Here is a 72,089-nt window from a genome sequence, read left to right as displayed (position 1 = left end):
GAGTAGTTTGATCCCTTTATTTAAGGAAAGATACTTATTTATTGGGGACGGTTCAGAGCAGGTTCACTAGAATAGGTCCTCGATACAGAGGCATTGTCTTATGAGCAAAGATTGAACAGGTTGGGACTCTACTCATTGGGTGGCACGGTGGCATGATAGTTACCACTGCTGTCTCACAGCGCCAGGGACCTGGGTTCAATTCCAGCCCTTGGATGACAGTTTGTGTGGAGTTTGCATGTTCTCCCCATGTCTGCATGGTTACCTCCGGATGCTCCTGTTTCCTCCCACAGTCCAAAGATGTGCGGGTTAGGTTGGATGACCATACTACATTGCCCCTTAGTGACAGGGGGATTAACAGGGTAAATACAAGGGGTTACAGTTATAGGGCCTGGGTGGGATTGTTGTTAGTGCAGATTTGATGGGCTGAATGGCCTCTTTCTGCACTGTAGGTATTCTATGAATGTAGAAAAATGAGAGGTGATCGCATTGAAGCACATAAGATTCTTAAGGGGCTTAACCGGATAAACGCTGAGAGGATATTTCCCCTCATGGGAGAGCCTAGGACCAGAGGGCCTTGTCTCATAATAAAGGGGTGCCAAGTTAAGACTGAGATGAGGAGGAATTTCTTCTCTAAAATGGTCTTTGGAGCTCCTTGCCACAAAGAGCTGTGGGGGCAGAGTCCTTGTGTATATTTAAGGCTGATATTGATAGATTTTTGATCAGTAAGAGAAAGGGCAGAAAAGTGGACGTGAGGAATGTCGGATCAGCCATGTTCCTATTGAATGGTGGAGCAGATTCGAGTCTATTCCCGTTCCTCTTTCTTATGGTCTTAAAGTCTTAAATCCTCACATTCCCATGTTTGGCTCCAAATTCATTCTCACTGGGTTACCAGCCCAGACCTCAGGATTATTAGTCATTGTACATGATCAGTACACTGTCACACACAAAATTTGAACCTCCAGAAATGAGTAGGAGGTTAGAGTCTTAAAATCTGAATCCTAACCCACCTGCCTCCAATCCTTTAACAGAGACAGGAGTGGGCGATTAACCAGCTTCTAGGAGAAGGACTGGAAATTTACATATTATAGTGAGACTACATGCCTGGATTTTTATCCACAATTTCAAATTGAACTCCAGCCAACTGGATTTTTCCGGGTCTTGACTACAGAAAGACAAGGACTGCTGGATTCAGAATAAATACATTTTATAAATTTATAAATTTTATAAATAAATAGATTTTCACTCATTTAGTGGATTCAGCTTACCTGTCTCTTCAACATTCCATGATCAGACGCCATCCCAGACACTTCCATTCCCCTGAACTCCACCTGAGGCCTACAACCTTAGTCCCCACATGAGGCCTCTGACTTCCACTGGAGGTTTTCCCATGCAAAGAACAAAGAGTAGTCCAGCACAGGAACAGGCCCTTTGGCCCACCAAGTCGGCGCCGACACATGATGCCTTTCTAAACTAAAGACCTTTTGCCTCTACATGGATCATATCCCTCTATTCTCTGCCTATTCATGCATCTGTCAAGATGCCTCTTAAACGTTGCTATTCTATCTGCTTCTACCACCTCCTCTGACAGTGCATTCCAGGCACTTACCACCCTCTGTGTAAAAACACTTGCCTCTCACATCGCCTTTAAACTTTTCCCATTTTACTTAAACCAATGTCCCCTTGTAATTGACATTTCTACCCATCCAATGCCTTGACTTTATCCATGGGCCAGAGGGTGCCCAAAAAGAGGGACTCACCCCTTCCAGAGCCTGCTAGGAGTCTGCCAGGGTTTACCTAGCGGCCTGCCTTTGCAGTAGAGGACTTCCCCATCGCTGGTTAAATGCCAGTGGAGGTGAGAGGAGGCTCTTAATTGGCCACATATATCAATCAGACTCTGTGCGGGAGGACCATCTGCCACATTTCCTACCTCTGGCAAAGCGGCACGTACTGTAGAACGGATTACTGCAAAGAAGTGTACCGACAACTGAAATGATGAAGGAGCTTGAGACTCTGAAAGCTAATGCTGCCAAATAAACCTGTTGGACTTTAACCTGGTGTTGTGTCTTAACCCAGTCCAATGCCGGCATCTCCACATCAAAGCGGCACGTAGCAGGAAGGCGATGGATATGCTACCTGCCACCTTCCTGTGCATTCTTACCTGTTAGTCGATGCTCAAATGGCTCATAAAATCCAGACCAAAGTTTGCATATATTAAATGACGCAGAGCTGAGTGAGTCAGGGGTCTTAATACAATCTCCTGGTTGGAGAGAGCTGCATTTAAACTTTGGTTTTGCATTTCAAGATGTCATCTGAAGCACTCACTTGTGTTTCATTCTGCCATCCCTTCACACCTCTTTGTTATTTTACACATATTGAATGTAGAAATGACATCTATTTTGCACAGATTTTGGGCAAGATCCTATATGCTTCTTCAGCCAAAGTAAGCTAATGGCTTAAACATCATTTTTGTGATTACTTAAAAAATATATGCTGACATTTCCCAAGGAACAAAGTGTAGTCATTATGGTGAAATCCACAAAATGTTCTCATTGAGAATATGAGGAGAACTAGAGACATATCTCTGCTCCCATGTGGAAGGACTTTGTCAGATCTTGTGCTTAGTTACACAGCTCAAAGGTTTTTTGGATCCTATTAATATCCCTATGGTTTTGTACTGTTAGGTAATTACCTTGAAGCTGTTGTGCGGTATACAGGTTTCTTATTGTACAATGGCAACAAGTCTCGCATTATGTGATTGAACCTTCAATAAAAGAAGGTAATCAGAAAACTATAATAGCAACTTTGCGAGAAGGCTGAAGTGAGATGTTTTGCACTCTTCATTTGGACTAATAAAAGGGATGCTGTTTCGTTTAAAGAATATAGTAATCTAGCTTCTAAGCACCTTCTTCTGAAATGTAGTCGCCACAGGCTTTGTTCATGATGAATTTGTCATTAAACCTCTCACACCTGCTTAGCAACACAACTCTGTGGCACTGAAGTTTTCCTCTTGGTGCCTGTCTCGTTTACTTGCTCCCCAGCAGGGTCCGGCAATGCTAATGGACTCACAGCAGTGCGGCATCGTGCAGTTATTACAGGTCTAATTCAGTCATTAACATTTCATTAATGGAATGGCCTCCTGGCTGTCTGCATGATTGCCTGGGATATTGATGAACGCTCCAATACAGCCAACTGCCACTTAATGGAAGGCTTCCACGAGACAAAAACTGCAGAATACAGCAAGAAGGAAGAGCGTGTGTGTGTGTGTGTGTGTGTGGGGTGGGGGGTGGGGGGAAATCCCTTGGCGGAATGGCCTACCAAAAGGCTCATCTAAACACATTTATCCTGGCTCTTCTGGCTGTCATGGTAAATAAAATGGAAAGACAACAAGACAATCCGTTGAAATGTCATGTAGTGTTTCATCGCGGAGAGACAACTCAAGCTCACTGTACGGGCACATCCTTCATTCTTTCATGCAGTTTCCTCATCCGTAAGAAGATTTGCTCTCTCTCTCTCTCGATTAAACTGAGGTGTTACGGTCACATGCAAACAAAAGCAAAACATGCTTCTAATTTGTTCTCATTTTCCTTTAACCTTTCAAACATGTAATGTGTGGAATGATAAACAGATCGTAAATACACAACATGTGCGGTCCGTGAACCCTGGAGATATTTTTCTATCGTTACATTTTTTCTATCTTTCTATCTGCGATGTCTTAAAAATATAGATTTACATCAGAACAGTTTTTTAAACAGCTAGTTCAAAGTGAATATGTCACGGGCAAAGCGGAAATATGATAGTGTGTCCATTCGCAAGGGTAACTTTAAACCGGTCGCCTCCTCGTTGTCCGTGAGTTATCTTGTCAGCCTTGCTTGTGGAGATATTTATCAAATCTTCCTACTAGCTGAGACATGACCTTTCTCTATCCTTATTTATTTTTCTAGTTCCACATAAATATCAAAAAATAATTAACTCCTATAGCTTTATTATGATGAAAACGTACATCGGAAACTGCAACAAAGTGATGATGGAAGTGAGAAAGGAGAGAATGGACAGGACTTGCTGTCAAAATAATGCTGAGGTGAATGGGGCTCACTGTTACTTAAGGTTAAATAGTACATCAACTTCAGGCAAGGAGCACATGCGCAGTTGAACTCGAATATGCAAAAGTTGTGCCACTCCACTGCTAGCTTTGTGAAAACAACTCCTTGCCTTTAGCCTTTTATTTTCTTTCGACGTTTGCTGTGTTAATTGCCCACTTAATGCGGCACAAAACAAAGTTTTCTTCCTGCAAGCATAAATACCATTTTAATCAAAAGCCCAGCCCTGACGAAGGGACATCCAGACTCGAAACGTTGGCTCTATTCTTTCTGTAAGAAATCTCACAACACCAGGTTAAAATCCAACAGGTTTAGTTGGCAGCACAAGCTTTCGGAGTCTCGCTCCTTTATCCTTTATTATTCACCTGATGAAGGTATGAGACTCCGAAAGCTTGTGCTGCCAAATAAACCTGTTGGACTTTAACCTGGTGTTGTGAGACTTCTTACTGTGCTTACCCCAGTCCAACGCCGGCATCTCCACTTCTATTCTCTCTCCACAGATGCTGTCAGGCCTGCTGAGATTTTCTAGCATTTTCTGTTTTTGTTTCAGATTCCAGCGTCCGCAGTATTTTGCCAATATTTTTTTAATGATGTGAGATGCATTAATGACTGCCAATCAACCTCTTTGACACCAAAGATAAATAATTGGAAGTACTCAGCTTTTGAATTTTTTGATGAGATTTAAGAAAGGTCAAATTTAATTTTCATTGTGTTTTCTTACATTGCTTCCCGTTTTTTTTTGTTCAATGTTTCTCTCTCTTTATTTCTCTTCCTGTACTTGATTTGACACTGCATTCACCCACCTTTAATTCACTTTCCTTCCCAGTCCTTCTGCAATTTATCAAACCATAAATCTCATCAGTTAAGGGAATACCCTATTGTTTGCCCTGTTCACTCGTGTCCCAGGCACCTTGTTCCTCACTGTGACACTATCAGCTCGCAGTATCAGCAACTCTGTGGGCAAACATTGGTTGAGATAAAAGTGAAGGGGGAAGTCTTATTAACCCGGGTCCCTGGAGCGGGCGGCACAGTGGTTAGCACTGCTACCTCACAGCGCCAGGGACCTGGGTACAATTCCCAGCTTGGGTCACTGTCTATGTGGAGTTTGCACATTTTCCTTGTGTCTGCGTGGGTTTCCTCCAGGTGCTCCGGTTTCCTCCCACAGTCCATAGATGTGCGGGTCAGGTTGATTGGCCAAGCTAAATTGCCTCTTAGTGTCAGGAGATTAGCAGGGTAAATACGTGGGGTCAAGGGAATAGTGCCTGGGTGGGATTGCGGTCAGTGCAGACTCGATGGGCCGAATGGCCTTCTTCTGCAATGTATGCATTCTTCTCTTCTAATGAGAAACGACTAAATGCTGTAATGCAACAAAACCTGGCTGAGTAAGCAATAAATGCAGCATCAGTTCATTTGATTGAACAAAGCCCAATGGATGAATCAATAAAGGCAGGAAATGCTGAAAATTCATAGCAGATCAGTCAGCAGAGAAAATCTTGATATAAATATTCTGGGTGTGCAACTCTTCAGCAGATATTGATGGGCCCAGGTATTTCCACCATTTTCTTCTGTGCTTCAACCAATAATTCTATTCTACTCTATTCCCACATTTTCTGGTTTTCTTACTTTTTATTTGAATGGACAAATTTTTTGTTAATACCAAAGATAGTGGCGGGATTCTCCACCGCGCTCGCCTCAAAACCGGAGAATCCTGCCCGAGGTCAATGGGCCTTTGCATGGTGCGTCCCACACCCCACTATAATTCCTGTGGTGGGTGGGGTGGGAGAATTCCGGCCATGATATCTATTATGGAACAAAACCATGTCGGGTCATAATCATTTGAAATGTTGGCACAAGTGAACTACAAATTCAGTGGACCCTCCTTTATTCAATAAAGCTGAGCCAGCTCAGCGGCACAGTGGCACAATGGTTAGCACCACTGCCTCACAGCTCCAGGGATCCGGGTTCAATTCCGGCATTGGGTGACTGTGTGGAGTTTGCACATTCTCCCCGTGTCTGTGAGGGTTTCCTCTGGGTGCTCTGGTTTCCTCCCACAGTCCAAAAATGTGCAGGTTAGGTGGATTGGCCATGTTAAATTGCCCCTTAGTGTCCCAGAATGCGTAGGTTAGATGGATTAGCCATGGGAAATGTTATAGGAATCAGGCGGGGGAGTGGGCCTGGGTAAGATGCTCTGTCAGAGAGTTGGTGCAGACTCGATGAGCTGAATGGCCTCTTCTGCACTGTAGGGATTCTATTCTATTCTATTTTATAAACGGCAGTGCGTGTTTGACCACAGATTTTGTCTGAAAGTCAACAAAATTGTTTGTGGACAAAGTAGTTTTTGTCACCATACATCTGGACGGCCGTGAGAGCTGGATTGTGCATCAGTGGCAGTGCTCGAGAAAATCCATTAGCATTACCTCCGCTGCATCCTCCGGATTAAATGGGAGGCCCATCAAACAAATGCTGGAATCACTCTTGAAGTCAGCCCCATCAACATTCAGGCGAAAGTCCAATATCAACTTCAATGGACTAGGCATTTTGTCTGGATGGCTGGAATGCATCCCTCCCGCCAGGTCTCTGTGTTTTCTCCACTCCTGCATTCCAGCGGAGGTCAATGAAAGTGCTTCAAAGACACTCTGAAGTTCTCCTTGAAGTATGGCAGCATTGGCATTAATGACTCAGAGGAGTTCTTTTTATTTATTCATTCGTGGGACACGGGCATCGCTGGCTGGCCAGCATTTATTACCCGTCCTTAGTTGCCCTTGAGAAGATGGGGGTGAGCTAACTACTTGAAATGCTGCAGCCCACATCGCTGCAGTCCAATTCACTACCAATTGTTCAAAATGGTGACAATTTGTCTCACCACCTGCATCATGCTATGAGTCCAAAAACTTTAATGACAGGGCACAGCATTGGACGAGAAGAAAAGGAAAAAAATCCTGCACTCTGAATTCCTCTACCTTGAAGGATATCCTGCGCTTGAAGGTCACAAATTGGCCTGTTCAGTCACATGGAGACCTCATGGCAGAAACCCGTGATGCCCTGAGTAGACGCCATCCTCGAATGCGGAACAGCCGCCACTGGTGACCCAACCAGATAGAGGGACCTTCTATCAAATAACAGAAATTGGTGGATAATTGGCAATTTTATGGTAGAACTATACCATGAACGAGGGAATGAAGACAAGCAAATATGCAGCATTGTGCTTTTGTATTAATTGGGAAAAGAAGAGAAACTAAGCAGTAGTAGGCAGCACAATGAGGTCACATTTTTTCACAAAACGTTTTTGTCGACAATTTAGACAATTGGAAGTAAGAGTGCAAATAATCAAGCCCCAGAGATGCTATTTCAAAGGTCTCTATTAAATGCTTCATTTGCACCATAACTGCCCGATGTTAATTAAGTTGACTTTTTAGCTTTGTGCTTCTCTTATTTCAAACACTGAAGACAGCTCAGCTACTTTCCAATTTCACAAGAAAGCTGCTTTGATATCAGAAGAGTCAGCATTCTCCCCATTATATTTCACTGCATAGATATCCTCACTCACTCACAATGCAGTGCCATTTATTCAGATGTTCATTCATTCAGGACTCTTGCTCTAGGTTTTGAACCAGTGAATATTATCTGTCCGCTTGTGAGCTTTACAAATCCTGTTGAATCATGTTTGGCTCTGTCATTGCAGTAGAAAACAATGGCATTTTCACCTGTTTGAATGCACTTGCCACAGGCATGTGGCTGGTAATTCAATTTATTGAAATTGTACTGTGGAGTTCAGGATGGTTTAACAATTTAGCCTCTCAGGGAGATGGGTAAAGGTCCAGCAATTCTGTAAAAGCTCCTTAACATGGGGGATGGGAGCGGATTTATTGGCTTATCATGCGCTGAGAGGTAGTGGAGTTTAAACAAAGAACAAAGAACAAAGAAAATTACAGCACAGGAACAGGCCCTTCGGCCCTCCAAGCCTGCACCGACCATACTGCCCGACTGAAATAAAACCCTCTACTTTCCGGGGACCATATCCCTCTATTCCCATCCTATTCATGTATTTGTCAAGACGCCCCTTAAAAGTCACTATGGTATCTGCTTCCACTACTTCCCCCGGCAGCGAGTTCCAGGCACCCACCACCCTATGTGTAAAAAACTTGCCTTGAACATCTCCTTTAAAACTTGCATCTTAAATCTATGCCCCCTAGTAATTGACTCTTCCACCCTGGGAAAAAGCTTCTGACTATCCACTCTGTCCATGCCCCTCATAATTTTGTAGACTTCTATCAGGTCACCCCTCCACCTCCATCGTTCCAGTGAGAACAAACCAAGTTTCTCCAACCTCTCCTCATAGCTAATGCCCTCCATACCAGGCAGCATCCTGGTAAGTCTTTTCTGTATCCTCTCCAAAGCCTCCACATCTTTCTGGCGACCAGAATTGAACACTATATTCCAAATGCGGCCTAACTAAGGTGCAACATTACTTGCTGCAACATTACTAAAGCTGCAACATTACTTGCCAATTTTAAAACTCAATGCCCCGGCCAATGAAGGTAAGCATACTGTATGCCTTCTTGATTACCTTCTCCACCTGCGTTGCCCCTTTCAGTGGCCTGTGTACCTGCACACCCAGATCCCTCTGCCTATCAATACCCTTAATGGTTCTGCCATTTACTGTAAATTTCCTATCTGCATTAGACCTTCCAAAATGCATTACTTCACATTTGTCCAGATTAAACTCCATCTGCCATCTCTCCGCCCAAGTCTCCAACCGATATATATCCTGCTATATCCTCTGATGGTCCTCACTATCCGCAAATCCACCAACCTTTGTGTGTCTGCAAACTTACTAATCAAACCAGTTACATTTTCCTCCAAATCGTTTATATATATACACAAACAGCAAAGGTCCCAGCACAGATCCCTGAGGAATGCCACTTGTCACAGCCCTCCATTCAGAAATGCATCCTTCCACTGCTACCCTCTGTCTTCTATGACCAAGTTAGAAGTCTCACAACACCAGGTTAAAGTCCAACAGGTTTATTTGGTATCACAAGCCACAAGCTTTCAGAGCACTGCCCCTTCATCAGGTGAGTGGTAGTTGTGTTCACAAACAGGGCATATATAGATACAAACTTAATTTACAAGATAATGGTTGGAATGCTAATCTTTACAGGTAATCAAGTCTTAAAGGTACAGACAATGTGAGTGGAGAGAGGGTTAAGCACAGGTTAAAGAGATGTGTATTGTATCCAGTCAGGACAGTTAATGAGATTTTGCAAGCCCAGACAAGTCGTGGGGGTTACAGATAGTGTGACATGAACTCAAGATCCTGGTTGAGGGCGTCCTCATGTGTGCAGAACTTGGCTATCAGTTTCTGCTCAGCGATTCTGCATTGTCGTGTGTCGGGAAGGCTGCCTTGGAGAACGCTTACCCGAAGATCAGAGGCATTCAGCCCACTCCCTCCATGTCTTTTAAATAGCATGTGACCCTGACCTCTGCATGCCAGTCCTTAGCTGATGATTACAATATGACTGACACTTCCTGATGTCTGACCCATTGTATGTATGCCTCCATGTCACTGGGGAGTATGAACACAGCTGCATAGAAAATGATAAGGCCAAGCCAGTGTCTCCCTTGGAGAAGACCCCAGATAGAAGTCAACTCTCAAAAATGGTGCATGAGCAACAAAGACCTCAAGGAAGAAGCAATGCAAGACCCCAGAGGAGGAAATGAGGACATCAAGAAAGAGACAACAGAAGACATCAAAGAGGAGCCAATAGAAAGACCCAAAAGCAGAGCACTGAAAGACCTGAGGAGGGCAATGAAAGACCCCAGAAAGAGGTCAATAAAAGACACTAGATGACGAAATGAAGGGCAATGAGAGAATTGAAGAATAGAAACAAGTCAACAGTTTTGTCGGAGACAGACCTGACCAACAGTGAAGCCAAAAGGGGCTTAGCTGAAGTTAAGATAAGTAGAAATGAGGGTTCCATTTGTGAAACGTAAATGTCCAGTAAGTTGTGGACTCACTTTGGAAGAAACGCAGGAATTAAAAACTTTTTTAAAAAACAATGAAATATTGAACATAAAGAGGAATCAGCAAAAAGAATTAAAGCTTTAGAGAAGACAGTAAAACATCAAGATGACATGATTGACCACAAACTTGATAAAAAGTTGCAGAATAAATTTACAAAATGAAGTTAAGAAGGAGAATTTAAGAAGAGAATATAAAGGTAAAGTCACCATAGTCTCAGAGGACCATCATTTGCTCTCCCTTTTGAGGGGGAGAGCTGACTAATGGTGATTAACCTGAGGATTCTCACACCTTTCTCTTCAGCCTAGCTATGTCTGTAACACTACATTCTGCACTCTCGCATTTCCTTCTCTATGTATGGTATGTTTTGTCTGTATTGTGCACAAGAAACAGTACTTTTCACTGTATACTAATACATGTGACAATAATAAATCAAATCCTTAGGTGACAGACAAGGTTGAGAAGGTGGATCCTTCATGAATAACCTCAACCTGTATGGGAATTGAACGCATGCTGTTGGCATCACTCTGCATCACAAACCAGCCATCCAGCCAACTGAGCTAAACAGATTTCTACAATTGTCCAACTCATGTCCATAATGTTTAGTTAGAATTTGGGCTTGAGTAACTTAGTTGTTGAATATTGTATAAAGGGGTTAAAGTGGGAGGGATGTGGTGATTGTATTTTTAAGTGCAACACATCAGAAGTGGGTCACCAGGCTTGAGGGACCAATTGGGACTGAGAATGGGTAATCACCTCACGGCTTGGAGTCCTCTCTCAGGCAGAAGACATCTAGAAGGCATATGGAAGACTTGTAGGGATTGGGGCAGCCAGTGCCTCGTTGGAGGGTGAGTGGTGGGGTGTGGGGTGCTCTGCAGTTTTCCCTTGTTAATAAATACCTTTGGTCTTCTTAATGAAGTCTGTGATCATAGATACATCATTACAACGATGTATGCTATTTATTGCACATTTTTGTCTGGGTCATTGGTAGTCTGGGTTTTCCTTGTATGGCAGTAGTTCGCTTACCATGACATTTCCACAAGTGATGAAGCCAGTTCCTCCCCTTTTACCCCCTGCACCAACCTATAAAAAATAAAATGTATTTGATGATCAACTGATGCACACTGTGGTCCATGCACACAATTAGAACTAAAGTAAGAATGCATTTTGGACAGGTGATGCTTTTTATAGTTTTTGGTTAAAAATGTGCATCACTTATTTTCAATTTTTACCTATAAACACATCCTAGGTTTGCATTTTTACTGACTTTGAATTGAAAACAAGTCCTCACAGATGCCAACAATGGCTACTATTTACTGGCCTTACTTCCATTGTCACTGAAAGGTTCAATTTAGGGGAAATATTCCCTCGGAATCCAGCCAATATTGGATTCTCCTCCCCTTTCACTCCCAGTGAAATGCTGTGGAACATGTTGCAGAACATCAGATGTGCATTTTTTGAGTTGCCAAGTTGATTGCTGTAAATTGGAAAAAAGCTTCTTTAATATGGTTAATATTTGGTAACAAATATATATTTGTAGCAATGACAGAATGCAAAAGATTAAAAGTCAAGGAGAAATGTTAACTGCCGGTAGGTTTCTGGCAGGGAACTATTGGGTTCCATTAACATGCCATTGGCCATTTAGAGTGGGAGGCAAGTGGGTGAAAGTGGCTGCCGGTCTATGAAAGTTCATGCTGACTTTGTCTGCATGCTAGCATTCAGGTAAGCATGGGGACCAGGGTTCCAGGCAACACTTCTGATACAGGAGGTGAGGGAAACATAACTCCCTCATTATTGGGCTCAGAGAAATCACTTCTGGAGCCACGTAAGAAAGCCAAATATTATTTTGAATGGGGTTCACAGCTTCCAATTTTCTTCTTACTTACTTACAGTCTTGCCTAACTGAAAAGCCGTAAGTGAGAGCTCAGGGACCAATAATGTAATTGAAAGTTAATTTTCATAATGAAAGATGGATCTCACCTGCTTTATGCAGATATTTTTGTAAATTCAACAGGGAGGATCCATTTAGGTGGCACAGTGGTTAGCACTGCTGCCTCACAGCGTCAGGGACCCAAGTTCAATTCCGGGCTTGGGTCACTGTATGGAGTTTGTGCATTCTCCTCGTGTCTGCGTGGGTTTCCTCTAGGTGCTCGGGTTTCCTCCCACAGTCAAAAGATATGCAGGTCAGGTGGATTGGCCATGTTAAATTACCCTTAGTGTCCAAAGGTGTGGAGGTTAGATGGATTCGCCCCAGTAAATATGTGGGGTGATGGGGATAGGGTGGGAGAAAGGGCCTGGGTAAGATACTCTGTCAGAGAGAGTCGGTGCAGACTCATTGGGCTGAGAGGCCTCCTTCTGCACTGTAGGGATTCTATGATTTATGATTTGGACAGTGGCAGAAAATCACTCAGCCAATTTTAAGTGTTTACCTGCCTGGGTGGAAACTGGTGGCAGGTAGGTTAAAATTGGCCCTCGTGTTAGCCTTGCAACAAAATTGAATCAACAGTGACCTTTAGTGGTCAGATAATGTGGAAGTATTAACAGATAAAGCTTAAGTTTTTAAAAAGGCAGTAATGAATGGAAGTGAACATACTGAATTCAATGGCAATGCAAAATCTGACCCTATTAATAAAATGTGGCAACAGTACTTCTGAAAACATTATTTAGTATATGTGCACAAATCAAAGCTCACTCCAAGAAAGTAAATCAAACATGTAAAGTACCCTTGGAAATTCATTAAATTGTCTTCGGTATGTAAAATGACTGCTGAGAAATGTTGATTAATTTCCGCACAAATGCTAGAAAATGCGAAGTGGCAATGGGAAATGATTTCACTGCTGTTGTGTGCCTCTGGGTTCATGGTTAAACAGTGCATTCTCAGTTGTTTACTCTGGAGTCAGTCCAGCACTGTGGAAAAGCAGCACTTTGGCAGTGGAAGTGCAAGACTGGAGTCACACTGATGTGAATGAATCAAGAGCTACTCTCCGCAGAGAGACTCCTAGGGGGTTCTCCCATGGAAAAGTGACTTGTTTATTGCTGCACAGCAGTCTTGAGCTTTGAAGAAACAAAAGCAAATGTGCCACATGTGCACCACAGCTCAACAAACAATATAATCTGCAGGATTCTCCATTCAGGATCATTTGAAGAGAAATAAAAGGACACAATCATTATTATAATAAACTATACATATGTGATACTCCTGCGGAATGTCTGAAAAGTATAATTAAATAATACCGCAGCACCTGTCAATTGGTCATGATCATCCTTTGGATCAAGTACCACAATATGTAAATGTACCTTTTCACTGTTTCAAAGGCATTTCCCTATGAAAACTACAAATGAGCCATAGTTAGTCACGCGGGTCACATCGTGACGGTTTCTTACGAACACGACTAACCTTTTAATTGTATTGTGTAAACTAACAAATTTCAGCAGATGGGAACTTCGTGAGGCCACAGCTTAGCCTTGGGAATCTGCCGATCATTTTAAGCAATCTAAGTTTTGCTGCCGGATCACTTTGTGGTGTCCTTGGGGAAATGACTGCTTTGGATGTAGTCGCCGTGTATGGTGGCTTGGGCAATTAAGTGGCCACAGAGAGTTTTGCAGAACGATTGGGTGATTAGTATGGGGCGTCATGGTGGCACAGTGGTTAGCACTGCTGCCTCACAGCTCCAAGGACCTGGGTTTGATTCCCAGCTTGGGTCACTGTCTGTGTGGAGTTTGCATGTTCTCCTCGCGTCTGCGTGGGTTTCCACCGGGTGCTCCAGTTTCCTCCCATAGTCCAAAGATGTGCGGGTTAGGTGCATTGGCCATGTTAAATTGCCCCTTAGTGCCCCGGGATGCGTAGGTTAGAGGGATTAGCGGGGTAAGTATGTGGAGTTATGGCGATAAGGCCTAGGTGGGACTGTTGTTGGTGTGGACTCAATGGGCCGAATGGCCTCCTTCTGCACTGATGGGTTTCTATAATTTCTAATAACACCAATAATTTAAAAAAACAAATTTACCCTTAGTTTGAATTGTGACGATGGAAATGGACAATGAATGATTGAACTGTGTCGCTCCCTGTCAAAGTTAATGTCATCAAAGGAGATGTCCTTTGCATCTACCAAATCATCCCCTTCCTGCCTTTCTCTCTGTGGCCCTTAAAAAATGTTGTTAGCTCCCAAGTGTTCCACACCTATCAAGCTTAATCCCCCATCCCCATCCTTCCTAAAGCACCAAAATCATGAATCCCATACTTCCTGACTGTCGCTGTTTTATCCCTCAACCTTTCCAAAGTATTTAACAGTGGTTGAAGGTGTCGCTCTCGCCAACACCTCTCCAAAATTAACTCCTTCTGGAGTTTTTAATAATTAATTCTTCAAATGTGAGTGTTGCTGGCAAGGCTAACATTTATTACCCAACTTTTAATTGCTCTTGAACTGAATGGCTTGTTCAGCTATTTCGAAGGACAGTTAAGAATCAATCGCATTCCCTTCAGTCTGGAGTCACAAGCAGGCCGGACCAAATAGGTTTGGCAGATTGCCTGTACTTAAAATTTAGACCCTCTAGTCCTCATCCCTCACAACCAATTACCATGCTCCCAGTTTCCTCCCCACCCACTCTCCCCATCCACTCCTCATGCTATTTCCATGTCCCTGTGCTAATCCAATGTCAACTGAAGCCCTCCGCACCCAGCCACAACCACTTCCTACTCCTGGCTTCCCAAAACCCCACTTCAATTAATGCAGCTGGTGAATTAGATGTCTCATTGCTTGCTCAAAATGCACCTGTGTGAACACCAGCCCAAATCCAGGCCCGTCCCCATGTAGATGGGAACTGCTGGGTTTGGGGGTGGGAGTTCGAAACTTTGGCCATTTCCAGAATTTGTGCCTTGACAAAGAGCCTCTTCAACATTGTGAAAGTCCAAGCCATCGTCAGCCATTTTAGCCAGAGGCAGATTTACAATAAAACATACCGTACCTAAGCACAGGGCCCCGATATCAATGGGCGGGGCGGGGGGGGGCTGCGGGGGGGGGGTGGTTGGGTTGGTTGTGCTGGTCAGTGTACTGGGCATCCAATTACACCCTGATCATAGGCAACGCAGAGCGAAATCAGACACTGATTCATGTGTCTGGTCCAAACTGTTGAACATTTAACTTGAGGCACAACATTTAACTTGGCACAACAGCGAGGTGCCAAAAAGCACCACGATGTGAGATCAGCCACCGAGCAAGTGGAGTAGGTGAGGCAAGCAGGCAACTTGAGCCAGAGCAGGCCAACTACAAGCACAAGGCACTGAGAGCCTCCACAGGGTGGGGTCAGTGGCCAAGCAGAGCAGGCGAGGTGAACAGATATGTGACTCGACCCAGGGCAGGCCAGCAACAGCGAGATGCGACACCCCAAATCAAGGAGGTAATGAATGAGGCAGGAGGCTGCTTTGAAGACCCCAGGCGAGTGAGGTGAGTGAGATTGTGAGAATGGGTGAATATGAGGGGTCAGGGGAGACAGTGAGGTGATGGTGGATGAAAACATGTGAGGGGGTTAGCCAGGGTTACAGACTTGCAGGGACGGACAGCGTGTGAGGTTGTGAGGGGGGAATGGGCAGGAGAAGAGTAGAGTGAGTGTTTTTTGAGAACCAGAATCACAGCTTCATAGTTAAAAGATTAATTTAATTTTTGCAGAGCTTGAATTGAAGCTGATAAAAATGTAGGATTGACAGTGAAAATTGCTGCTCTTTTAGACACAATTAAAATTAAGATCAGTTTCTTTAGCAACATGAAGCGACACTATCAATCTGGCAGTCAAAAACGCAGAAAACTGAAGGTGAGACAAGAGGACATAAGAACATAAGAAATAGGAGCAGGAGTAGGCCATCTAGCCCCTTGAGCCTGCCCGCCATTAAATAAGATCATGGCTGATCTGAAGTGGATCAGTTCCACTTACCCGCCTGATCCCTATAACCCCTAATTCCCTTACTGATCAGGAATCCATCTATCCGTGATTTAAACATATTCAACGAGGTAGCCTCCACCACTTCAGTGGGTAGAGAATTCCAGAGATTCACCACCCTCTGAGAGAAGAAGTTCCTCCTCAACTCTGTCCTAAACTGACCCCCCTTTATTTTGAGGCTGTGCCCTCTAGTTCTAGTTTCCTTTCTAAGTGGAAAGAATCTCTCCATCTCTACCCTATCCAGCCCCTTCATTATCTTATAGGTCTCTATAAGATCCCCCCTCAGCCTTCTAAATTCCAACGAATACAAACCCAATCTGCTCAATCTCTCCTCACAATCAACACCCCTCATCTCTGGTATCAACCTGGTGAACCTTAGCTGCACTCCCTCCAAGGCCAATATATCCTTCCGCAAATAAGGGGACCAATACTGCACACAGTATTCCAGCTGCGGCCTCACCAATGCCCTGTACAGATGCAGCAAGACATCTCTGCTTTTATATTCTATCCCCCTTGCGATATAGGCCAACATCCCATTTGCCTTCTTGATCACCTGTTGCACCTGCAGACTGGGTTTTTGCGTCTCATGCACAAGGACCCCCAGGTCCCTCTGCACAGCAGCATGTTGTAATTTCTTTCCATTTAGATAATAATCCAATTTGCTATTATTTCTTCCAAAGTGAATAACCTCGCATTTGTTAATGTTATACTCCATCTGCCAGATCCTCGCCCATTCACTCAGCCTGTCCAAATCTCTCTGCAGACCTTCTACGCCCTCCACACGATTCACTTTTCCACTTATCTTTGTGTCGTCTGCAAACTTTGTTACCCTACACTCAGTCCCCTCCTCCAGATCGTCTATATAAATGGTAAATAGTTGAGGCCCCAGTACCGATCCCTGCGGCACGCCACTAGTTACCATCTGCCAACCAGAAAAGCACCCATTTATTCCTACTCTCTGCTTCCTGTCAGATAGCCAATCCCCAATCCACGCTAACACCCTACCCCCAACTCTGTGTGACCCAATCTCGTGTGACGAAGCTCGGTAAAAAAGACAGTTTGTCATTTTATTTTAAAATGTTTGAAGTATTGAACAGTGCCCATTCATCCACATTTTAGAGCGGCATGATGGCACAGTGGTTAGCACTGCTGCCTCACAGCACCAGGGACCCAGGTTTGATTCCTGGCTCGGGTCACTGTCTGTGTGGAGTTTGCACGTTCTCCCTGTGTCTGGTGGGTTTCTTCCGGGTGTTCCGGTTTCCTCCCACAGTCTGAAAGATATGCTGGTGAGGTGCGTTGGCCATGCTAAATTCTTCCTCAGCATATCCGAGTGTGGTGACAAGGGGATTTTCACAGTAACTTCATTGCGCCAGTTTGACCTCCTTCCAGAGTGATGGTAAGCCTACTTGTGACTAATAAATCAAAACACTTTATTTTGTGATTTCTGCCTTTGCGTTCTCTGGAGCGAGATTAGGTGGGGTGGGGTGTGAGGTTCCGAGGGGTGCCCCAGAACTGACGGTGAGCACGGGGCCCCACTAACTGTAAATCCGCCTCTGCTTTCGACAATTGCTTATCTTCCTTCCCTTGCACTTTCATTTCTGGAATTCCTCTCTCACTCCATCCATTGCCTCTGTGCTGTTCACTTACTGCCCTGCTCTAACATCTTGGATGAGTTCTAACTTCCTCCGGTTCAACATCAGGCAACCATTATCTTCAGTCCCTGCCACAAATTCTGATGCCAACCACTTACTCAACCACAGTTCCTGATTGAAACATATAATTCTCAACTTCAGCATTCTGCTCACTCCTGAACTGAGATTTGAACCCCACATCAAAGGGGATCAAAGGATATGGGGGAAGATGAGATCAGGCTATTGACTTGGATGACAGCCATGATCAAAATGAATGGCAGGGCAGGCTTGAAGGGCCGAGTGGCCTCCTCCTGCTTTCTATGTTTCTATGTCAGTATCCTATCAATTGCAAGACCACTTCCTTCTTCCTCCACAATTTGTATGGCTTCACTCTCCCTCATCTCTCTACCGATGAAAACACGTGTGCATTTATTATCTTCACACCTGATTATTCTAAGGATCTCATATCTCTCGGTGCCAATCCTGCACCCTCCATAATGCCAACATGTCCAAATCACCACCCACAGATTTCATATTCTGGATTAAATTCTATTGCCCGTTATTTCTATGTTCACTGATCTACATCGATTCCCATTCCTATTCGTTAATTACACCATAGTCCTGTTCACCCTGTGGGGGCAGTTCTCCGACCTCGCTGCACCTAAAGCAAGTCACGTTGATCCCAGAGAATAGCGTGCGACCCTAAACATCAGTTTCGCACCCAGCATCAAACAGTTTGCGATTCTCCTGGCCCCTTTCGAACGGCGTGAACAGGATCATGCTGATTTGCATGAGATTGACTGGATGTCAGTCACATTAGTGAGTTTGGTATGAAGTCCTTCCCGCTCACGGAATGTTCCCATCACTCTGGAAGGAGGTCAAACTGGCGCAAATCAGTAATGGTTTCACTCGCAGAGACCTGGCGCAATGATCATGCTGGGGGCTTGGGGGCCATTGAAGCCCCCCAGATGGTCAGGGGTGTGGCTGGGCAGATCCCACCTGGTAATGCCCACCTAACACACTGGTGGTGATCATCTGGCACACCGGTGGTGACCGGCAGTGGCCACCGGACAGCATGGGGGGGGTCTGAAGGGAGGGGGGACGGTCATGATGGGGGAGCATGTCGTGGGTCATGATAGGGGCATGTCGTAGGTCATGATAGGAGCATGTCGTGGGTCATGATAGGGGCATGTCGTGGGTCATGATTGGCGTCCCATTGGGAGGGCCCCAGTGCCGGCAAACCATGTTGGGATGCGGGTGGGGGGAGGGGGTCATGTCATCGGTGATGGTGGGGATCCCGATGTCCGTGAGGGGAGGAAAGTAGGGCGTCTCCCAATGCACTGTGAGATTGGGATACCCCTGCAAAACACTGCTCGAGCTCGCTGAAGCAGGTCTTATCAGTGTGTTTAGCCCCACCCCCGCAGTACCAGCGCGGATCTTCCAACTCCCCAAAAAAGTGACTGTGTGTGGGAGGATTGCAATGCGGAGCATGCCTGAGAGGCCAGCACAGATCGCTCTGTTATTCTTGCCGTTATGACACTTCGAAATTTTTTGGGAGAATTCCACCCAATGTCTATATTCTCGATCAGTTAAATCCTCTCCGAATCAATCTGTTCTTCCGGCTTTAGTTTTTTTTGCAGATCACACATCTTTCTTGTGCATTGATTTCAGAGCTTTCAAACTTCATAGAATCACAGAATTCCTGTAGTCCAGAAAGAGGCCATTTGACTCATCAAGCCTGCACCAACAACAATCCCACCCAGGCCCTATCCCTGTAATCCCACGTATTTACCCTGCTAATCGCCTTGACATTAACGGGCAATTTAGCATGGCCAATCAACCTAATCTGCACATCTTTTGAGGGTGGAAGGAAATTGGAGCACCCAAAGGAAACCCACGCAGACACGGGGAGAAGATCCAAACTCCACACAGAGAGTCTGGAATTGAACCCGGGTCCCTGGCGCTGTGATGCAGCAGTGCTAACCATTGTGCCAAGATGCCGCCTCACTTATTCTCTTAAAACCCTTTCACTAAACATCGCCTACTCTTCACTTCTCATTCTATCTTTAAAAATTTTCTCCAAACCCAACTCTCAAACCCAATTTTTCGTCACCTCTCCAAATCTTCCTTCTGTCACTGCAATTGTTTCCTAATGTTTGTCACAAAGATAAACTTTCCCTCCTTATCTTCCTTGATCCGTCTGCAGCCTTTGACAGAGTTTACCATGCCATCTGCTTCCAGTACTTCTCTCCCATCATCCAGCTAAGTGAGACTGCATTCTCCTGGTTTCTGTCCCATCCATCTATTCATGGGTAGAGAATCACTTGCAATGACACCATTACCTCTGGTTCCCACAAAGATCTATATTTGCCCTCTTCCTCATATTTACCTGCAAGCTCCAGTGGTGGGAGAGTCCAGAACTAGGTGGTCATAGTTTGAGGAAAAGGGGTAAACTTTTTAGAACTGAGGTGAGGAGAAATTTCTTCACCCAGAGGGTGGTGAAAGTGTGGAATTCACTACCACAGAATATAGTTGAGGCCAAAACGTCTGATTTCAAGAAGAAATTAAATACAGCTCTTGGGGCTAAAGGGATCAAGGGATATGAGGGGAAGGGGGGATCAGGATATTGAATTTGATGATCAGCCATGATCAAAATGAATGGCAGAGCAGGCTCAAAGGGCTGAATAGCCTACCCCTGCTTCTAGTTTCTACATTTCTATGTTAAGCTGTCCTTTGAAGGGAAGGTAGGGGTGGGGCTGGGGGGTGGGTAGAGGCCTGGTAATTACATTTAAACATTTAAATGTATTCTAAAGGAGATCCTGACATTGAACATCGGGATTCCCGTTACATCATTGATGGGGGTTCAGGACAATCGCTTTGGGAAATCCCTCCAGTGTTGATCACAATTTTGGACGCCTGTGGAATTTCCCACACCCACCACTGATCCCGCCCCCCGAAGCGGGAGCGGAAAATCCCCCCCACTCCCGCCATTGTCTTTGGTCCCTCCCGTAAGCACTGTTTCTAGTCTCTGACCCCATTCATTTCCCTGGAAAGCTCCAGACGTTTAGCAAGGTTGTATGCACGTTGGTGTCATTTTTGATGCAGCGATGAGCTTCCAATCACAGGATACATCTTTCTTCTTTAAGGCACTCCTTAAAACATGCCTCTTTGACCAACCTTCCCTAATGTCTCCTTGCCTGGTTCAGTGAAGCTCCTGTGAAACGCTTTGGGATGTTGGCATTATCAGTGCTATAGCAAAGCACATTGGTATTATTGTTGATTTTGCAGGGATCCACACATTGGAGGAAGTGTTTTTGGGCTGAAGGGGGTTTTTTTGGGCTGTAATATTACAAAGTATGGTGTAGGAGCAGAAAGAGATCACTGGGGAAGGCTCGAAGGTAGGAAACAACAAATCAACATTGTGTGGGGAAGAAAAGCTGGCAGCATGGGAGAGATGGAACAGAACCAGGGCTGAAGTTCTTTAGGTTGACTTTGGTTGAAGTGATTAGAAGAGAACTGAAGCACTCCAGAGTGAAGTGGGGCTTCCAGGCTGTACAGCAATTATGGGGTTAAAATAATTCTCAGATGCTACGTTTATGCGGATCTGTGAGTCACACTGTTTATTTCAGTAAACAATAACACAATCACTTCTCCTGAGGACATCTTGCTGGATGATTGGTGCTTAGCACCCACTTTGAGCCTGCATGTCTGTCCTGGACAGACATTAGTGTTGATTTCCACAACTGAAAACAATGGATCCTGAGCTGTCTCTGGCTCCAAAGTTGATCATTATGTAAAGATTTCTCTCCTTCCATGACAGGAGTGAATGGATGTTGTCTGAGGCCATTTAGTTGAGACAATGGCCTCCTCCATTCCTTAATCGGATTACATGGTGGTGGTTATCCTGTGGCATTATCCTACGTTCCAGTCCCTTTGATAGCGTCAGTTCTGTTGTAGGCGACGCTGTGATGGTAACACCACTAGAATATAACCTGATTTGAAACTCTGCACCATTGGAGAGGTCTCCTGGTTTACTCTTTCCTGGTTTGCTACTGGACATTGTCTCCCCACCAGTGCAAAAAATAAAGGCTGCCTGATGTTTGAATGAAAGACCCTGTGTGAGTGTTTAAAACACCCCACAACAACAGCATGGGATAGATAGAACATGCAACGAAGAAGATCAGAGCACAGTAACTGAGACACAAGGCATTAACAAAGCAAGCAATGTCAAACTATTGTCGGGACCAAATACAGTTTGCATTTTATTCCAAAAAATATGGTTGGTCTTACCGCAACATGATTATCATGTGTCAGTTTAGGAAAATGATAGTCTTTGGTCAATTCAAATGATGTGATTTCAATCAGCAAGAAATTCTGCTCACTATAATACTGATGTGGAGATGCTGGCATTGGACTGGGGTAAGCACAGTAAGAAGTCTCACAACACCAGGTTAAAGTCCAACAGGTTTATTTGGTAGCACAAGCCACAAGCTTTCGGAGTGCTGCCCCTTCATCAGGTGAGTGGGAGTTCTGTTCACAAACAGGGCATATAAAGACACAAACTCAACTAAAAACAAACACATCTCTTTAACCTGTGCTTAATCCTCTCTCCACTCACATTGTCTGTACCTTTAAGACTTGATTACCTGTAAAGACTCGCATGCCAACCATTCTTTTGTAAATTGAGTTTGTGTCTTTATATGCCCTGTTTGTGAACAGAACTCCCACTCACCTGATGAAGGGGCAGCGCTCTGAAAGCTAGTGGCTTGTGCTACCAAATAAATGTGTTGGACTTTAACCTGGTGTTGTGAGACTTCAAACTGCACTATAATACTGTCATACAATGCTATAGACACAAAGATAAAAAGCTTTAGATTCTGGCAACCTGAATCATTTACTTATAAAGAGGTTGAGACAGAAATGGAGTTTGTGTTACTCTACACATAAGGTTTTATTTTATTGTATTTATATGGGGGAGGCGATGGCATAGTGTTATTGTCGCCGCTGGACTAGTAATCCAGAAACCCAGGGTAATGCTCTGGGGACCCGGGTTCAAATCCCACCATGGGAAATGGTGAAATTTGAATTCAATAAATATCTGAATCACAGAATCCCTACAGTGCAGAAAGAGGCCATCATCAAGTTTGCACTGACTCTTTAATAGAGCATCTTAGCCAGGCCCTAAACCCCTCATCCCACTTATTTACCCCACTAATCCCCCCCTAACCTACACATCTTGGAAAATTAAGGGGCAATTTAGCATGGCCAATCCACCTAACCTGCACATCTTTGGGCTGTGGGAGGAAACTGAAGCACCTGCAGAAAACCCATACAGATACGGGGAGAATGTGCAAACCCCATACAAACAGTGAACCAAGGCCAGAATCGATCCTGGGTCCCTGGCACTGTGAGGCAGCAGTGTAGCACTGTGCCACCATGCTGCCCATATTAAGAATCTACTGATAATCATGAAACCACTGTCAATTGTCGTAAAAACCCATCTGGTTCGCTAATGTCATTTAGGGAAGGAAATCTGTCGTCCTTACCTGGTCTGGTCTACATGTCACTCCAGATGCACAGCAATGTGGTTGACTCTTCAAATGTCCTCAGGGATGGGCAATAAATGCTGGCCCAGGCAACGATGCCCACATCCCATGAATGAATAAATGAATTTAAAAAATGAGGCTTGGGACTCTCAAATTCAAAAGTTCCACAAGAAATAGATGCACTCATTTTTCATCTCTTCATTCCTGAGGTATAAAAAGTAAGAGGCAAAAACCTTTCACTGAAATATGATCTTGGCCTATACTTAGAAGATTGGGGCGAACAATGAACATTGGCGATACTGAGGAATAATCAGCTGTAGCGCATTACATTTTGATGCCAGAGCTACCTATTAAGGTTCATTTGAAAGGGAGCATAATAATTTCTTACATGCCAATTAAACTTAAGCACTATAATGTGATGTCATCAAGAAATGAGACCTTGATGACCCCATGATTTTCCATCGCATAATTTTTCTCTCCATGAATTGATGAAATAATAAGTAATAAGATGACTTTCATCAAAATGCCAGGGTCAGAATAAGATTGGATTTCATAAATATAAAACAATATAAATTCCCAATTATTTTCTGTGGAATTTTAAAATAATATTTCTATTAAAACGTGCTAGTGGCCCACATATTTTCCCTGTTTTTCTAAATACCTCATCGACATAGTGCCAACTCTTGAAAACGTATCTGGGTGGGAGTTAATTGGACCCTCACCTAATTATCAACTGTACAGCCAAAAGTAATTAAGTATCATTACAGGAGGTCATTATGGTCATCCTGAGGTTTTGCCTATTCAGTTGTTCTGCGTTCAGTGGTATCCCAGTGAAAATATAAATGTCTCCCCACCATTGAAACTGTTCCTGTAATGTGTGTAGGCAACTGCTGGAAGTGTGAGATTCTAACTAAACAGTGCGGAGATTCCTGTGATTTCCCAGAGGTGGTCGGGATTACAGAAAGAAAGCAAAAGATTGTTAACGCAGAAAGTTCTCATTTAGGATTGTATCTGACATATCCTCAGTCCCAATTGTAAAATACATATGAAAAACCAAGGCCTGAGACCAAACAAATTGCTTCAACCCTTAAGCATGCATAACGCCTAGTGTGTGCACAATGAGGTCAGTGATGACTGGCTTACAGTCGAGGTCGATGTTGTCTCACGTTTGACATTGAGCCAAGTCTCGATTTGGACAACCGATTGCAAACACTGTGAATGAACTCAGTATTGGAGGGATGGGTGGAGGCATTGGCTTTGGCTCTGCACTCGCTTGTCCTGAAGGTACTTGACTCTGTTATCCTCAAATATCAAAATTGCTTGATGACAAAGGCTTCTCCATTTGGGTCTATCCAAGGACGTTTTTTCCCGATTCAATTGGACCCAGCTTGCAAGCTCTGAGATTGGCTATTTCAGATTGTCTTTATCTCTAAGTTTGGGATGTCCTGTGCTGAGTGTTCCTGTGTTCTTCTGATAGTAGAATGCTGCCTTTGGTATGAGGGAATCCTCCCTGCAGAACCCAGAGAAGCTGAGCTCTGATGGACATGCTCTGAATGCCAAGTTTGCAGCACCTTGCAAGAATCTCGGTGTTAGGGATTTTGCCTTGCCACCTGATGTCACAAATAGATCTCAGACAGCGAAGGTGAAACACTTCTAGTTGCTTTATGTGATGCCGGTAGGTTGTCCCAGTCTTGAACCATAAATATTGATGCAAGAACCACTACATGGTGGATTTTATCTTCGTTCTGAGACAAACTTCATGTTCTTTCCAAAGTCCATGAGTGAGCGCCCAGATATGAAGTTGATTTAAATATTAATGAGGTAGTTTTAACACTATTAATAAGCCCAGTATGCAATTGTCCAGACTCACTTGCCTTAACAATCTCACCAGTGGAGGTCCTCATCAGTGAGGGTCACGTATGGTCCCCTGCAACAGGGTCAAAACATGATGGCCTCACCAGTGGGACCGGAGGCCATTGAAGCCCTTGGGTGGTGGCCGGTAAGATCGCCCCCCATGACTCTACATTTTGACTGTGGTGAATGGAAGACCAGTCTGGAGTGGTAAACTAGTTGGTGCTATGTCTAGGATTTTGTTTCTTCCCCTTCCTCAGACTGGGGAGAGCAGCACTGTACCTGAAAAAACCAGCTCTGTCACTTCAGGAGGACATGAATTCCCCATCTGCCCTGATCTGTGGGGAGCGACTCTTACCTTGAGGCTACCTGTGTGCATGGGGGTTAACTGAAAACGGCCAGTAGGATTACTACCTGTTCCCATCATCATTTCCCCATTGCCACAGGGCAATTAAGTCTGGTAAAAGCAAAATACTGTGGATGCTGGAATCTGAAACAAAAACAGAAAATGCTGGAAAATCTCAGCAGGTCTGATAGTAGCTGTGGGGAGAGAAAAGAGCCAATGTTTCGAGTCTGGATGACCCTTCATCAGAGCTAAGAGCAAAGAAATATATACTTTTAAATTTTGTCTGATGTTTTGGTTACGGAACAAAATGCACCTTGAGTACATTTAAGTGGATGGGGTTGGTACTGAGTCTCTCGTCCGAGCTGCTAATACTACACTGGTGCAATGTGTGCCACAAGCATAGCAGCTGAAAGGGTGCAGGTTCGATTTTGGAGTTGTCCTTCTCTGAGTTGAGTTGTTGAGCAGGCTGAAGGGGAACCCTTAACTTCGCCACCCAGTCTATTGGCAGTCTCTTTAATCTTCCGCATTGTCAGCCAACATATTTCTTAACCCATAACTGGGTATTTTGAAACCAGAGTTACCTCCTCCTAGGTAGATGGTGAATTAAGGCTGATGAACCCTATCAACCTGGCACTGCCTGGTTTAGAGGCACCAAACACTCGCCTTCACACCTCTGCCAACAATTCTAAACAGGGATCGGTTCATTAAGCTGGACAATAGGAGTTTGATTCAGAGAGGCTATTTGAGCTGCTTATCATACGGGACTTTTATGTAAATGAAGAACATCCCAATTCTCTTCACCATCCTGGTCCTCCCTAATCCCTTGACCCCCCGCCCCCCGCCACCCCCCCCCCCTCCCCCCGCCCCCGACCCTCCCCAATATAAGCCAGGTCAATAATCCTATTGCAACTAGAACTATGCAGTGAAAACCATAAAATTGCTGTGTCTATCATTCTGTTTTTAGTGTCATGAAGTCATCTCAGGTTGGGTTGTGACAGGATTGGGATACTGATAAAGAAGTGTGCTTAATGGGATATGCCATATGAAAATTCTGATACACTTAAAATGCTGATTTGACAATGTTAATTATGGCCATGTAACAATTCTGCTCAGTACAAATGACTATCTTCCAACATTTAAACTCAATTTCAATACTATTTAGCTCAATAGTGTGGGATTTGGACAGTCTTCACATTTTAATTTCAAAATAATGATTGATTTTCACTTACAGAGCAATCAATAGATCTAATGAACTCAAAGGCATGCATTTCTGTTATTGTGATAATACTTAAGTACTTACAAGTGTTACAATCCCAGTTGATGTTATAACTGGATGGAAGACAATAATCCTTTACTTCCCCCTTTTTTTAACAGATACACACAGATTTTAAGATTAACACGGATTACAAAATACATCTCATGCTAAATGGTAAATGGTAAAATTAAAACAAAGTCCCATTTAAACACACAGTTTGGTTGTGGTCAAAAACACACATTCCACTATGAACCTAAGGTAGTGTCTATAGACTTCTCCTCAGAATCTCCCCAGATGATTGTCATGTGAGAGCTTCTGAACTCCACTCTCAAAAACACGCTGTAAAATCTTTGTTCACATTAATACTTTCCATTGGCGGTTTGCATTCTGAAATCCAGTCTGGGTTTTACAAATTACTCTTTTAAACAAAGCTTCTGTTTCACATTTAGCAGTGAATCCAGTCCAGGATTTACATCACCCCCTTTAGGATTTCTTTGTCTTGACTGTTGTACAAACTGTTCACAATTGCTTTAACTCTTGATTCCTAAATTCTAGTAAAATGACATCAAACGTTTGATTTACTTCTGAAGTCTGCTTCCTACTTTAAATCTGGTTACTTCAATTTTCTCTTTACTCTTCCTTGATTTCTTCTGAACACCATGATCTCTGTTTTCTTAACAACAATCATCTTAAGACATTCTTTCTGTCCCAATTTCCTGATTATCTGGACTGTAACATGTTCCTTAGGAAGCCTGACTTTTTGCAACTTCCTTGTTCTATCCAGCTTATTCTGGCAGAGTTGAAAGATGTTCACTCCCTGGTGTTCTGGTCCCTAAGTGCAATGTGTCCAGCCAAAATTAAAACTTAATAACTTTCCTACCTTATAATAGTCTTTAGTTGCTAAGCAACCCCTGCTACTACTACTTATTCTTCATGCTACAAACCTCTCTAAGCACAATAGAATCACAGTTGGAACTTAACCAACCCCCACACATTTAAACACCTTTGTCCAGCATGCATCTAATTATAGGTTTTTCCTTTCCAGGCACAGAAACAGTAAATTAAATCTACTTAAAACTATACCTTATTTCTGATGTTTACCAGTACAAATATAAATCAATTAAAACTACCTTTGTTTTCTTGACACAATATCCTGACAGACAGTGAAAGGCCATTTGGCCTATCTTAATAGGAACAACACTACATGCCCCAGTGCTGCATCTGAGTGTTGCTTAAATGATTTGCAGTGCTTTGTCTTCACCTCTTGTCTCTAAATCCATTCTTATTGTTCATCACTTTCTGTATGAAGAAGAACACACTGATATGTTACATTTTATTAAATTGAACTTCTATCCTCTTGCCCTATGCTCCATGGTTTCATTTAAAGCAACATTTCCTAGCAATTTGATACCTTGAATATCTCTATAATATTACTTCTGCAATGCTTTTTTTCAGGCTGAATAATTGGTTTCTTCAATCTTTCCTCAGAGCTCCAGTTGCTAACACTGAACCTCACCCTTTGCACTGACTGCCTTTTGTGTGTAAATACCATCCTCTTGGTGATTAAAACTGGAAGCAGGACTGAGGTTATCTGACCAGAGCATTTTACAGTTTAATCAAGATTGTATCCAACTTGCGTTCTGCTATATAGTGAAACGTTCTATTGGCTGGTTTGGTTAATGCTTTTCTTTTTGAGAGTCCATTCCTTAGAATCATTTTGGGGCTCATTTTCTGAACCCCTTGCCCGTAACCCTACGCATTTACCATGGTTTATCCAACTAACCTATGGACACTAAGGGGCAATTTATCACGGTCAATCCACCTAACCTGCACATCTTTGGACTGTGGGAACAAATTGTAGGGCCCGGAGGAAACCCACGCTGACACGGGAAGAACGTGAAAACTCCATACAGTCACCTAAGGCCGGAATTGAACCCAGATCCCTGACGCTGTGAGGCAGCAGTGCTAACAACTGTGCTGCTGCAAATACAGGCTGAAGTATTTTGCTGATAATGTCAAGTCTTATTTGTTGTTGCAAAAAGCTACACCAGAGTGATTTACTTCTTCCCAGAGCCAGGAAGAAGAAAAGAAAATGGAGAGCTGTAATGCAAAGTCTTTAGTCCCCCTGTGCTGGTTTGAGATTTCTTAACAATGCAAGTAGGCTTGAATTGGGTGTAGACAAGGTGTTATCACTTTTCTAGCTATCCAGATCCTCCTATCTCCGGCTGTAACTCTGGTCTTAATCAGCACACAGAACCTGAGGAATATTTGGTGCAATGGCCAGTCCCTGGACCCTCACAGGCCCGAAGTTCACAAGGAGGCCTGGGCGCAGGCCAAAGATGTGGTAAGTAAGCTGAAAACTGTTACTCAATGTCCCGTGTGACAAAGTGAAATTCTCTGGGTTTTCAGGCTGCCATGGAGGTCAAGGTACACGATTAGCATATGCAGATAAGAATGCTGGTTGTAATACTTTTAACTCATTTTATCTTTTAATGAGGTAGCAAAACTGCTTCGCAACATCCAATAATTAGCACAATAAATGAATTTGCGGTCAAGTGCTGGAGCAGCGCTGCACTCCCACCTTTTTGTTTGATGATTAGTAAAGTGGGAGAGGTAACGAAAGATGTAATACTGAAGAAAGTGGCCTGCTTTCTACTTCAGCGTTCTTTCCCCCGAGAGACCATTGGCCTCGAGCCACTGATCCTTTTGTTTCAAAAATATAAGGGTGAGTCTCATTAGGAAACACATTATTCCAATTCTGAATATACCAAATAAATGGTAGTGCCAGAACACTTGGTCTAAATTCTCCTGACCAACTAAATATAAACAAGAAAGAAATTTTAAGAAAACAATAAAAATGTAAAAAAAAACGCCTAAACATTCTGCCAAAAGAAACTTGCTACAGAATCGTTTAAATATATGACTGTAAATATATGACACAACTTGGCAGCCCCGGGGACACATTTTATTTTGACTTTTCAATAATGTCATTAGGCCCTCATTTTACTGTAATTAACTGCAAAGCGGTGAGTACTTCTGACACCCTTCCCCAGCCCCAGAAAATGGGATGGGGGTGCGGAAAAGATGGATCCTGCCGTAATGGTTATTGCTAACCGGTTCTTGTTAATTGAGCCGAACTGATTGGAAAAGTTATCACACTGCTGCAGTAATTATTGTCATTTTATAGTGAGGGGAAAGCCCGCTATCACAGTTAGGCTGCCAAAGGACCAAGATAAGCATTGGAAATGGCTCCAAGTTTATAATGGGCGACTAAGATAAAAGTAACATTTCCAGACACTCAAAAGTATGTCAACCTGAAACATTCTTATGTCATCCTGGAACCATTTTGTTTAAACTTAAACACGGTACTGTTGGGTGAACACATCATTAATTGATTACAGCTGTGGGTGATGAAAACTTTCCAGATCAAATAATCGGAGGAGAAAAAGAAATATGATTTTTTTTTGCTAGCTCTTACCCAAACATTCACCTTCCCATGTGGTTCTTCAACCAGTACACCTTTCCAATGGTGAAAGATATTAATTACCTGTCTTTCTTCAAGTGAGCACATATTAGAGTCTTATAAGAAATAAGTGGTATAATCATAGAATCCTACAGTGCAGAAAGAGGCCGTTCGGCCCATCGAGTCTGCACCAACCACAATCCCACCCAGGCCCTATCCACATATCCCTACATATTTACCCACTAACCCCTCTAACCTATGCATTCTGGGACACTAAGGGGCAATTTAGAATGGCCAATCAACCTAGCCCACACATCTTTGGACTGTGGGAGGAAACCGGAGCACCCGGAGGAAACCCATGCAGACACAGGGAGAATGTGCAAACTCCACACAGACAGTGACCCGAGCCGGGATTCGAACCCAGGTCCCTGGAGCTGTGAAGCAGCAGTGCTAACCACTGTGCTACCGTGCCGCCCCAGCAAATCCCAGCAAAGTACTGTCATACAACAGTGCAAGCACCATGGAAATTTGAGATTTGTGATGAGACTGGAGGAGCTATGTAATTAATTTAAAATGGATGTTTGCTAAAACCTAGCCCTGGGCAGCATGGTAGCACAGTGGTTAGCACTGCTGCCTCACAGCGCCAGGGATCCGGGTTCAATTCCCGGCTTGGGTCACTGTCTGCGGAGTCTCCCCGTGTCTGGGTGGGTTTTCTCTGCGTGCTCTGGTTTCTCCCACAGTCTGAAAGATATGCTGTTCAGGTGCATTGGCCATGCTAAATTATCCCTCAGTGTACCTGAACAGGCACCGGAGTGTGTCGACTAAGGGATTTTCACAGTAACTTCACTGTAGTGTTAATGTAAGCCTACTTGTGACACTAATAGATAAACTACTTAAACTGTAGTTCATATTGTCCAATTGGCCGTGCCCTAATGGCTCTGAGAACTGCTGGATGATTATTTTAATGTGTTGACGCTGTGTGTCTCCCACACAAGTACAACTGATGAACATCCATAATCCTTTCGCTGGCACCAGCTTAAATTTGGTTGCTCAAAAGCTACCCTTGGGGCAGCATGACCGGAAATTTCTATTTGCCGTGCCATTTTGTTTAGTTTGAATGAGATAATGAAAGATGTTGGCAAAATGGAAGAAAATTCTCAATAGCTAGCAGATAAAACTTGTCATAGAAACTTAAATAATTCTAACAGGATTAGACAGGGTAGGTTCAGAAAGGATGTTCCCGATGGTAGGGGAGTCCAGAACTAGGGGTCATAGTTTGAGGATATTGGGTAAACCTTTTAGGACTGAGGTGAGGAGAAATTTCCTCACCCAGGGAGTGGTGAATCTGTGGAATTCACTACCACAGAAAGTAGTTGAGGCCAAAACATTGGGCGGAATTTTCCCATCCCACCTGCACGGGAATTGTAGCGGGCGGGATACGGAGCATGCAAAGGTCCGTTGACCTCGGGCGGGATTTTCTGGTCTTGGGGTGAGCGCAGTCTGAAAATGCCGCCCATTGTGTGGTTTCTGGAAGAAATTAGATATAGTTTTTAGGGATAAAGGGATCAAGGGATATGGGGGAAGGCGGGATCACGATATTGCTTTTGATGCTCAGCCATGATCAAAATGAATGGCTGGGCAGGCCCGAAGGGCCAATAGTTTCTATTTTCTATGTTTTATGTCAAAATGAAAGATAGATAGATAGAGGTTTACAGCATGGAAACAGGCCCTTCGGCCCAACTTGTCCATGCTGCCCAGTTTTTACCACTAAGCGAGTCCCAATTGCCCATATTAGGCCCATATCCCTCTATACCCATCTTACACATGTAACTGTCTAAATGCTTTTTAAAAGATAAAATTGTACCCGCCTCTACTCCTACCTCTGGCAGCTCTTCCCAGACACTCGCCACCTCTGAGTGAATAAATTGCCCCTCTGGACCCTTTTGTATCCCTCCCCTCTCACTTTAAACCTATGTCCTCTAGTTTTAGACTCCCCTAAATGTTCAGAGATATGTCTGCAACAGCCAGAATGTGATGAAATTTCAACCAAGTAGCTATTCAGCAAGTGGTTATAAATCAAATAAATGGCCTGGAAAGTATGACGGAATAAAAAGTAATCAATTTATAGTGGATTACATAATTCGCTCACCCACGGATTTATTTCTTGTTTTAACATTATTCTATGGTTTATTTGTCTGGTAAAAGAGAACAATTTGCCTGTCACTCATTCTTACTCCTGTGCTTTGAAATAGTCAGAGGAAATGATGTCACTGCCATCTGTATAGAACACAAAAGAGGCTGGGCCAGTTTTGCAATCTGGTTTCTCTCCCATTATGACAATAAGGTTATGGTGTCAGGCAAGATTAAATCATTGGATTTTTAAAAATGGGATGTGAGCTGAGCCAGAATTTATTGCCCATCCCTGAGGACATTTAAGAGTCAAACCACATTGCTGTGGATCTAGGGGTCACATGTCGGCCAGACCAGGTAAGAATGGCAGATTTCCATCCTTACGTTGATATAGTGAGATAATGGTAAGTATGTGAATGTTCATGAGGAGGCTAGGCCCAGTCATGGACTAGTTGGGCCAAATGGCATATTTCTGATCGAGTCCTTAGAGATTGCTAAGGCCATGTTTAAAGTTGTAACCAATTAGTTTACTCTAGCCATTAATCAGTGTGGTGCACCTTTTCTTCATACAGTGCTCTCAATAAAACATCCGACATTATAGTTAGCATGACATAATGGTGCCGTTATTTGATTTGATTTGATTTATTATTGTCACATATATTAGCATACAGTGAAAAGTATTGCTTCTTGCGTGCTATACAGACAAAGCATACCATTTATAGAGAAGGAAATGAGAGAGTGCAGAATGTAGTGTTACAGTCATAGCTAGAGTGTAGAGACAGATCAACTTAATGCAAGGTAGGTCCATTCAAAAGTCTGACGGCAGCAGGGAAGAAGCTGTTCTTGAGTCGGTTGGTACGTGACCTCAGACATTTGTATCTTTTTTAAGATGGAAGAAGGTGGAAGAGAGAATGTCCGGGGTGTTTGGTGTCTTTAATTATGCTGGCTGCTTTGCTGAGGCAGCAGGAAGTGTAGACAGAGTCAATGGATGGGAGGCTGGTTTGCATGGTGGATTGGGCTTCATTCATGACTTTTTGTAGTTTCTTCTGGTCTTGGACAGTGCAGGAACCATACTAAACTGTGATACAACCAGAAAGAATGCTTTCTATGGTGCATCTGTAAATGTTGGTGAGAGTCGTAGCTGACATGCCAAATTTCCTTAGTCTTCTGAGAAAATAGAGGGATTGGTGGGCTTTCTTAACTATAGTGTCAGCATGGGGGGACCAGGACAGGTTGTTGGTGACCTGGACACCTAAAAACTTGAAGCTCTCGACCCTTTCTACTTCATCCCTGTTGATGTAGACAGGGACATGTTCTCCTCTACGCTTCCTGAAGTAGATGACAATCTCCTTCGTTTTGTTGACATTGAGGGAGAGATTATTGTTGCTGCACCAGTTCACCAGATTCTCCATCTCATTCCTGTCATTGTTTGAGATCCGACCGAATATGGTGGTGTTGTCAGCAAATTTGAAAATTGAATTGGAGGGGAATTTGGCCACACAGTCATAGTTGTATAAAGAGTATAGTAGGGGCTGAGAACACAGCCTTGTAGGGCACCGGTGTTAAGGATGATCGTGGAGGAGGTGGTGTGGTCTGTGGGTTAGGAAGTTCAGGATCCAGTCGCAGAGGGAGGAGCCGAGGCCCAGGCCACAGAGTTTGGACATGAGTTTTCTGGGAATAATGGTGTTGAAGGCTGAGCTGCAGTCAATAAATAGGAGTCTGACATAGGTGTCTTTGTTATCTAGGTGTTCCAGGGTTGAGTGCAGGGCCAGGAAGATGGCGTCTGCTGTGGACCTGTGGCGGCAGTAGGCAAACTGTAGTGGATCCAGGCAGTCCGGGAGGCAGGAATTGATTTATGCCATGATTCGAAGCACTTCACAATGATGGATGTCAGACCACCAGATGATAGTCATTAAGGCACGCTGCTGGACGTTTCCTAGGAACCGGGATGATGGTCATCTTCTTGAAGCAGACAGGGGCCTCAGATTGTTGTCAAGAGGGGTTGAAGATGTCTGCGAGTACCCCCGCCAGCTGGTCCGCACAGGATCTGAGTGTTCATCCAGGTACCCCATCCGGGCCAGTCGCTTTCCGTGGGTTGACCTTCGAGAAAGCTGCTCTGACATCTGCGATGGTGACCTCAGATACAGGTTCATCCGAGGCTTCCGGGGTGGAGGATGTGCTCTCACTGACTTCTTACTCAAAACGGGCGTAGAATACATTGAACTCATCGGGGAGGGGTGCGTTGGAGCCGGCGATTTTACATGCCTTCATCTTGTAGCCTGTTATGTCTTGCAGACCTTGCCATAGTTGCCGGTGGTCTGTGTGGCTAGCCTGGGACTGTAGCCTGGTCTAGTGCTGTCTTTTGGCATCTTTGATGGATCTCCTTAGATCATATCTGGCTTTCTTGCATAGATCAGGGTCGCCTGACTTGAACGCCTCAGACCTAAACTTAAGCAAGCAATGGATATCCCTGTTCATCCATGGTTTCCGGTTGGGAAACACATGGATTTGCTTCTTTGGCACACAGTCTTCCAGACACTTATTATTTCAGTTATCTCAGCGTCCTTTTGGAATAACAACCTGTATCGTCAGTATGGAAAGGTGAGCGCATGTGGATGGACTTATTCGCAAGTGTAGTGCATCTCTCTTTCAGCATCTTTTAATAGACCATTCTCTTCTTCAAAAGACATCAAGCAGGGGATTCCTATTGGAAACCAATTGATGCCAGTCATGGTACTGGGGATTTAAAAATACATATAATTATTTCTGGCATTTGGCATAAAACGCTTGAGAACCTAAGTTATGCCAGGATAAGCTAAAATTCAAAAAAAGAAATACTGAAAGCTCCTTGCCTAAATATTGATATGTCCTTTCCATGACCTCGAGCATACTTAATACTGCTGAAGCAAGTCTGAGTGCCCATTTCACAGGGACATGTATAGTCTCTGACATCTATATACCAGATAGTGGGGAAAGACATGCAGTCGGTAAGTGCCCCAAATTAATGTTTAAAGGATGTGCCCACCTGTTTGACTGGAACTAGTCCTGCCAACCAAACACTGTCTGTACATATGATGGGCTAAATTCCAACAGGTGTTCCCACCTGCACAGTTTGTGTTGTCAAAACAGATATCCAGAACTGCAAAGTTCAGCCCTGTATGTCCAGTTTTGCTGACATTCTGATCATGGTTCTTATCTGAAAGACACTCAGTGAAACATGAGGAATACAGTCGAGCATTTAGCCCTGGCTCATGGTGGTCAGTGGTTCTCAGAGCTTTTGGTTCCCAGATGCACCTTCACTCTTCAAATGGCATAAGTGGTTTCACTTCCTCTTTTTCAGAACACTTATTCTTTTTGAAGAAACCTTAGCTGTCAATCAGGCTTAGAGTCAATGCCAACATTGAATGGGGAGGGGGGGCTGAGTGAGGGGTCTGAGTGGGGAGGGGGCTGGGGAAATTGGGGTTCTGAGTGGGGGGGGGGGGTCAGATCAGGTCAGCCTCATGCCTGCATAGTGTGTCTGTGTGTCGGGGTTGGAGGGCGGCGGGGGGTGGGGGTCGGGGGGGGGGGGGGGGGGGGTGGAATGGTTTATATCCATTATTGGTGTGTTGCGGGGAGGTGCGGTTTACCCATTATTTGTGGATGGGGTGCTTCTCTCTGGTGAGGGTTTGGTGGTGCTCTCCTGGTCTGTGGGACCCAGGGGAGGGGAGGGGGGGGGGGCTACCATTTCATTTCATTTTTTGAGGGGTGGGCGACCTATCTCCGAACGCGGAGATGGTGGTACTCTTTTTTTTTAAAAGTGCCCCGATCTCGGAACAGCGAGTCTGGCTGGCCGGATTCCCCGAGATGAGCTAATTTACATTTTTTAGGTGGGTGAATCCCACTTGAATGAGGCTGCCAGCGCAAATGGGAAACATTCCAATTTTTCCCTGGTGTGGGCACTTCGCCTGAAAACAGGAGAATCCCACCACCACCCTCCACTATGTTTAGCTGCCTTTGTTCTTGGATATCTCTCTAAAGAAAAACAGACATATCTTGGCTGTTTTGGAAATTATTTTTGTGAAATAATAAATTATTTACCTAGCTTTCCTCCCAGTGCAACACCGATGGTGCTAATTGTATTCCACAGATGAATACCAGTTCGAGAAAGAGATGGTGACACAATACAATAAACAGCTATTTTATTAGGCATATTATCAGCTGTAATAGAATCATATGGTCACTACAGTGCAGAAAGAGGCCATTCAGCCCATCGAGTCTGTACCGACTCTGACAGAGCATCTCACCCAGGCCTGATCCCTATAACCCCCACTTATCTATCCCACTAATTCCCTAACCGATATATATTGGGACATTAAGGGGCAATTTAGTATGGCCAATTCACCTAACCTGCACATCTTTGGACTGTGGGAGGAAACCAGAGCACGCGGAGGAAACCCACACAGACACGGGACAACTTGCAAACTCCACACAGACAATCACCCAGAACTGAACCTGGGTCCCTGGAGCTGTGAGGAAGCAGGTCTAACCACTGTGCCACCATGCCACCCGGTCACTTACAAATTTGGCAAATATAAACTGGCAATGGGATCATTTTTGGAGAATGCAGTAAAATAAATTGAATCAAAACCAAGAATAATAAATAGGCGCAAAAACATTTAACTTCCTTTCATTAGTCTATATTGTGTTTCAAACATGGAACAGTGGAGCTATCCATTCACACAAACTGTCATAGTCGGAAGATCAAAGGATATGAAAATAGGAATGCCAGTTTTAAGCAGATCAATACAAACAATATCATTCTATACCTAATGAATTGACACAATACATGCTTCTATTTTCTTCCCTGCTCCACTTTCTCAATTTGGGTTCTCAAAAAAGTATTGGATTCTCATTAATCATGATCACGCCAAAACATTTTTCATATAAATTTGTTTATACAGTTTGTCTTGATGTGTATACGCACCTTTCTTTATTGGCTTGCCTGCAAGCAATGAGACAATGACTGAGAGTCGAGGAATTGGTCGTCACAATGGTTTGTCTGGGGGCATGTCATTATATTTAATTTTTAGCTATTTGAGGAAAGGGTATTATTGGAATGATGCATGTAACCGGGAGATTAAAATGCCATTATGTCTGAACATTGTGCTGGCATATTAAGGGCTGTTAATGCACCATTGCATAGTACTCCATCGATGGGTCATGACTTTGTCACAGGGTATGAGGAAATTCAGAACCATTATCTCCTGAGTATGTTCACTGTGTTATTTAGCAAAATCATAAAACTACAAGTAGGAATGGGGGCTGTGATGTTGCTACAAAAGTGAAGGGAGAAAATCTCCCCCTTGGTCTCATTTGAGGTCTTTCCTCACAAAGCAACACCGACTCTGCTAATTGTAATCCACAGCTGAATACTAGTTGGAGAAAGAGATGGTCAACACAATACATTAAACAGCTATTTTATTAGGTAATAGAATCAGCTGTAATAGAATCATAGAATCACTACAGTGCAGAAGGAGGCCATTTGGCCCATCGAGTCTGCACGACTCTCTGACAAAGCAACTTACCCGGGCCCTATCCCCATAACCCCCACATATTTACCTCACTAATTCGAGCAAAGCAACGAAATGTGAGGACCCTCCGAATCTTATAATTGATGTTTAAAGAGGTTCTCCCAAAAAAAATCGGTTGTTATTTTCACAGTGATTTATTTTGCCCTGAGCTGCACCTTGCATCAACAAGATGTGCGTGATGTTTGTGCTAGCACATTTTCAAAACATTGCTTCCATTAAACATTGCTGATGCAGCAGAAAGAGTTTGGAAAGAACCTGAGAGGTTTGTAATCTATCCCCATGCCTATGCTTCAAATTAGGGTTGTAACTCAGCAAACATGAGGGAGTCCTATAAACTTGATCATATTTTCCTAACTGACATATGAACTATACAGATCTGCCTTCCAAGAGTGTAACGCAGCCCTGTTGCTTTTTTTTCTTCCACATCACTCAATAGCAGAAGCCAGTTAGCATGTTTTTTTGTGTTTATTTAACCAAGTCTGTTCATAAAGAGACATCCTTTAGGTGCTCCGTTTTGTCCTCCATTATATTTAAATTTAATTTTTTTCCCCGAGGCCTTATAATGATTACGTAGCAGGAAATACTTACCAGCAGCCACAAACAAAATGATCAGTTGTGGAAGGAGTACAATTTGTTCTTCTTCTGTGCATGCATCAGCAGTAATGCAAGCCATAATGGCACATTGTGTGTTTGAGAAATGTCATATGTGAGTTTTGGAGGTAAAGTCATCCTGTAATGAATTTCAGCTGGACAGGATGTAATGAAGAAACATCAGAAAGAAACATGAGGTTTCAGGCGAGCCAGGTTTGAATGAAGCCATGTAACCACAGTGAAGATTTCCAGAGAGGATGTTAATCATCTAGTAATGTTGGATGTGTGAGACATGAGAGACAGGAAATAATGGCAAACACATGTCAAAGTGCACGGTGTAACGGAGACATTTGTTTACCTTTAATTACAGTGCCATACTATTTTGGGAGCAGATATTCAAGTGAGATTAATTTTCCGGTGTGCAGTAACAGTTCTGCTTTTACTTTCCCCCTCCCTGCCAGCCCCCTACCAAGCACCCGCACTCTTCCCCTGTCCTCACATACAAATTTGGCACTGGTTACAGTAACATGGTTATTGCCTCTGGACTTCCATTTGCATCATAAATCCCTACAGTGCAGAAGGAGGCCATTCGACCCATCGAGCCTACACCAACAACAATCCCTCCCAGGCCCTATCCCCGTAATCCCACATGTTCACCTCCTGACACTACGGGTCAATTTAGCACGGCCAATCCACCTAACCTGCACATCTTTGGACTGTGGGAGGAAACCAGAGCATCCAGAGAAAACCCAAACAGACACAGGGAGAATGTGCAAACTCCACACAGACAGTCACCTGAGGCTGGAATTGAACCCAGATCCCTGGTGCTGTGAGGCAGCTGTGCTAACCACTGTGCCAAAGTTAACCTTGTATCTGAAGAATTGAATGCTTTCCTAAAACTCCAATATCGACAGCATCTGCAGGTGGGGGAGCACTTCACCCGGGCGGCACTGTACATAGTTTCTTTTTTTTTGTTCTCCTCAGTCGATAATAAAGCTCCTTTGGCTCTAATCATCAACAACAGGGTGTAACCCCAGTGCCATAGCCAATATTCCTCGAGATTACATTCTTTTCTGCTTTGGCCCCAGAGCTGCAATATAAATAAGACTTGGTATGTCACTATTAGGCTAACCTTGATTAAATATGTTTAAAATCAAAAACCGTGCATGAAGCAGATGGCATTATGACAAATCTGAATGGACAAAATAGTTCCTTCGGTGATATTGGAACCCTCCTTCTACTGTTCAAAACATACCTCTGAGAAAATCTAATGCATCAGCCCATTTTTCAATAGTGCGTGTACTGGAACTGCAAGCAGGAAATTTTGACAGCGCCAGGCATGTACTACCGATGCTTAAAGTACCACAGACCTTGGCTTCCTGAGAGAGGAGGAAAGGGTGGGGGCAAGAGTACAATTAATTTTGAATATCATTGTGTTCGTAGACTGAAGATTGTCTCATTTGGAATTGAGCACTGTAAATTGTAATGAATTTTCAGTCAGACCAGATGAAAAAAGTTTGTCATAAAGCAGTCTTTAATAAACTGAGTTTACTGTAGAGAAGTTTGACTGGGGTTCCCTGATGATTCAGCAAGTTTATTCAGTAAACAGCTGAGCTTTAGCGATAAGAAAGCCTCCAGGCTTGATCGCTAGTCTCCATTATTTAGAAGATTACTGCTCAGGCATCATCCGCAATTGGTCTCAGTGCCCCTGGGTTAATAAAAGTAATATTGTCCAAAGTTTCAGCTCCTGATTGCTAAGCAGCAGGTCCTACTGGGACTGAGCATATGTATATGCTGGAAGAGGATAAAGGCCGGGACACGTACGATTCCTCCTGTTGGTGAGTAGCCAATTGAAATGCACAGCCAAGGCTCACAGATGTGCAATGTGACTAGGACCTGTTGGGCACTCAGCATGTAGTATAGAACCCCACCCAAGCAAGGAGTCAAAGTTTCTTGGAGGCAAGTGGAAGTAATCGACAGAGAAAACTGGAAAGAAAAATAATGGGGGCAATTCTTCCATCCCGCTGCGTTGCTTTTGAGAAATGTCATACGTGATATTTAGAGGTAAAGTCATCCTGTAATGAATTTCAACTGGTCAGGATGTAATGAAAAAACATTCTTTGATCTACATATATGAATATAAGTATTAGAAATGCATCAATTAATGGTTCTATCGGCTGGGAAAGGGAAAAGAAGAAAAAGTGGCAATGGCTTTTTATCCAATGATATTCTGAGCTTCTACGGTTTAGCATTGAATGACATTGGGAGGGACAAAATTGGCTGGTGGCTCAGGCCAAAAGAAATGTCAATTTTCATTCATCCATAGTGTTGTATCTTGCTAACAGCGTAATTTGATCAAAAATAACCCAGAACTACTGTAACTTAAAATAGCTCCCATAAAAATAAAAGGATCTATAAAATATACATTGCCACAGTATCTGCATGAGAGACTCTTCATCAGAACTTGATCTACTTTTATTTCAGGTTCCCAATAGTTGGACCTTTGTAATTCTTTTCATCTCCACTATCCAGCTCTCATTGTTAACCGAGGTGGCAGTCGGTAGAAGCCCTGGAAAACTGAACCCTCCTGACGTTGGAAAGGGTGATTTTGAGCCCACGTTTCCCATCCACAGGAATGGTAGCACATGCTCAAAATCCAGAGGCCTCAAAAGCGCGCGATTCATGCCAGCACGTTTCCGAGTTCAAATCTTCCCGGGCCCTTGCTGGCGGAGTGGCGTGAAACATGCCACGGGACCCCAGGAAGCTAATTTTTAGTACATTAGCAGGTCAATAGCAAACACTCTCTCTGCCCTGACCAGATATTCAGCGGCACCAGTGTGATGTCACGCCAGCGCCATTTACAACAGCTCTAAGCGTGAACCTGGTGCCTTCACCTCTGGGGGGTGTGTGTGTGGGGGGGGGAGGTTGGAGGTGGAGTTCAGAAGTGAGTGTTCTGGCAGCCATCAAACTCCAGGATGTTCAGTGCGCACGGGGCACCAGAGAGGATGTGGGGGACACAGGTAAGTGCAACTTGGGGGCTGTGGGTGGGCAGTCACACAATCGCCATATCTTGGGGGGGGCGGGGGGGGGTCACAGGAGTCACTTGCAGGCCATACCTTCCCTTCATTTCAGGGTGCCCCTTGCTTTAAATGGGTTGTGAAGGCTGGTATGAAGGCAGCATTTCCCGTGTCCTCCTTCCTCATTCCTGTCCAGATCACAGCTGAGGGAGTGCCCTTCCTTAGTGAGGGATAGCTCAAAGTTGTGACCTGGGAGAAACAGGGTGCCCTCTAGGAATGAGCTGGATACGCTAATTACTGGCCGCATGATTCAGCATGATTCAGCTGTACCAGGTCTCTGCCACAAGAGGCAGGTACTTGCCTGAACAGGTACCCTAGCCTTTCCTCACAAGTGGTTATGCCATTAAGTTGTGTACAGCCAAAATGCACTGCTGTTTAGTGGAAGCTAACTGTTAACCCTTTGCAAGCCGATGTTCCAGACATTGAGCTGACATCCCCAATAAGGCTGTAACATTAGACAGATAACTCTGATGTGCCCCATTGTGCAAAGCGTGATGATGATGTCTATCATCAAGCACACCGATCGAGGTCATGACGGGATGCATCGGCGAGATTCCCCCATCAAGATGCAAACACTGGTCACATGCAGCCACTCAAGTGCCCACTAACCTAATGTCAGGTTTCTTTGGAGGGGCTTGGGGACTGGGGGAATGTGGGCGTTTGGTGCCACTGAGACCCTGGTGGGTCTACCACTGCATCCTCTAGGAGTTGACAGGGATCACTCTGGCGATGTGGCTATAGTGTCCGAGTGGAGGGTGTGAGGGATGGCGTTGAGGCACCTACTGAGTGTCCGGAGATTGGGTGGAAATCCCAGAGCAATTATGGGAGGAAGGTTGAGACTCTCTCACGAACCCTTGTAGCTCATTCTGGTCTTCTCTTCTTTACTGGTCAGGAGGATCATGCGCCCTGGCTTGTTGGCTATCCTATTTATTACCATAGAGCAGCAGCAAAGACACCAACATGCTGTGGCACCTGGCCAGGACCAGTGAGTGCCCTGCGGAGAAGAGGGGAGGCTGGATCTGTCACTGTTCTAGGAGCAGCACTGCAGTTGCATAGGTACCGGCCGAGGGTATTCTGATGTTGGTCATCGTACCTGCAAATGTCTGAGATTCAGTGCCATATAAGGCTGCATCTCTCCTGGGGGACGGTGGACCACCTCTGCCACACCCTGCAAGAGCTGGCACCACATGGAATGGGAGGACACCCACTGCCTGTGGCCCTTAAACTCACAGTCACTCTGAATTTCTATGCAAATGGCTCATTCCAGGACAGCATGGGTGACCCATGTGGCATCGCCCAGTCTGCCACACACAAATGTATCCGAGAGATCACATATGCCCTTTAGGCGAGTTTTCACATATATATCAACCTGCTCTGTGACCAGGCGAGTAAAGATGCCAGAGTCATGGGCTTCGATTGCTTAGCAGACTTACCCCAGGTCTGATTGACTGCACCCATGTGGCCCTATGTGCTCCATGGCACCACGCAGCAACATTCATGAACCGCAAAGGATACTCCTCAATGTGCAACTCATCCATGACACACGTTGCGCTTCATGCAGGTATGTGCCCGTTTTCCGGGGAGCGTCCATGACAGGTGCATCTTGGGGCACTCTCAGAACCCAGCTTTCTTCAAGGGAGAGCAGCAACTGGAGGGATGGCTTCTCAGGGAAAAACGACGCCCTCTCAGGAGGTGGCTGATGATGCCAGTGCGGAGGCCACAGAGACCAGTGGAGACTCGTTACAATGAGGCCCACGCTGTAATATGCGTGCTGGTCGAGCAGGCGATTGACCTGCTGAAGATGTGGTTCAGGTTCTTGGACCAGTCAGGGGTGCTGTATAATAAAGCTCCCAGAGTGTCTCCCACGTTGTTGTAGTCTGCTTGCCCTCTGGCACTGCAGACGGGAGACCACCTGAACCCAGAGGAGATGGAGGAGCACCACATCTCCTCAGATGGAAAGGATGTTGAGGAGAATGGTGAGAATAACCACACAGAGAGGAGGCAGAAGAATCCCAGGCAATGGAGATGGCCCGACTGGGCCGACATGCCAGGGATGGCCTCATCGTGTCTTGCTCCAGGAATGAGCAGGATTAGGGACTGAAGAGCTCTCCCACCATGGGGACTCATGCCAGCAGTGCTAACTGCGTCGCCGCTGTGGAAGGCACTGCCATTCTCACACTTCACTGGGGTGAGGCGCTGGGTGAGAACATTGCTTTCCCCAACCTTTGTGGCACAAGCAGACCGAGTGGAGGCTGTGTGGGTGAATGAAGTGACTTTTAATATAAAACATTCAATACAAAATGGTGACCTATCTACACTAGTGCCTATATTCACCTGTGCCCAGTAAGTGCCAATGGTTTCATAATCTTTCTCACCCTCATGCTACATCTAGGTGTACCCCCAGGATCTACAGCTGTGGGTGAGGTGGCCTGCTTCCATGCCCTGTTGCCTGAGGTGACCTTAGCGGGCATCTCCTGGGGTGGAGGGGAGATTGGGAGTGGGGGAGATGGGGGATAAAACCTGGTGGATCCATGTCTGCTTTCGGGCAGCAGGGATGTTTGACTGTTGCCATCTTCAGTGTCAGGGGCTGAAAGTGTGTCACTCACAGGAGGGGGATGTCAGATAAGCTGGAGACGCCCAGAGTCCCCTAGCTGGTAGGCCCAGGCTGTACTCCTGCCAATCCTCTCCCCTTCTTGTGCTCCTACACGGGATAGAGGGGTAGCTGGAGTGAGGTCAAGAAGTGCCTCCATCCTTGTGACACTCGTGGACTAAATCACTGTTCTCTACAGAAAATATAGCCAAATATAGCCAAGTATAGCGGGGTAAATTTATGGGATTACAAAGAGGGGATGCTCTGTTGGAGAATAGGTGCAGGCTTGATGGGCTGAATGGCCTCCTTCTACATTGTAAGATTTCTCTGATCAGTGCGGGGCACTGTTGAGGAGCTGTTTATGTGTTGAGGAGCTGTCTCCAGTGCTTGCAGCAATTACATTCTTGCGGGGCAAGCAAATCTGATAGAACATGCCGCAAGTGCAGCATGATACTCGTGGGCATAAGCATTATTACTAATGAGGTATAAGATTCGGTCTGAAAACATGCCAGCATCATTGGAGGGAAACACTCCGTTTCTGCAATTTATTGGCAAGATTTTGCACTGTGAGTGTTATATATGTTAGAACATAGAACAGTACAGCACAGAACAGGCCCTTCGGCCCACGATGTTGTGCCGAGCTTTATCTGAAACCAAGATCAAGCTATCCCACTCCCTATCATCCTGGTGTGCTCCATGTGCCTATCCAATAACCGCTTAAATGTTTCTAAAGTGTCTGACTCCACTATCACTGCAGGCAGTCCATTCCACACCCCAACCACTCTCTGCGTAAAGAACCTACCTCTGATATCCGTCCTGTATCTCCCACCACGAACCCTATTGTTATGCCCCCTTGTAATAGCTCCATCCACCCGAGGAAATAGTCTTTGAACGTTCACTCTATCTATCCCCTTCATCATTTTATACACCTCTATTAAGTCTCCCCTCAGCCTCCTCCGCTCCAGAGAGAACAGCCCTAGCTCCCTCAACCTTTCCTCATAAGACCTACCCTCCAAACCAGGCAGCATCCTGGTAAATCTCCTCTGCACTCTTTCCAGCGCTTCCACATCCTTCTTATAGTGAGGTGACCAGAACTGCACACAATATTCCAAATGTGGTCTCACCAAGGTCCTGTACAGTTGCAGCATAACCCCACGGCTCTTAAACTCCAACCCCCTGTTAATAAAAGCTAACACACTATAGGCCTTCTTCACAGCTCTATCCACTTGACTGGCAACCTTTAGAGATCTGTGGATATGGACCCCAAGATCTCTCTGTTCCTCCACAGTCTTCAGAACCCTACCTTTGACCCTGTAATCCACATTTAAATTTGTCCTACCAAAATGAATCACCTCACATTTATCAGGGTTAAACTCCATTTGCCATTTTTCAGCCCAGCTTTGCATCCTATCTATGTCTCTTTGCAGCCTACAACAGCCCTCCACCTCATCCACTACTCCACCAATCTTGGTGTCATCAGCAAATTTACTGATCCACCCTTCCGCCCCCTCCTCTAAGTCATTAATAAAAATCACAAAGAGCAGAGGACCAAGCACTGATCCCTGCGGCACACCGCTAGCAACCTGCCTCCAATCCGAAAATTTTCCATCGACCACCACCCTCTGTCTTCGGTCAGACAGCCAGTTACCTATCCAATCGGCCAACTTTCCCTCTATCCCACACCTCCTCACTTTCATCATAAGCCGACCATGGGGGACCTTATCAAACGCCTTACTAAAATCCATGTATATGACATCAACTGCCCTACCTTCATCAACACACTTAGTTACCTCCTCAAAAAATTCTATCAAATTTGTGAGGCACGACTTGCCCTTCACGAATCCGTGCTGACTATCTCGGATTAATCCGCATCTTTCTAAATGGTCGTAAATCCCATCCCTAAGGACCCTTTCCATCAATTTACCAACCACCGAAGTAAGACTAACCGGTCTATAATTACCAGGGTCATTTCTATTCCCTTTCTTAAACAGAGGAACAACATTCGCCATTCTCCAGTCCTCTGGCACCATCCCCGTGGACAGCGAGGACCCAAAGATCAACGCCAAAGGCTCTGCAATCTCATCCCTTGCCTCCCACAGAATCCTAGGATACATTTCATCAGGCCCAGGGGACTTATCGACCTTCAGTTTATTCAAAACTGCCAAGACATCCTCCCTCCGAACATCTATTTCCTCCAGCCTATTAGCCTGTAACACCTTCTCTTCCTCAAAAACATGGCCCCTCTCCTTGGTGAACACTGAAGAAAAGTATTCATTCATCACCTCGCCTATCTCTACTGACTCCATACACAAGTTCCCACTACTGTCCTTGACCGGCCCTAACCTCACCCTGGTCATTCTTTTATTCCTCACATAAGAGTAAAAAGCCTTGGGGTTTTCCTTGATCCGACCCGCCAAGGACTTCTCATGTCCCCTCCTAGCTCTCCTAAGCCCCTTTTTCAGCTCATTCCTTGCTAACTTGTAACCCTCAATCGAGCCATCTGAACCTTGTTTCCTCATCCCTACATAAGCTTCCCTCTTCCTTTTCACAAGACATTCCACCTCTTTTGTGAACCATGGTTCCCTCACTCGGCCATTTCCTCCCTGCCTGACAGGAACATACCTATCAAGGACATCCAGTATTTGTTCCTTGAAAAAGTTCCACTTTTCATTAGTTCCTTTCTCTGACAGTTTCTGTTCCCAACTTATGCCCCCTAATTCTTGCCTAATCGCATCATGTTCTACCATTCACAATGAAAATAGTTCATACCAATTCTCCATGGATTCGTAACAGGACATGTTACATTCATGCAGGCAGCTATATAATGATGTAGAATGTTGATTTCACTATGGAAACTGGTTATTCCCCAGGTCAGTAACTCATTGCCCACGATTTCAAGGAAATTTCCACCCTGTTGCATGGGAAGGCTAAAAAATCATTCCATTGTCTCCCCTCCTTTACAGGCCTCTTGAGAACTGGCAAACTTTCCCAATGCTGCCAAATGGGTTGGCACATCGAAAATGCCCCAAAGAAGCAGAATATAAACATGTTCCTGTTACTCAAAATGTAGATTAATATATACAAAGTACGGTTGACCCTCCTTCCATCAAGAGCCTGGCTGCACTCACATGAAGAAAGCATCAATTGCCACTTACATGCCAGTGGGTGACCCAACAGAATAGGTATCATAGAAGCTTAAGAATGGGTCACCTATTCCTCCAGCTCACCTGCTCAATCATACTGCATCAATGTAAATATTAAAACTTGGTGGCAATCGCTCTATTTCCTATCCTTTAACGTTCACAGAAAGGTGAAATGGAAATGGTTTGATATTGTTCGTTTGGTTCACATTTTTTTCTTATTTTCATAATTGACCCATTATGGCAAAGGAACATTGCTTTCTGTGACAGACCATGTCTGAATCTGATCTTTACAAGAGAAGAAAGTATCCAGTGCCAGTTTCTCCATAGGATAAGATGCTCTATCGTTGCAAAATATCCTATGTCACAGCCTGTCTGACATTTGAGAAAACTTGATACGGGATTGTTGAAAGCTGATGTATCAGTCATCACTAAGACTTATAGAGTAGGGTGTATGTAAACTACCACAATCAGTCTGTATAGGATTTCCTTTGAGGATTTGAAAGTAAATAAGATCCGTCCTTGCCTAATTTACTGGCAACGAAAACGCTACCTTCATCACGAATAGGATTATTTCTAAAATCAAAATCTAGCTTTTTAAAAGAACTGTAATGCTATTGGAGACGTGTGCATTGATTCATAACATATGCCTGGGCAATTACTGTTTCTATGGTAAGGAATGCCACAGCTCTCTGGGAAAGACAGCCATGCTCATGCATTTCCCATTGTGGGCCAACCAGAGAGAAAATCCAACTTTTTCAGCAGACCATCACTCTTGGGAAAATTGAGAAATATTGATTCTCCAGAGTGGATATGGACGTGTTGTAGCGAACAGAAGTATGGCATTGAATCTGTAAAATGATGGAAAGCTTTTAAACCTAGACTGTTAGTTATCCTGAGATAACGTAAGTTCCCCAATTCATTATTCATTAAAAAAAAACATCTTTTATATCACAGAATTGAAACAAGCCAAATATTTTTAACATCATACAATCAGGACATCTTTGATCCAATTTTTAGATGTTGAGGAGATGATTTTTTTCGACAAGGTCTCACCTGACAGACTACTAGGTAAAGTTAAAGCAACCGGGATTGCAGGTAATGTCTTGAGATGGATAGAAAGCTGGAAAGCAGATAGGAAGCAAAGAGTTGGCATAAATGGATCTTTTCCTGATTGACTAGTGTGATTCTGCAGAGATCTGTGTTGGGACCCCAACTGTTCACATATTAATGATTTGGAAGAGGGAGCTGACTGTATTATTTCCAAATTTGCAGATGATACAAAGTTGGGTGGGAGGGTGAGTTGTGAAGAGAATGCAGAAATATTTCGGTGTGATTTGGACAGGCTGAGTGTGTGGGCATCTGCATGGTAGATGCAGCATAATGTGGATAAATGTGAGGTTATCCACTTTGGTAGCAATAATAGGAAGACAGATTATTATTTGAATGGGTATAAATCGGGAGAGGTGGATACTCAGCGAGACCTTGGTGTCCTCATGAATCAGTCGCTTAAAGTGACAGCAGCCAGTAAAGAAGGCAAATGGAATGTTGGCCTTCATAGCGAGACGATTTGAGTATAGGGATAGAGATGGTTTGCTGCAATTGTATAGAACATTGTTGAGGCCAAACCTGGACTATTGTGTGCAGTTTTGGTGTCCTTATCTGAGGAAGGATATCCTTGCTATAGAAGGAGTACAGCGAAGGTTTACCAGGCTGATTCCTGAGATGGCAGGTCTGTCATATGAGGAGAGACTAAGTTGGCTAGGATTATATTCACTGCAGTTTAGAAGAGTGAGAGGGATCTTATAGAAATTTATAAAATTCTAACAGGATTAGACAGGGTAGATTCAGAAAAAATATTCCCAATGGTATGGGACTCCAGAACGAGGGGTCATAGTTTGATGATAAGGGGTAAACCTTTTAGAACTGAAGTGAGGAGAAATTTCTTCAGAGGGTGGTGAATGGATACAAAATTGGCTTGATGACAGAAGCCAGAGGGTGGTTGTTGAGGGTTGTTTTTCAAACTGGAGGCCTGTGGCCAGCAGTGTGCCTCAGGGATCAGTGGGTCCACTGTTATTTGCCATTTTTATTAATGATTTGGATGAGAATATAGGAAGCATGGTTAGTAAGTTTGCAGATGACACTAGGATTGGTGGCAAAGTGGACAGTGAAGAGGGTTATCTCTTGATCAATTGGGCCAGTGGGCTGATGAACAGCAGATGGAGCTTAATTTAGATAAATGCAAGGTGATGCATCTCGGTAGATTGAACCAGGGCAGGACTTACTCAGTTAATGCTAGGGCGTTGGGGAGAGTTACAAAACAAAGAGATCTAGGGGTACAGGTTCACAGTCCTTTGAAAGTGGAGTCACAGGTGGACAGAGTGGTGTAGAAGGCATTCAGCATGCTTGGTTTCATTGGTCAGAACATTGAATACAGGAGTTGGGACGTCTTGTTGACGTTGTACAAGACATTGGTAAGGCCACACTTGGAATACTGTATACAGTTCTGATCACCCTATTATAGAAAGGATATTATTAAACTAGAAAGAGTGCAGAAAAGATTTACTAGGATGCTACTGGGACTTGATGGTTTGAGTTATAAGGAGAGGCTGGATAGAATGGAACTTTTTTCTCTGGAGCGTAAGAGGCTGAGGGGGCGATCTTATGGTGGTCTATAAGATAATGAGGGGCATAGAACATAGAACATAGAACATTACAGCGCAGAACAGGCCCTTCGGCCCACGATGTTGCACCGACCAGTTAAAAAAAAAAAGTCAATATCTTTTCTCAAAGGTAGAGAAGTCTAAAACTAGAGGGCATAGGTTTAAGGTGAGAGGGGAGAGATACAAAAGAGTCCAGAGGGGCAATTCTTTCACACAGAGGGTGGTGAGTGTCCGGAACAAAAGGTAGTAGTAGAGGCGGGTACAATTTTATCTTTTGAAAAGCGTTTAGACAGTTACATGCGTCAGATGGGTATAGAGGGATATATGCCAAATGCAGACAATTGAAACTAGCTTAGGGGTTTAAAAAAAAGGCGGCATGGACAAGTTGGGCCAAAGGACCTGTTTCCATGCTGTAAACCTCTATGACGCTATGATTCTAATGTGTGGAATTCACTATCACAGAAAGTAGTTGAGGCCAAAACGTTGTCTGATTTCAAGAAGAAATTAGGTATAGCTCTTGGGGCTAAAGGGATGAAGGGATATGGGAGGAAGGGGAGAACAGGATATTGAAGTCAATGATCAGCCATGATCAAAATGAATGGCAGAGCAGGCTCAAAGGGCCAAATAGCCTGCTCCTGCTTCTAGTTTCCATGTTTCTATGCTTGAATCATTCCCCTTTTACTTGCTGCCTCTTCTCCTTTCTGTTTTGTTGCGCTTCTAGTTGTATTAGTTAATGTTATTTACTTGTTTAGGAATATAAATTTGAATGACTTGCTGATTTCCTGTTTTCTCTTGCCTGTATAATTTGATTGTCTACTTTGAAAGTGGAAGGAAATTAAAATAATTGGGATTCAATTGCCCACAAAATAAATGTAAACTACAATTTAGTAACTAATCAGGCAGAATAGTTCACAGGCTAACCTGGTCACTTAGCTTAGCATCTGTCAAAGTGAAATGCTGGAATTCAGGTAGGTAATTCAGGCAGGACACTTAGAAAATTTCAATGCAATCAGGCAGAGTCAACATGGTTTTGTGAAAGGGAAATCATGTTTGACTACTTTATTCGAGTCCTCTGAAGAAGCAATGAGCAACATGGATTTTAAAAAATTCATTCTTGGGATGTGGGCATCACTGACTAGGCAACATTTATTGCCCATTCATAATAGTAACATATCAGCATAGATATTAGCATATGTAGAAGATTCATTAGCCAACTGGAAACAGAAGGTAGGCATAAATTGGTAACTTTTGGATAAGCAAGATGTAATGAGCGGAATGTCACAGGGACCATTGATGTGGCCCCAACTACTTACAGTCTTGCTTTGATGACTGGTAAGTTAAAGTCACCATTGTCCCAAACAACCGTAGGCTGCTCTCGACTTTGAGGAGAAGAACTCACTGGTGATAAAGGTTACTGTACCTCAGGCGAGGGGCAAGGTTGAGAAGGCGGGCCTTGATGAATAACCTCAGCCAGTAGGGAAATTGAACCCACACTATTGGTGCCACTCTGCATCACAAACCAGCCACCCAGCCAACTGAGTTAACTTACTCCCTGTGCTTCATAGAAAGAGGGTGAGAAATTTCTTACTGTTTCCTTCAGCAGTTTTTCTCTCTCTGACTGGCTTGGCAAACATGATGTGGAGATGCCGGTGTTGGACTGGGGTAAACACAGTAAGAAGTCAAACAACACCAGGTTAAAGTCCAACAGGATTATTTGGTAGCAAAAGCCACTACTTGGTGGCTTGGCAAAACCAGTCGTTAAACCTCCTGTATGTATATTCCATAAAAGGAATTTGATTAACATATGTTGCAGTCATTGTTGCAGAACAAATTATTTTATTTTTGATCTTTTATCTCAGGAACTATTGACAGATTTCAGGTAAATAAAAACTGACAGAAGATGGTGTGGTTTAATCCTCTAAAGGGGCTTTTGAGTGTCTCTTGGGTTATACTAGCTGGTTAGTAGTTCCCATTGCCTTGACACAATTACAGTTGATTAATGACCAGCACTTTGTATTTTTACTGGCTTTCTTTCAAGAGTCCTAAAAGTGGATCTTGATGACTCCCAGGTGTGAAATTCCATGCAACATGTAAGGGCAGGACTGCGATACAATCAACATAGGAACTTTCCAGAACAGTGATCAAGTTTAAACACAAGATATCAGGTGGTAGCCATCTTTGGTCAGTATCTTTTCTTGTTTTTGTTTTAAAAGAACAGGTCTATTTTGGTTAGTTGCTGAAGTTATAGGTCGATCCAACTCAGTCACAATTTCCTGTCATAGTAACATGTCTACACTTCAAAAATGATTTCATTGGTTGTAAGGCACTTTGAGATGTCGGATCATCATGAGAGTACTCAGTAAAAGCAAATCTGTACTTCTTGATGAACACCTTGAAATAGTGGTTAGTAAAATAACAGTAACAAAAAGCACAAAAAGTTGTATTTACATAGCACCTTTAACATAATAAAACCTGCCAAGGCACTTGGCATTATAAAAGAAAACACAACACCAAGGGTGGGATTTTCTAGCTGCGCTCACCCCAAAACCGGAAAATCCCACCCAAGCTCAACGAAGTTTTGCATGGTCTTCCCCCGCCCTCTATGATTCCCGTGGTGGACAGGACAGGAAAATTCCCCCCAAGCCACATAAGAAGGCATTAGGGCAGATGATCTGAATGAGCAGATGAGGGCATTAGGGCAGATGAGCTCAATGCATTCTACGCCCATTTTAAGCATGAGGTCAGCAAGAGCATGCACTCTACCCTGGAAGCCCTGAATGAACCTGTATCTGGGGTCACCATTGCAGATGTCAGAGCAGCTTTCTTGAAGGTCAACCCACGGAAAGCAACTGGCCTGGATGGGGTACCCGGATGTGCACTCAGATCCTGCGCGGATCAGCTGGCAGAGGTATTCACAGACATCTTCAACCTCTATTTACAATCTGAGGTCCCTATCTGCTTCAAGAAGATGACCATCATCCCGGTATCTAAGAAAAACAAAGCAACGTGCCTTAATGACTATTGGGCGGTGGCTCTGACATCCAACATCATGAAGTGTTTTGGAAGGTTAGTCATGGCACGAATCAATTCCAGCCTACTGGACTACCTGGATCACTACAGTTTGCTTACTGCCGCAACAGGTCCACAGCAGATGCCATTTCCCTGGCTCTGCACTCAACTCTGGAACACCTAGATAACAAGGACACCTATGTCAGACTCCTATTTATTGCCTACAGCTCAGTCTTCAACACTATTATTCCCACAAAACTCATCTCCAAACTCCGTGGCTAGTCCTCGGCACCTCCCTCTGGGACTGGATCCTGAATTTCCTAACTCACAGACCACAATCAGTAAGGATAGGCAACAAGACCTCCTCCAAGATAATCCTCAACACCGGTGCCCCACAAGGCTGTGTTTTCAGCCCCCTACTATACTCCTTGTACACCTATGACTGTGTGGCCAAATTCCCCTCTAATTCGATTTTCAAGTTTGCTGACGACACCACCGTAGTGGGTCGGATCTCAAACAATGAAGAGACAGAGTACAGGAATGAGATAGAGAATCTGGTGAACTGGTGTGGCAACAATAACCTCTCCCTCAATGTCAACAAAACGAAGGAGATTGTCATCGACTTCTGGAAGCGTAGAGGAGAACATACCCCTGTCTACATCAATGGGGACGAGGTAGAAAGGGTCAAGAGCTTCAAGTTTTTAAGTGTCCAGATCACCAACAACCTGTCCTGGTCCCTCCATGCCGGCACTATAGTTAAGGAAGCCCACCAACGCCTCTACTGTCTCAGAAGACTAAGGAAATTTGGCATGTCAGTCATGACTTTCACCAGCTTTTACAGATGCACCATAGAAAGCATTCTTTCTGGCTGTATCACAGCTTGGTATGGCTCCTGCTCTGCCCAAGACCGCAAGAAACTACAAAAGGTCGTGAATGTAGCCCAGTCCATCACGTAAACCAGCCTCCCATCCATTGACTCTGTCTACACTTCCCACTGCTTCGGCAAAGCAGCCAGCATAATTAAGGACCCCACGCACCTGGACATTTTCTCTTCCACCTTCTTCCTTCGGGAAAAGATACAAAAGTCTGAGGTCATGTACCAACCAACTCAAGAACAGCTTCTTCCCTGCTGCTGTCAGACTTTTGAATGGACTTACCTTGCATTAAGTTGATCTTTCTCTACACCCTAGCTATAACTGTAACACTACATTCTGCAATCTCTCCTTTCCTTCTCTATGTACGGTATGTTTTTGTCTGTATAGCGTACAAGAAACAATACTTCTCATTGTATGTTAATACATATGATAATAATTAATCAAATCAAATCAAATGATTAAAAGCTTTACTGAACAGAAGGAGCATCGAGAAGGAGGAAAGGGAGATAATGAGATTGAAGGAGGAACTGCTTAATGCAGAGGCCTTTTCAGACAAAGGCACAGCCACTAGTGATAGACTGATCAACATTGGAGATGCTCAAGAAGGCAGGATTGGAGCGCAGAAATGTCAACGGGTTGTAAGGCTGAAGGAGATATTTGAAAATAACGATCATTTTAAAATCGAGGCATTGCTTAACTGGGAGCAGATGTTAGTCAGAAAGCACAGGAGTGATTGAGAGAGCAGGAGTTAGTGCGAATTGAGACATGACAGATCTTTGGATCACCCTCAAGTTGATGGAGGATAGAAAGTGGGGCCCAGCCAATAGTCAAGTCCAGATGTAACAAAGCTATGGATGAGGGTTTCAGGAAGAGATGAACCGGTGCGAAGTGCTGTATCCTCAGTTGTGTGGCTCTGGGGTGGAGATCCCACCATCTTCCTGACCCCTTCCAATTAAGTCTGAGGCAAGAAGGCTTGCAGTTGGTCTTCCTACCTAGGGGGCAATTGAGGCCTTTAAGTGCCACCTAAGGTTTCATCATGGAAGACAGCCCCAACCCCACATTAAATTCCACTCTATGTTTCTAGACGAGGATGTTGAGAGGGATAATTTAGGACTGGGCTGAGAACAGAACGTTGGAGGGCATCAGAGGTAACTCTGCAGGAGCAGCAAGAGAAGCCATTGAGCAGGATTTTCCAGCCCTGCTCACTGCTGGGATTGTCTGGTCCTCACTGAAATCCAATGGACTTTTGGCTGGGCTGCCGAACCTCCTGCAGTGGGTGGGTCACCCCACGACGGAGCTGGAAAATCCTAGCCATCGTAGGTTATTTAATGGCTCCAAATGGAAAAATGAGAATTAAAGGATGGAAATAGGCAAGTGCAATTCAGATGGGCAACAGTGGAGAGGTGGTGGAGGAGGTGAGTGTGGTCAACTGTATCAAACATAGAAGACAAGTTGATAACCACAAGGAGGGATAGCTTACTATTGTCCCAACCACATAGAACATAATTTGTGATTCTATTATGAGCCTTTTTGGTATTGTGGCAGGGACGGAAACCTGATTAAAGGTTGAGTTCCAGGAAAGATGGGAACAGAACAGAACCTTTTATTATCCTCCATGTCACTGTGTGTAACAATTTAGTCTTTGTAACAACATCAATTTATTGAAGATTATCATTTTAAAATAAGACAAGCATTTCGCCATATTTTCTGCTTCACAATGTATGCAGCAGCCAACTCTAGTTTTAAGTCACCGGCTGCTATATGGTCATGTAATTTGTCAAGTCAGTTAGTGTGCGCTGTGAATGAGTTCCTGATGGACTTGTGGGATTTCAGGCTTCTAAATTATACACCTTATATCACTCAATTGTGAATGTGTGTACTTTATAAGAACTTCTCTGTTAAAGTGAAAGAATGCTGTTCTGTCAGTGCTGAACAGTTGATTCTTGTCTGTCAGTTCTCCAAGAAGGATAATTACCCTTCCTCTAGAGTCTGCTTCTTCTTCATCTGTTCTCGCTCTGCCACAGTAGAACTGCTTTTTACCAAAATGATTACCCTACTCACTCGAGACATTGTGGCTACTCAAAAGATTAACGTGCAGAGGTATTATTTAAACCAACTTAAAATGTGGCTTAAAGCAAATGCTAGAACGTTACACCAAGATGGTTTGTTTCTGAAGTTTGTTGAAATCCGCCCATATAAATGACTCTCATTACTGTTCTAATCATTGTTCATCAAACCATTGGAATTGCATTTAACTGTGGAAAATTAAGAATGTCAGGAAAGCATATAATTGCATCTACCTTTAAATTGATTATTGTTTAATTTATACATTTGCTGAGACTTTTATTTGGTGCCCCTCAAGATACAGGAAGTTAATTCTGGGGAATGGATTGTGTCTCCCCCCTCCTTGGATTCAATGCTGTCTTCATTGACGCACAGATTAAGCATGTCTTGGCCTGGTGCAGAGTTCCCTGTGCTCTGCTGCAACAATTTCACTTAACGTCAACCTCAGAGTAGCATCATACTATTCCTGTCAGACATTTTCTTGAGCACCCTTTTTCACAGCTGAGTCAAAAGAATTAAAACTCCACTTTGAGACTTCCAGAGGTAAGCTAAGCTGATGTCGGAGTGCTGCACCATCAGTAATGCTGCCATTTAATTGTGGTATTAATGCCTATTCTAGTGATTTTGGTACACCCTAACGATCACTTGATACAAAGAAGATCAGAGGATTCTCCTAATATAATATCTCCCTCAACTTACACTGCCAAAAATAGATTAACAGTTCAGTTATCTACTTGAAATTAACGTGATCTTGCTATGCATAATATGGCTGCCATATTTATCCCTGTAACCTCACAGTTGAAAGTAATTAATTGTATCTGAAGCATATCAGATGATCCTGGGAATGTGATATGGTGCTTTATAATTGCAAGATTTTTTTTGCCTCCCTGAGTGAATTATGAGCTGTTTGATAATGTGGAGATAGGTTGAGATGTTTTGACTCATTACCTTGTATCTCCCTGTCAAAGATGCCAACAGTTGGCATCACAAATTAATCTTCTTCATAAAGGAATGACATTGCACAGTAACAAATGTTTAAGTTGTGATTGGTACAAGATAGCTTTGGATAGTTTTATTGTAACCTAAAAGGCTCAAAAGAAAGAGTCAAGATTAGCTGAAATTGCATTTATTATTGGAATAAAGTAGAATGAAATACATATAATATATACATTTAAAACAAAACTATGGGCAGAGTTCAAATCAATTGATTTCTTAATTCACAAATGAGAATGTGGCAGAACTTTTATATTTATTTATTAATGTCACAAGTAGGCTTACATAAACACTGTAATGAAGTTACTTCAAAAATCCCCTGTCTGTTTGGGTACAGTGAGGGAGAATTTAGCATGGCCAATGCACCTAAACAGCACGTCTTTCGGACAGTAGGATGAAACCGGAGCACTCGGGAGGAAACCCATGCAGACATAGGGAGAATGTGCAGACTCCTCCCAGACACTGACCCAAGCCGGAAATCGAACTGTGCCACCGGGCTGCCTACTTCTGGCCTGATTTTAACAGTGGTTGGCCCTGCTGCCTCACAGCGCCAGGGGCCCAGGTTCGATTCCAGCCTTGGTCAGAGTCTGTGTGGAGTTTGCACTTCCTCCCTGTACCTGCGTGGCTTTCCTCCGGGTGCTCTGGTTTCCTCCCACAATCCAAAGATGTGCGGGTTAGGTTGATTGGACATGATAAAATTGACCCTAGTGTCAGGGGGATTAGCAGGGTAAATGTATGGGGTTAAGGGAATAGGGCCTGGGTGGGATTGTGGTCAGTACAGACTGGATGGGCCGAATGGCCTCCTTCTGTACTGTAGGAATTCAATGGTTCTCCGCTCAAAATCCATTCGTTTTCATGGAGTTAAAACCAGAATTAGAAAGAATTCAAACCCAAAGTTAAATTTTTGCTCAAGATGAATTGTCAAGCCTTCACTAGAGCACCCAACATTTGGATAGGGATGCACAATTTGTCTGACCCATTTCTGATATGAATGCACAAAGCCATTAAAAAAAACACCAGTTCTGAAGATGGGTCAGATTTGACTTGAAATGTTAACTCTGTTTCTCTCTCCACAGATGCTGCCAGATCTGCTGCTTTTATTACCGAGATGCCATCTGTCCTCTCCGGTGGATGTTAAGGATACAAAGGCACTACTTGAAGAAGAGCAGCAGAGTTATTCCAGTGTCTTGGTGTATATTTATCCCTCAAACAGCCTCATTAAAGTAAATTGTTGTGCCTTTTATCACGTTGCTGTTTGTGGGACCTTGTATGTGCAAATTGACTGCTGTGGTGTCTGCGTTAGAAGTGAGTACATTACAAAAATACTTCAAGGGCTGTGAAACACTTTGAACTATCCTGATATCCTGAAAGTTGCTGTAGAATTGTTAAGATCTTTCCTTTTTTTTATGAATTGAAGATTGGACATATCATGTTAAACTGCCAAGAAAGATGGATGAAAAGCACTTAATACCACTTTGAAAAAAATTAAACTATTGAAAATTTACCTTTTGCAGTCACTGGCAGCTGGAAATGTTTATCGCACAAACCTTTAACATTACAATTACACACAAGAGAGTTTCCCCCCTGCTCTTGAATGTGGCCTTGGAAAGGCTCCAGAGGAGGTTCACAAGAATGATCCCTGGAATGAAGAGCTTGTCATATGAGAAATGGTTGAGGGCTCTGGGTCTGTACTCATTGGAGTTTAGAAGGATGAGGGGGGGATCTGATTGAAACTTATAGGATGCTCCGAGGTCTGGATAGAGAGGACACGGAGAGGATGTTTCCACTAGTAGGAAAAGCTAGAACCAGAGGGTACAACCTCTGGCTAAGGGGACGATCCTTTAAAAACAGAGATGAGGAGGAATTTGTTCAGCCAAAGAGTGGTGAATCTGTGGAACTCTGTGCCGCAGAAGGCTGTGGAGGCCAGGTCATTGAGTGTCTTTAAGACAGAGATAGATAGGTTCTTGATTAATAAGGGGATCAGGGGTTATGGGGAAAAGGCAGGAGAATGGGGATGAGAAAAATATCAGCCACGATTGAATGGCGGAGCAGACTTGATGGGCTGAGTGGCCGAATTCTGCTCCTATGTCTTATGTTCTTATGGTTCTAAATGCCCTTTTCTACTTCCACTTTTCGGTTTTCCATGGTGGACAATTAGGTAGCTAAGAACAATACGGTTCTCTGAGCATGCTTAGCTTGTATACAAGAATATCTTCATTTGACACACCCTTATCCAGTGTTTCTAGATTTGCATCAAGTATTAGCAGTTTTGTAACTCTGTGCATGGACAGTCCTTTCAACTCAATCTCAATGCGTGGGTTTCCTCCGGGTGCTCCGGTTTCCTCCCACAGTCCAAAGATGTGTGGATTAGGCTGATTGGCTATGCTAAATTGTCCCTTAATGTCAGGCAGCACTAGCAGGGTAAATACATGGGGTTTCGGGGATAGCGTCTGGCTGGGACTGTTGTCGGTGCAGGTTCAATGGGTCAAATGGCCCCTTTCTGAACTGCAGGGATTCTATGATTCTATTCTCTGATTCTAATTGTCCACCTAAAGTCCTGGCAAGTTAATGGGTAGTGCAGGCCTGTGATTGATCGTAGAGACGTCATGGGCTGAATTTTGTGGAGGTAACGAGAGTCTTAGCTGCTGGTTGGAAAGCCACGAGAGTCTTGTGTCACCTCTTTACAGGAAGGTCCACCACATAAAGGGGCCATCACCCGGGCATCAAATATAAGCCTTAATCTTCCAGTGCCACCTGCCGTGGGAATCGTTGCTAGTGGGACAAATAAGTGAATGGACTCGTAAAAGGTCCGTTGACCTCGGGTGGGAATTTCTAGTCCTGGCGCAGGTGATTGGAACATCCTGCGAATAAATCTTTTCCACTATGGGCCACCACACATCCCCCTCTTAAAAGAAAGGAGTGCTGAAGGATTTTTTTCACAATCGTTTACTATACCATACATTTTAATAGTCTACAAACGCTTGCAACCATCTTATTCCATACAATACACACAAAACTATTTCCTCATAGTTTAATCAAATAGCAAATGCCCAACACCTTGCAATCACAGGTCCACAGTCTAATGATGATAACAGATGGAGGGATGATGTCCAAAGCTTTCATGTACCATAAAATTTATGAATCTCCTTTTGGCAATTATGGAGTATTTAAACACAGTCCAAAGCGCCTGTAATTATGTTGTTCCTTCCTGCAACATGAACATTTTTTTTTAAGTAAATGGTGTCAGCATCAGACTCCAACGTAACAAAGGGAAATTCTTAGTCCAGAATTTCTCCAGACATGCTAGTGGGTTCTGTTCTGTGCCAATGACAGTCTCTCTGGAATTTCTGGAGATATATTTTAAATTTCTGCAGAGTCAAAACAAAGGCATCCTTTCAACTGTAGAGTTTTTTGACAAGGATGAAGTTTTCTTGAAAAATAACTGACTGGATGCTCTATATTAACATCATCATCTTGTACTAACATGGCACCCATGCTTACATCACTGGCATCAATTGTTATCTTGAATGGCAAATTGAAATTCAGAGCATCCAGTGCAGGTTCATTTATTGTCTTGAAGGCAGTCCAACAAGACTCTGTATGGTGAAATTGGACTTTCTTTCTTCTTCAATAAGTTTGCTGATGGAATACCTGGTGTGCTGGAATGCAGGACCAACTTCCTGCAAAATCCACACTTTCCAAGGAACTTTTTTTTATTCATTGGTGCGACATGGGCGTCGCTGGCTGGCCAGCATTTTATTGCCTATCCCTTGATGCCCTTGAACTAAACAGCTTACTCGGTCAGTTCAGAGGGTAGTTGAGAGTCAACCACATTGCTATAGCTCTGGAGTCACATGTAGGCCAGATCAGGTAAGGATGGCAGATTTCCTTCCTTAAAGGACATTAGTAAACCAGATGGATTTTTCAGACAATCGACAATTGTTTCATGGTCATCAGTAGATTCTTATTTCCAGATTTTAAAAAAAATTCAAATTCCACCATCTTTCCTGCCGGGATTCGAAGCCGGGTCCCTAGAACATTAGCTGAGTTTCTACATTAATAGTTGAGCGATAACATCACTTGGCCATTGCCTCCCTCCCATGCAGTACCTCTCATTTAGTTTCAAGAAGAGGAAAATCCATAGGACACAATTTTACCTGCCATTTTTTTTCATTCATTTATGGGACATGGATGAGTATTTGTTGCCCATCCCTAGTTGTCCTTAGTCAAAGGGTAGTTGAGAGTCAACCACATTGTTGTGGCTCTAGAGTCACATGTAGGTCAGACCAGGTAATGACAGCAGATTTCTTCCCTAAAGGACATTAGTGAACCAGATGGGTTTTTCTGACAATTGACAATGGTTTCATGGTCATCAGTAGATTCTTAATTTCAGAGATTTTTTATTGAATTCAAATTCCACCACCTGCCTTGGTGCGATTCGAACCTGGGTCCCTAGCACAGTAGCTGAGTTTCTGGAATAATTGTCCAGCAATAATTAGGCCATCGCCTCCCCCATGCTCATTCATGTCACACTCCCGCTGCAGTAAGATTGGAGAATTTGGCAGCCAGCGGGATTTTCCCATCCCGCCACAGTGGTAAGATTCTGGCCATCATCTTTTGAACTTTAGCTTCTCTGTCAATACTTGTCCTTGTCTCGGGACATGTCTCAAGTGACCCTGACCTTGAAAAATTCACTTTTCGCTAAATTTATTACTAAACCTTTTGTAATTTCTCGAATAATTTCTGAGGTGTTTCACATAGTCCGAATGTCACTGTTGGCCAATAAAACCTCAATATGGACAACACAGTTTGATAGTCCACTCATAACTTTATCTATTAGTCTTTGAAAAGTAGCTGCTGCATTCTGAATGGCATCACTTTACATTTATGTAGTCATCTGGTGTTACGAAAACAGATATTTCCTTGGCTTTCATTGTTAGTGGCACTTGCCATTAGCCTATAAATAAATCAATCTTGCTGATCAATTTTCCAATTCTATTGATAACACCTTCAATTTATGATTTAAGATATGAGTCATTGTTTGTTATGAAATTCTCTTCATGATAATCAATGCAAAGCCTTTGAGTTCCATAAGGTTTTTACACCTATACAACTGGTAAACTTCAACTGCTTTGACTCAGTTCAATTCTATCATTACCCAACATGAAGGTGATTTCTTCTCTTACCTGAACTAATTTCTCAGGCTTCCGTCTACAGGATTTTGCTTAATAGGTGGAATACTTCTCCCATCAACATCATGGGGGCGATCTTACCAAAATATTTAAAGTCTTGAACAAGCATGAAAACTGGAGAGTTTCAGATCTGCTTTTTTCGGCAAGGCCACATGTCCAATCTTATGCCATTCTGTGCAAACAAATCTTGCTAAATCTGTTTCCCACCAGCATGGGGAGGTGGCGGGGCCTAAGTCATAGAGTCATAGAGGTTTACAGCATGGAAACAGGCCCTTCGGCCCAACTTGTCCATGCCGCCCATTTTTAAAAAAAACCCCGAGGCTAATCCCAATTGCCCACATTTGGCCCATATCCCTCTATACCCATCGTACCCATGTAACAATCTAAATGCTTTTTAAAAGACAAAATTGTACCCACCTCTAGGGTGTTCCAGACACTCACCACCCTCTGTGTGAAAATATTGCCCCTCTGGACACTTTTGTATCTCTCCCCTCTCACCTTAAACCTATGCCCTCTAGTTTTAGACTCCCCTACCTTTGGGAAAAGATAATGACTATCTATCTGATCTATGCCCCTCATTATTTTATAGACCTCTATAAGATCACCTCTCAGCCTCCTACACTCCAGAGAAAAAAGTCCCAGTCTATCCAACCTCTCTTTATAACTCAATCCCTCAAGTCCTGGTAGCATCCTAGTAAATCTTTTCTGCACTCCTTCTAGTTTTATGATATCCTTTCTATAATAGAGTGACCAGAATTGCACACAGTATTCCAAGTGTGGCCTTACCTGTGGTCTTGTACAACTTCAACAAGACATTCCAACTCCTGTATTCAATGTTCTGACCGATGAAACCAAGCATGCCGAATGCCTTCTTCACCACTCTGTCCACCTGTGACTCCATGTTCAAGGAGCTATGAACATGTACCCCTAGATCTCTTTGTCCTGTAACTCTCCCCAATGCCCTACCATTAACTGAGTAAGTCCTGCCCTGCCCTAAGTTTACTGAGAAGTCAGCAGCTGACAGCAGAGTGTGCAATTGCACATGCACAGGTCTCTCTGTTCAATAGAGAGTCCTGTCACTGCCCCCCCCCCCCCAACCCCTCCGCTATTGCTGGCTTCTACAGCCGATTGCCCTCCCCATATGGGCTGGCCCATCAACCCCCCCCCCCACCACATAAGCTGGATGATCATCTTCCTGCATGGGCCAAATGATCACACCCCCCCTCATCTTGGCACGGTTGATTGCCACCCTCCCCCCCCCAGTTGATTGCCAGTTGCAGAGTGCCCAGCATTTACCCTCCATCTGATCCCAGTTGCAGATTGCGCAGTGTCCCCCGCCAACTCCACTAAGGCCCTGCCCCCTTCAGCCCCTACCCCAACTAGTAGCCCTGTCCCCTCAGGCCCCACCACCTTGGCTCTGCTTGGTGCCCAGGGGGCACTGCCAGTGTGCTAGGCTGGCAGTGCCAGGGTGCCAGGCTGTCACTGCACCCCTCCTCCCCTTGCCCCCGATCTCTCAGGGAGCCTCAATGGCGGCCAGTCCTCCCAGTGAGACCATCCTGACATATCCCTGTCGATGGGGACCATACGTGATTCTCACCAGTGAGGAGTTTCACCGGTGAGGCTGCTAAGGCAAGTGAGTCTGTATGATTGCGTCCTGGGCTCATTAACAATATTTAAATTCTGTTCCAGTGTGAGGCTGATCTTACATGACCAATTTTTCACCTATCTCGTGATCTTACCGGCTCACCCCGCCAACCGGCGGGATCAGAAGTTAAGATCATCTCCCATGTATAGCTAAAGAAATTTATCCTGATCACAATGACTCGTATTCCTTTCGCAATTTGCCTATGTCATCCCAAGACCATGCTGGAAGGTGGTATAATATTTTACCCAAATTCTTTAACACCTCAACATTGACTAATCTCTTTATGGGATTTGAAAGTTTTCCATTTCTATCTCAACATTGGAATATTCAGGTAGAGTTATATCACTCTCTTCCTTCTGCCTGAGGTATATTGCATGGTTCATTATCCTTCCTGTCATAATAAAATTGCAGTATATTTATGTGATGCATTCATTGAATTCTCTCCTGATGTATTCATAACGTAATTTACCATAAGTTTCATTTTTAACTGAATAAGGTTCACTTCATCTCACCTTCAGTGGTTCACCCTGCACCGATATCTTATCCTCAGCTACCCTACGTGCTTGTCTTTTCATTACCTTTAAGAAACCTTAAGGTGTGCTTGAGCAACTGTGCATGCTTTTGACAGTCTGTCTCTGAACGTTGGCAGATAGGCTGGAATTTTGCCAGCCCTCCTGCCACAGGAATCAGAGTGACCTTGGGCGGGATTCCAGGATGAGAGAGACTGTAAAATCCGGCCCATAGGCTAGGATTTTCCAATCCCCCCCACCATGGCAGGTACCCCCCTGATGGATGTGCCGCTCAATCTCCGTTAACTTTAGCAGAACAGGAAGATCCCACTGGCGGGTGAGGCCTGGAAAATATCGCCAATAGTCCAAAAGAGTAATTTCCTCTTCCAGGCTGATAAATCTGTCTTTAATAAATGTAAGCAGTCCTCTTCATCTGCTACTGAATCCTAGTGAACTCAATCTCTATTTACCCTGGGTCAGTCTTTTCTTCTCCCAATTCCAAATTTCCTATTGCATCAAATATCTCTGCTTTTTTTTAAACCCCTGTTTGTATCTCTATCTTTAACTTTACTGTTGAGTTAACTTTGTTTAATTGTTGCATATCACTTGAGGAAAAGAGCTTCCCTCCCAAGAAAGTTCTTCAGAACTGCTACAGTCATGCAACTTTTCAATTTTCACTGTAAAATTCGCTGTTAGTCTCAACCTAAACCATTGTCCCAGCATACCCATCACAATCAGTGAATTTGGGATCCCTCGAGAGCTCCCATTTGTTACGATCTCAGTAAAGACATGTAGGGCTCTTTTTGGAATCTAAAAACCAAGGTATTTACTTAACAAATGAAGCCAAAATGTTCACAGTTTAAGCAAAAGAATTTCACTACACAAAAATTAAAGAATCATAGAATCCTACAGTGCAGAAGGAGGCCATTTGGCCCATCGAGTCTGCACCGACCACCGGCCCCAACCCCACAACTTTACCCTAGCTAGTCCCCCTGACACAAAAGGGCAATTTAGCATGGCCAATCCACCTAACATGCACAGCTTTGGACTGTGAACTATAGTAACTGCACTCTGTCATAAATCGTCAGTTATGTTAAAGATAATAAAAATGGAATAATTATACTCTAATTTAAATGTCTTAACTCCAATTTCTTTGCGTACTCATTAGACCCACACTCCAAAACTCTCAGGTCAGATTCTTATCAAAGCTTCGAGGGTTAACCACCCGGTCTCTTAAGCGTCGCCAACTCGGGTAAGAACACCCCTGCTTCTACCGTATTTATTACATATTTATTTATTTCGTTCATCTCCCATACAACATGGTCAAATGATTATTGACTAGAACCTAGCTTCTCAAAGGAACTGTATCATCAATTCATGTACAGACTTAGGTCTTCAATTTACCACTGGCAGGATTTCCCTTTCAAATCTCCCCCAACCATCCTGAGATTGCAAACTTCCCATTCAACATAACATCTTAAGCATCGCCAACTCGGGTAAGAACACCCCTGCTTCTAATGTACTGTATTCTGTAATCATGGAGTTCTGTACCTAAAACTATCTCACTCTCACTCTCGCTCGCTCTCTCGCTCGCTCGCTCTCTCTCTCGCTCTCTCTCTCGCTCTCTCTCTCGCTCTCTCTCTCTTGCTCTCTCTCTCTCGCTCTCTCTCTCTCCTCAGCTTGGCTGTACAGGATATTCAATTCACTGTTAATAGAGTTCTTCAGTTAACAAGGGTTTTAACTCTTTTAGCCAACACCCAGAATTTCAACTGATTTCTTCTCAAAGAGAAGTTTCATTCATTCTAGCCTGTTCTAAACTCTCAAAATAAACTGCACAAACAGAGAACCATGGCAAGAAACCTACTCACACTCATAATTAACTTGTTGACATAGAAATCATAGAATCATAGAAACCCCACAGTACAGAAAGAGGCCATTCGGCCCATCGGGTCTGCACCGACCACAATCCCACCCAGGCCCTACCCCCATATCCCTACATATTTTACCCGCTAATCCCTCTAATCTACGCATCCCAGGACACTAAGGGGTAATTTTAGCATGGCCAATCAACCTAACCTGCACATCTTTGGACTGTGGGAGGAAACCGGAGCACCCGGAGGAAACCCACGCAGACACGAGGAGAATGTGCAAACTCCACACAGACAGTGACCCAAGCCGGGAATCGAACCCAGGTCCCTGGAGCAGTGAAGCAGCAGTGCTAACCACTGTGCTACCGTATTTATTAATTAATTAATTTAGTTATTCCATATTTATTTATTTCGTTCATCTCCCATACAACATGGTCAAATGATTATTGACTAGAACCTAGCTTCTCAAAGGAACTGACACCCAAAGACAATATATCTCCCCCCTCCAAAAAAAACCCATGGGCTATCATACCAAATAATGTTGAGCTCCTTGAGTGTCAAGTGAGTACTATTCATCTGGCAAGTGGAGAGTATGCCATCACTTGTGCGTTTTAGCTGGTAAAGAGGCTCTGGGAATTCAAAATACATTTAATACAACCTGCTTTAGTGGCCATTATCTTTAGTTTAGTTAAATTTTAAATTAATGTTGACTCCACGGGATTTTGATAGTGAGGACTTCACAATAGTAATGCCATTGGATATCAAAGTGTAGATGTTATCTTGTTAAAGATGGCCAAGTCTGGTACTTGTATGGTAGAATTACTACTGCAATTTATCTGCCCAAGTATGTTGTCCAGATTTTGCTGTAAGCAGGCAGGAGTGATCTGTTGTCTAAGGAATTACAAATAGATCAGCACACTATGCAATCATTAGTGAACAGCTCCACCTCTGACCATATAATGGATGGATTGTCATTGATGAAGCAGTTGAAGATAATTAGCCTTAGGCTGTTTCCCTGAAGAATTCTGGAGCTGATACAATTGACCTCGAACAGCCACATCCAGATTATTTTATTCTGGGTGTAAATCTGGACACTAAAGAGTTTTCCCTTGATCCTCATTGAGTTTGTTTTTTTTTTACAAGGTTTCCTTTGTGCCACACTTGTTTGAGCATTGCTGTGATGCCAAGGGTAGTCATTCTCACCTCATCTCTGGAGTTTAGTAGCCATGCATGTCTGGGACAAAGCTACAATGAAGTCTAGAGCCAAGTTGCCTTGGCAGAATCCAAATTCAATCTTGGTGAGTAGATTATTGGCGAGTAAGTGCCGCTTTAATAGTACTGATGAAGACTTGTTCCATCATCTTTGCTGATGATTGAGAATAGGTTAATGGGGTAGTAGTTGGCTGCATTGCATTTGCCTACTTTTTGATGACAGGGCCCACTGAACAATTTTCCAGATTGTCAGATAGGTATCAGTACGTTCAACATGAAGCAGTACTGATTCCTCAAAGGCTGGTTGATGGTAATAAGTATGCACCTTCCTCGCCCATGTATGGTCTGAAGCCCTGGGAATCCAGAATCAGTCTGCAATATGATGGGTGGCATAAAGCTGTTTGTTCTGCTTTGGAATGGTGTCTCCTGCCAGCATTTATTGCTCATTGATAAATGCAAACCACCAATAGCAACCAGAAGAATGACGTAAAAATATATCTGCTATATTCCGGGGTTTAAAAAAAGTTAAAATTACCTGGGGCAGCATGGTGGCACAGTGGTGAGCACTGCTGCCTCACAGCACCAGGGATCCGGTCCCATTCCGACCTCAGGTGACTGTCTGTGTGGAGTTTGCCGTTCTGTGTGTGTTTCCTCCTGGGTGCTCTGGTTTCCTCCCACAGTCCAATGATGTGTGGGTTAGGTTGACTGGCCATACTCAATTGTCCCTTAGTGTTGGGGGACTAGCAGGTAAATATGTGGGGTTATGGGGATAGGGCCTGGGTGGGATTGTTGTTGGTGCAGGTCGAATAGCCTCCTTCTGCACTGTAGGGATTCTATGGTTCTAAATCCAGAGCATGTTTTAAATGTTTTTTTAATAGCTAATTTTTGTAAGTGTAATATTTGTTTTTAAAAAAGCATTTGAAGAACAATAGCAGGAATAAGTATTGTGGAAGTTTCACTGTCCTATGGTGAGGAGAGGACCACAGAGGATTTGATCAGAGTGGAGGCAGTCTGGTTGGAAGTTTTATTTTTCTCTTCCTCCTGTTGTTAAGACCACACTGCAATAGGAGGAGGCAGGAAGGGAATCAGGAGAACTTTGATCTAACCATCCAATGAAACTAAATAGGCAATCGATACTTGAGTTTTATAATCCCTGTTTAATCAGTAAATTCAGTGCAACTTGGTTTAAACTTATCACTGCACCACCAGCATGAAACATGCACAAGACACAATAATGTCTTGTTGGGTTTAACCTCAATGTGCTAAAATCTGACATTATTGCGAAATGTGCTTTTAACAAAATTCCTCAGAGGTGAATGAAATGTTCTGATTTCAGTCAGGTAAATCTAGCATTGATAGGAAAGCAATTAATTACCAGGGTTTTGCTGCTAAAATAACAGTGAGTTTAATGGTGCTCACCGTTAATAATGTGTAAATCATCCAGCAATTTCTAGCAAGAGAGAGAAGCCATATGAGTTACGAACCACCAGAGGTTATCAGATTAGTTGCCCTTCTCTGCCATTAGCCTCACGGTAGCAACAGCTCAGCTTCAGCCATCCCATGAGTTTCATGAAGTTTCTGCATCGACAAATTACTTGCCAATTAAACTTGCAGTAAAACGTTATGGCTGCTGTCTGTAAGGGTAAGTATTTTTTGGACAAGAAAATTTAGGTTCCTACAATGTCAATCAATTTCTTTGGCGCAAAAAGGCCTAGCCTTAATTCTTTCGGTAGTAACTTGCTGTGAGAGACTTTGTAAATTTACAAATCGACATTTCTCTCTCTGCCCCTGACTTGATCTATACCCTATTTGATTCTCCATTGTTCCTCTGTTTCTTTCTCAAACCATATAACACACGCCAGAATTCTCTGGCCATTCACGCCCCACCACCGCTGCTAGAGAGGACGGAGAATTTGACGCTCTGCCAAATCTCCGCTCATTGCAGCGGCACGGGAGAATCCCGCTGGCATGATCGGCTGAAGCATCCAGCCCACATTGTTTAAAAAGGTAGACTGTTGTCCCTCTTATTCACCAAGGTCCCATATGTCCTGTAGCCCTCATTGCACCATTACCGGCTTACAGCTTTTGAGGGGAAGGGTTAGGGGAAAAAGCCTAACTAACAGGGCATGTCACATAAACATAGAAACATAGAAGAAAGGAGCAGGAGGAGGCCATTTGGCCCTTTGAGCCTGCTCTGCCATTCATTACAATCATGGCTGATCTCCAACTCAATAGCCTAATCCTGCTTTTTCCCCATAACCTTTGATCCCATTCATCCCAAGTGCTATATTCAGCTGCCTCTTGAATACATTCAATGTTTTGGCATCAACTACTTTCTGTGGTAATGAATTCCACAGGCTCACCACTTTTTGGGTGAAGAAATGTCTCCTCACCTCCGTCCTAAATGGTCTACCCCGAATCCTCAGACTGTGACCCCTGGTTCTGGATTCCCCCACCATCGGGAATATCCTCCCTGCATCAAGTCATGTTAGAATTTTATAAGTCTCTATGAGATCCCCCCTCATTTGTCTGAACTCCAGCGAAAACAATCCTAACCTAGTCGATCTCTCCTCGTACATCAGTCCCGCCATCCCCGGAATCAGCCTGGTTGTTGCAAGATGTCCTGCTTTGGCAAGAAATCTGGGTTAATGCACGAATAATTTCCCCGACCAGTGTTTTCAATTAAAAATATCTTTACATGTTTCTATAACCTTTCAGGTATTTCATCCACAAGCCAAAATGCACCTGCAGATTCTGACAACAAACCACAAATATATTTTTAAAATGTCCTTGATGTATCTTGCCTTAGGGTAATATGTATATATAGAATGTATTTATGCATGTTTGGCTTTTGCGGCTCTTGTGAACAGGTACATAACAAGCAATTTTTACAATGCTTCTTGATGAAAATAGGCCATAATATTGTACACTACAATGAGCTTTGATATGGCCACTGCGCTCTGCAAATTAGTTTTCATCAGGAGCTGAATAAACTTGAATTTTAAAGTAGGAGCAAAAATGGTCATTTACTGATAACTGAAAGTGGCTTGGCTTTGGAGACTGTCATATGTTCACTGCTTTGAAACTACAAATTAATGACAGAAGAGAACACTAACTGTCTTTCAAAAGGGACTGACCTCTTTCTTATGGCACATTGCTAATGTCATCTGTCGGCTGCATCTAATTATGTGAATTTCATGCAGGAAAAGTAACTCAAGGCTGTTCTGAAATAAAAAGAGACGTTCAATTGAAGATCGCTTTGAAATTGGAAAACACTTAAAATACCTTCCAAAGATACTTGCTCCTTTCTTCCAGCGCATCGCTTATGTCATCTATTTGCTGCGACTAATTATGTTAATTGCATGCCATAAAAGTAACTTGCGGCTGTTCAGAAATAAAACATTTTTGAGTGGATAATTTTTTTTCCTCTCTCTCTCTCTCCATAAACGGGCTCTTTTGAACTGAGGAACTTAAGCCGCATTCTGAGCAACAGACCGGGTGTTGTGCTAAAAATACAAGCAAGCCACATGAATATGTCCGTTTCTTCACTTTATTAGGTCACTTATGAAAAAGTATGAAGGGAAGTCTTTTTGTTCCGACCATTTGCATAAAGCTGGTGCCCCATCGATAAATGACTTCCTGTCTTTTGTGTGGCACCAGCTGGAAATAGATATTTGAGTCTCTGTCTATCGCTTTGCTTCTAAACCTGCTGAGCTCAAAGCAAGACAGTAAACAGAGTCCACAGTAATACCAAGAAGGGCAGCAGTGCAATTTTTTTTGTTCTGGTAACTCTAGGGCCTGCTTTATTTTTTTTTTCCTCCTGTCTGTTTCAAGTTATGATGTGTGGATGAAGGCTTTTCCCATGCAGTAATGACTGTACGCTGAGATTTCAAGGGCTGTTCATGACAATCCCATTTTCTGTGTAATTTCATGGTTGTCTTCTTGAATGAAGATATTGGCTGCTCTGAAGCAGGAGGTCAGACACTCCTGCTCCCTTTCAGTATTGTTCCGGAGTATGTTTCCTTTCAGCTGATGAAAAGTAATTCATCATTTACACCCCTGAATTTGCTAGCATTTGAGCAAACTTTTCTGTCCCGTGGTACTTTAGGCTCCTGAAAGAGATAAATAGGTTCAATAAACAGTCTCCCCTGAATCCAGGGAGCAGGTTAGGATCCAGAGGCCCAGAGCTGCCCATTTCTCATGATAGAGTTTGTCACCTTTCTACCTCTGGTAGTCAAATCCTGTCGACTCAAGCCATCTTTCAGGCTCTGCGAAGCAGTTCTGGCACCCATCGGGCCATGTGAGTTTAAAATTGATTTTTTTTCCCCCTAGCAGGATCTGTCAGGACCCCTTAAGGGACAGGCCTGACAGCCGGCAAAGCTTCAACCCCTAACAAAGCAGATCTGGAGAATGGATGTGTAAAAGACACCTAAGGAACTTCCTCCGAGAGGGCAGGGGTCTTAAAGCCTGAGACCTTTTGTGGAGCTATTGCTAAGAAACCAGCCCATAGCAGTCAAATCCCTTCCTGGGGAAAAAAAAAATCAGCTTCCTTTGATTTATCTCCTTAACCAGAATTAATTGGCATAAAAACCCAAAACTTCTAAAAGTCATTTTTGTTAGCAAAATATTAATTGAAAATTTTCCACAATTACTTTTCATTATTATTCTGAAATTGGTTTTTAATACACAGAGCAATTCCAATCACCTTAAAGTCTGCATGATTTAGATACCATCATAAGCACTATTAGATTACCATACAGTAATCAGAGAGGAGGATCATTAAGAGAAAGAAAATGAATTAGTTTAGTTTTGCAAGCAC

The 72,089-nt window shown here is 43.7% G+C and overlaps 1 long non-coding RNA gene across 1 annotated transcript; it reads left to right on the top strand.

The window, feature by feature from the left end:
- The first annotated feature begins 40,134 nt into the window (after window positions 1-40,134).
- Window positions 40,135-67,356, top strand: LOC144504008 (uncharacterized). The gene is made up of 3 exons (XR_013499573.1): window positions 40,135-40,271; window positions 57,921-58,149; window positions 67,202-67,356. It is a non-coding gene; the product is annotated as an uncharacterized LOC144504008 (long non-coding RNA).
- Window positions 67,357-72,089: the final 4,733 nt, after the last annotated feature.

Source organism: Mustelus asterias, chromosome 14 (assembly GCF_964213995.1).
Source record: "Mustelus asterias chromosome 14, sMusAst1.hap1.1, whole genome shotgun sequence".
Classification (NCBI taxonomy): Eukaryota; Metazoa; Chordata; class Chondrichthyes; order Carcharhiniformes; family Triakidae; genus Mustelus; species Mustelus asterias.
The sequence above is the reverse complement of the archived record's forward strand: the minus strand, read 5'-3'. Positions and strand labels throughout refer to the sequence as shown.